At 40.6% G+C, this 72089-nt stretch overlaps 1 protein-coding gene and 1 pseudogene across 2 annotated transcripts; one reads left to right on the plus strand and one right to left on the minus strand.

Annotated features, from left to right (window-relative positions):
- Positions 1–2024: 2024 nt before the first annotated feature.
- LOC310947490 (dehydrogenase/reductase SDR family member 13-like) lies at positions 2025–15058 on the minus strand (annotated as a pseudogene). The gene is made up of 4 exons (XR_014593869.1): positions 14918–15058; positions 12461–12579; positions 5329–5655; positions 2025–2882 (listed from the first exon to the last, which is right to left on the minus strand). The product of XR_014593869.1 is annotated as a dehydrogenase/reductase SDR family member 13-like (transcript).
- A 2945-nt stretch (positions 15059–18003) lies between these two features.
- LOC310947489 (dehydrogenase/reductase SDR family member 13-like) lies at positions 18004–27934 on the plus strand. Its single transcript, XM_083914304.1, has 5 exons — positions 18004–18355; positions 20763–20881; positions 21477–21600; positions 21839–22165; positions 25174–27934. Exons 1-5 carry the CDS (start codon positions 18229–18231, stop codon positions 25431–25433), a joined length of 957 nt encoding a protein of 318 aa, XP_083770430.1. The 5' UTR covers positions 18004–18228; the 3' UTR covers positions 25434–27934.
- The last annotated feature ends 44155 nt before the right edge of the window (positions 27935–72089 follow it).

Here is a 72089-nt window from a genome sequence, read left to right on the forward strand (position 1 = left end):
ATATGGTAAATATGGTAAGATTGTTATTCATGTCGGCGGTAATGACACCCGATTACGTCAATCGGAGGTCACTAAAATGAATGTGGAGTCGGTGTGAGCTTATGCTAAAACTATGTTGAACTCCGTGATTTTCTCTGGTCCCCTGTCCAACTTGATCTGTGTAACAGTAACAGTGCTGCTATACATAGGAAGCAGAGTAATTTTATATGCAGTTTAATACATCTCTCCTGTGGAGCATTTTCAAGCTCAGTATCCTATACAAACGCTGTGTGACCCGATATCATTTAAATTAATCCTGGCTGGGGCCCTTCTGTGTGGAGTTTGCATGTTCTCCCTGTGTCTGCGCGGGTTTTCTCCGGGTTCTCCAGTTTCCTCCCACAGTCCAAAGACATGCACGTGTTAGGTTAATTGATTACTCTGAGATTCCCCGTAGGTGTGTATGTGAGTGTGAGTGGTTGTCTGTCTCTATTTGCCCTGCGATAGACTGGCGTCCTGTTCAGGGTGGACCCCGCCTCACGCCCAATGGGATCGGCTCCAGCCCCCCCGCGACCCCGATAAGGACAAGCAAGGGGGCAGTGTATCTTTCACATTCAACCTGGAAAACAGTGCAGCAATAAGGACAAGCAAGGGGGCAATGTATCTTTCACATTCAACCTGGAAAACAGTGCAGCCAATTATACTTGTTATAGTGTACCGTGCTCCTGGTCCATACTCTGAATTTCGATCTGAATTCTCAGAGGTTCTGTCAAATGTAGTTCTTAAATCTGATAAAGTAATCATTGTAGGAGATTTTAATATTCATGTGGACGTTGTTAATAACCGCCTTAGTATTGCGTTTATCTCTCTATTAGATTCGATTGATTTTAGTCATAGTGAACATAAACCTACTCACTGTTTTAATCACACCCTCGACCTTGTTTTGGCTTATGGTGTGGAAATCTATGACTTAATAGTCTTTCCACAGAATCCTGTTGTATCCGTGTTGTTGTATCAGATCATTACTATAGTGGCAAACTACAAAAAAAGCCACTTGAGGGAATCTGAAGTCGTTTCCAACTCATGATGGTGTGTCAAAACTGAGGTCCTCCATGGGGAATGAGATTAATACTTTATTAACTTTATATCTTAAAAAAATCTACAAAAGTTATATAAATTATAAAATGTGTAGCCACAAAAACATCATCAGTAATATACCTCATTGTATCACAGTTGTTATTATCACTACTAGTGATTGATCATATTTACCACCATAATTATTATCATTGTCATATTCTATCACCTTAGCTGTGCTTGTTTCTACTTTTCTGCTATATTAACTGCCATAACATATAAATCATATTCACATTACTATAGATATTATTATGGTTACTGTTACTTTTGTAGTTGCTTACAGCTCTGGAAGTGTGTCTGTCTGTCTGTCTTTGTCTCTCTCTGTCCATCTGTCCGTCTTTTCTCTCTTTCTCTCTCCTTTTCTTCCTCCCCAACCGGTGGAGACAGATGTCCGTCCTCCACAGAGCTGGGTCTCTCCGACGTTCCTGCCTGTTAAGGGGAAGGTTTTTGTTGCCACCATACTCTATGGGGGAATTGTTGGGTCTATGTAAATCATAAATAAGTCATAGAGTGTGGTCTATACCTACTCTGTAAAGTCACCAGCCCACTGCCCCACAGACCCCCAGAGACGCTGAGCGTCCAATGGGTGGGACAAAGCCCAGCATTTATCCAATGAGATTTAGATAGTTTGGCTGCAGTGGAACAACCCGCTCTAGTCCTCCCCAGTGAAGTCAGTAGAAGCTGAGCGTCCGACTGTGTAAAGCGCTGTGGTGCTGTGGGGATGAATGAGAAGGAAGTTGCTCCGGTTACCTGTGATAAGTAGCTGATTCTGAACAAAAGATGTAGGCTTTCTAGCTCGTATTTAGTCAATGAAATGTACACACAGCAGAACATATTTCACCACTTTTTCCTTTCCTTTTTTTGGGTGACATTTTAGGGGAAGCTGAGCTTCCCTTGCAGTCTTCGCCACTGGACTTATCAATGAAGAAAACACTTAACACTTAAAAGATCTGTGGAACCATATTGAATGTATTCAAGAGAAAGCATTATGACTGAGATTCTATGGTTATTCTTCTCTTTATTTAGTTAATAATAAATTAAATTGCTCTACGTATGTCATGCCTTCTTATAGATTGAACTTCTAGTTCAGTGCAGGGAGAAAATAAGGTTATCTGATGAGTTATTAAAGCTCCTAAAAAAGTTGGATTCTTAAATATATTTCTGTAATGATCAGATTTGATCTGAATAACCAACAATGCTCACTAGTTATCAGTTAATGCTGATTAAAAATCTGATTATTTGTCTTACATTATTACATTCTGATTTCTGTCCTCACCTTTTTCTAACACATCATAGCAGTGTCTAAACCAGTGAAACTAGAAACCTTTCATGCCAAATAGCCAGTATGGTCATAGTGTATAGTACACAACATTACCTTCTAGTGCTTGTCTCAGCTTGCCTGCCACCTAACCTTTTCATGTTATGTGTCAGGTACCTGCAAGGATATCTTCCCAAAAATATCAAACTTAAACAATAACAACCCAATATTAGGAATTCAATGAAAAGCTTTTTATGCGAGACCAGACAGCCTTTCACTGAGCTCCCACAACTTCTTTGCAGCAGGGTCATCCTTGGCTTTAGCATAGACTTCTCTCACAGTGCAGTTGGAGAAGTAACGTCTATTGAGAGGTTCAATCCCCTCCTTGAGAGCACAATGTAGGGTGGTCTGGCATCCTTGAATGGTGTCTTTGAAGAAAAACGCAGTCAGGGGCTTCAGGAGTATTAGCAGTACTAAGTTAGTGTTCCTTGGTCAGAGTCAGAGTTGATAGCCCCTGCAAAAACATAAAATAATGTAGTTTTAGTTGCCTGATCTTAAGCTCCTATTTTAAAAATAACCATTTACACCTCTATATAATATATGTTAATATACTTGTATAAATATATGTACAGTTGTCATGGAAATATATAAATATTAATTATATATCAGTTGAGTGGTACATAAAATCAACAAAGAAAAAGTAGGATGTAGTATTTGTTTTTAACAGTATATTTAATTAGTATAGCCAAGTCACAAATATTCAACCCCTATGTAATATTGCTGTTGCTAAAACTTCTGCCAGTTTTTAATGGCCTAAAGTGTTGTTCACACGCGATTCGACCATTGGGAACTCTATGATTTATTTATTTCATGGTTCGGTTCCATCCTCTGCCCAGCGGCAACGCAGACGTGGAGCACTTATGGTACTTTGCTCGACAATTAACCTTGCAAGCAGGGCAGTTGCTAGGAATTCTGGGCCCCCTGAAAGAATATCGGTGTGGGCCCCTCTACCCTATTCCTTGCCACCTTCAATTGTATTGTTTTTCAGTGTTCTTGACGGTGCCTGGTGTAATACACCCAATTTGTTTCCTTTTTTAAGATTAACAACTTAACAAGTCAGAGTATTATTATGTAAATTATGTATTATTAGTTGTCTTATTCTCATTTTATTGATTTGAAACATGTTATTACACTTCTGATTGCAAATATATTTTCAATTAACCACTCAACAAATAGGTAGTGGGTATTTTATTGTATTCAACAATCAAGCACTGATATGCTTATGAAATAATTTGATATAAAAGGAAAAACAGTGTCCTGGCTCAAGGTAGTCCACAGGTAAATATGTAACAATTAACTTAAATGTGCAAGTAAAACAACGAGATAAGAGCTGACCCAGAGCTCCTCATCTAGCTCCCCAAGGTGTTTACTCACTCACCATCAAAGGCATCATTGGACTGCTGGGGGTGAGCATCTGCTGTGGGGTCAAACTCAGATGAAGCAGGCACTGCTGATTCTGGAGCAGCAGAGGATAAAGGTATATTGTTAAATATATATATATATATATATATATTGTGTAAAACAATGGTGGGCGTCAGTAGCTCAGTCCGTTGGGACTTGGCTTGGGAACCAGAAGGTGACTGGTTCAAGTTCTGATATGGATAAATTATTTTTAAACCATTCAAAAGTCAGTGTAAACTGTCCAAAATTCTAAATAGTCTTTTTTTTACTTTGTTGTTGTCAAAAAAACAGAACAACAACGACAAATCTTTGAACAATTAACTTTTTTTGTATTTAGACTATTCAAATGTCCCACTAATGACACATTTTACAAGACCACATTGAACACATCATGAAAACGTAACTGACCTTCGTCAGATGCTCATAATTACTGAGTAGAAATTGAATGGGTCATAATACAATTGAATGCAGCCTCTGAATGGGCGCTTACTGGAGCACTGTCCGACAGTGTTATGTGCGAAACACACAGTCACGGTGGTAGCCCCTAAATTAGTAACGTTCAGTTATAGCTACTCTAGGAACCGTCGCTCTACAATGACCTGGCGATTTTTTTTTTAATGAACTGGCGACCTGTCCAGAGCGGGGCCCGATGACAGCTAGCGTAGGCTCCAGCCTGCGCCCCGTCAAAGGTAATATTACAGACATTAAATGAATGAACAAGCAGGCTAATTGTTTAAGCCGCCCTCGGTAGTTTACTCTCACCATTCTTAAAAAAAAAGGTTTTGATGTCTTGGGCCCCTGCTCTGCTGTTCCTACACCTGACCTCTTTCTCAACTCTTTTCTGGTGTCCAGACTTGTGTTTTTTGGGGGGCATACTGACTCTGCTGCAGTTAGCTTCTCTACCGGCTAGCACTTAATTCCGATGAGGAAGAACCCCGGGAAGAAAGAGCCGCGGTGTGGACCAAACCATTTTCTAAGAAGGGGCCAGGGGGGTTATTGAATAGAATAAACATATATATAGAGTATTGTACAACTTGTGGCTTTGTTTTAATTCGGATTCATTCGTATGAATATATATTAGTTCAGTGCATAATCATTTTGTCATAGAGGCTACTGGAGCAGTGTGTGGGCCCTGGCTGGCTGTGGGCCCTTAGAATTGTCATCACCTTTCCCCCCTATACGACGGCGCTGCTTGCAAGATCACAAAATCATGCGAAAAATGACAATGCACATGATAATCTGTACAGTTATGTATGTATAAAGTATATGAACGTATATATTTATCTCTCTCCATAACCACACCTCTGCTACAGCCAAAGTCACTCAAGGCGTTTATCTCCAGAGCCTCCCCACATATACTTGGTTTGCATTGAATTAAATATAAAAACTGCCCCAAAACACCACTGTCATGTACATTTAAGAGTCAGTGTACTTTAATTCCTTGTTTTAAGACCCTATTTCCTGTTTCTTTGCATGAAATGGATGTGTGCAATTATGACCGGGATGGAGGCAGTAGCAGGTGACCTTGGTTCCCTGCAGTTTTTTGGCAAGCTCATGGGTGAAGAGGACATTACACAACTTGCTATTGGAGTAGACCTGGAGAACCTCAATGAATGAGGTCCCCAGTCCCAGAGCTTTGTGGGAATTCAGGCAGTCAAAATCAATATTTCCAAAGTTATGTGCCATAGAAGACAGGTTGACCACCCTGCTCGGTTCACACTCCTTCAGCCGGTCCAGCAATAGGTTGGTTAACAGGAAGTGACCAATGTGGTTAACACCAAACATCATCCCCAGTCAATCCTCTGTTCGGCCCTGTAGGTAAACACCTGTAACAACAACAACAAAAAAGTTTCCAGACATGGCAACATCAAAACAAGCAAGTCTTTACACCAGCTAATATCTTTGGAAAACTATAATGATTCCTTGAATCTGCAGACAAAAGTGAATATAATGTTGATTTCATTAAACTTGCATGTCTTATATATATTGCGTTACATACTTGCTGAGCTGACTGTGACCTCTTTCTGTTCAGTAGGGTAGAAAAGCATACATTGCCTATCTTCCTCCTGTCTCTGTAATTTCCTTCACAGGAAACTGATTCAACACTTCACCGTAGGGTTGGACCATCCTTTTATTTTTCATATCGTCCAATTGTGGTTACTTGAAATCTCAGATAGGCAATCCCATTACCAGGTGGTGGTGGGAGTAGGATGCTGTGGAGGAGTTACGTCGCAGAACATCAATGAAATTCCAGGACAGACAAATTAAAGTCTTGATTTCTGGGATTGAATGCAGTGCGGCCCAAACAACTAAACTCTGGTCCGCCTCAAAGGGGTGGTGTCTGACTGCTGTAGGTGAAGGTGGCGGTAGCCCCGGTTAGATAAAGGATTGGCAAGCAACATGGGAGATTTTCCTCACGGCACTTTTATTATATTTACCATAGACCATATCAAGCCAGGTCCTCACCGCACTATCTCTCATAAGTATTCATACAAAAACAAGGGCCAGGTTCCTACACTGCCACATTACAAAAAGTGAAGAAAGTAAAGGGAGTCGTCACTCATGGTAGAGAGTGGAGGTGTGTGTGCTCTGTCTTGAAGTCCCACATTACACACTTAACAACAGAGGCACATTTAATTAAACTGTTAATGTGCAGTGTAAATACATATAAACATAAATTTAGTTGGTGATGATAACTAGGCTATTCATACATTGCAGAAGGCTAAATGTATAGGGCAATAAATAAAATGAATAAATTCTGTGAGGTGGTGAAATAATAAATAGAATAAATAATAATAATAATGATAAAAATAAATAAATTATAAACAAATCCTTCCTCCCCATGGGGCAGGACTTCTTCAATGTTAAATGTTTTTTTCTTTCCTTTTTCTATTTTTTTAAAATACAAATCTGTAATTGGCCAAAACACTGAAAAAAATGCACATTGGAAGCGCTTCCTCCCTAATGAATCAATAACCACAGTAAGATTTCAATTTCAACTCTGAACCACTTTACTGTACTCTAGCTAGCACCTGCTAGTTAACTAGCAAATTGCAATAGCAAGCTAATTAGCCTTTAATTAATTTTGCGGTAATAATATGGATTGTGAGACAATGCAGCAGAACACGAACGAACGGCCAGACAGTTCCGTCTTTCAAGGGCAGCTATCAGGTACGGACCAAGGAGTGAAGAAAGCATCATGCAACCGCCGGACTTGTGGGATCATGACATGGGTGTTGGCCATTCACACAACAGAGAAGGCGCTCAGCTAAGCTGACATTTATAAAGGGTTAACCTAAGGAATGAAAATGTATTTTGATAGTTGGTCCATTGTGATTGTTATTTCAAGGAATTTAAGGAAATGTAAGTATGATTGTACTTGTCTGAATAAAAAAATATTTAATAAAATTGATATTCATTTTTAATGGCTGCAGAACAATTTGACATTTAAAACAAAGTGCACTGAGGGGGATATACAGTAGCTTCAGGTTTAAGGGCATGCCTGTCACCATGGGTAGCTGAAATAGTAACAGACGTCAAGTGGCCTCAAATGATACTATGGGGGGAAAATAATCACACATCAGCTCCACGAGGCTTTGAAATGAAATGTTACTGCATATTTCTGTTAAAAATATCTTATCAAAATCATTTAAATTATAAAATGACATGGTAGTTTAAGAAGACTACATTTTTTCCCCTCTACTTAGATGGAGAATGAAAGTCTGACACAATCTCTGCCTCACAGTTAAATCCAAAAAAAGTAAAGTAAATTAAAAGTAATCTAAACAGTTATCATACTGTTTCCCCTGCCAAGGCACAGGTCTGGTGAGTTTTTCCATACCTTCTTTAAATGATACATTTTTTATTCATTCTGAAATAATATTTTACCAGATACGCTAACAGCCCCAGCTGCCTCTTTGTAAAGGCCCTTGCGACATCAGCCAACTCTGTACTGTTCAATTTGGGAAATAGTATTTTTTTATTGTTCATTCATTTTTTCAGTATTCACTTGTGTAATAATTTTCTTTTCAGGCCCTTACATGGGAGCTCTGTACCTTTGTGAAGCATCCTTGGGTTTCTTGAATTGTGCCATATACAATCAAGCTACTATTATTATTGTCTTCAACATGTACATTGTTAATAATTCCAGATTGGTTTTTTTTTTTTAATCTGGTGTTCAGTGTGTATTAAGTGTCCTGAGATAACTTTTGTTATGATTTGGCACTATAAATAAAAGTGAATTGAATTGAATTGTGTACATTTTCAAAACTCCCACTGTAACCTATTGGCTGCTGCAGAAGGTTTCCTTGACAGGATTGTCATGACACAATAAACACACACATAGTTAATTTCCAGAGCTTTAATGTCTTTTATTAAAGGGACACTGTGTAGTGTTTGAAGTAATTTATTACCTCAAATCAACGTCTTCATTCAAAAATGAGTCCTCATTGGTGCACAATTACCTCTGCCAACAAGCTGACTTACCCTTCTGAGGGAATCATTTCTTATCTGTATTTCCATAAGACAGGTCAGCTCTATGGAGGCTTCCATGTCCTTCAGGTCTATAAAAACTATGAACGGCAGAGAGGGACATAAAGCACTACGTGGTCTTGGTAAGGCTAAACACGTTTTCGCTCAGAGCCAGCGTGACTGTGGAAGACTGGAGAAGGAGCTCAGTGAGACATGCATGTTACGGCCCCGGCAAATTTAAAAGCCTGCACTGCACTTTTGTTCATAATGCAAGATCATACTTAAGCCACGCCACAGGAGAAGGAATTGTCGTTGCCAAAAAAATAAAAAAAGAGCATTAAAAAGGCAACATGTACCTGTTGTAGGTTCTACTACATGCTTGTAAAGAGAAGGGTGAGGGGAGGGGTATTCAGTTGGTTGTAATCTCTAACTTACAGCTGGATGATGCTAAGTCAGAATCAGAATCAGAACCAGAAATACTTTAATATTCCTAGGGGGAAATAATTTTCTTACAAAACTCCAGATATACAAACAACAAATATTATACAGACGTCATACATTATATGAGGAACACAGAATATATATATATAAGTATAAAGTTATATATATATACGAAATATCAAATTTAGATTTACAGAAATGAATATTTACGGTAGTGAAATACGTACATACAAGAACAAAAATACCAGACTAATGTGCAAAAGAACAGACTGTCTGTGGTTGAGTCCATATCACAGAGAGGGGGTGACAGACTATCCAAGGGATGTGTTGTATAGTTTAATGACCACAGGCAGGAAAGATTTCCTGTGGTGCATCTGGGTGCGAGGAGGCTTCTGCTGAAGGTGCTCCTCTGCTGGGCCAGTGTGTCGTAGAGAGGGTGGGAGACATTGTCCAGGATAGACCGGAGCCTGGACAGCCTCCTCCTCTCTGCCACGGTCGTCAGGGTGTCCAGCTCCTCCCCCACGACATCACCGACCCTCCTGATCAGTTTGTTCAGTCTGTTGGTGTCTGTGGCCTTCAGCCCACTGCCCCAGCATGTGACAGCCAAGAAGATCACACTGGCCACAACAGACTCATAAAACATCCTCAGCATCGTCCGGCAGATGTTAAAGTACCTCAGCCTCCTCAGGAAAAAGAGTTGTCTTTTGCCCTTTTTGTAGACAGCCTCAGCATTTCTAGTCCAGTTCAACTTATTATTGAAGTTAACCCCCAGGTTCTTATACTCCTCTACAGTGTCCACAGGGACCCCCTGGATTGAGACAGGTATTATTACCCTCCTCAGATCCACTACGAGCTCCTTTGTTTTAGTCACGTTGAGCTGCAGATGATTCAGCTCACTCTAGTGACAAAGTTGCCCACAACAGTCCTGTGTTCACTTTCACCCCCCTTTCCAATGCAGCCAACTATTGCTGAGTCATCAGAAAACTTCTGAAGGTAGCCGGACTCAGTGCCATAGTTGAAGTCTGAGGTGAAGAGGGTGAAGAGAAAGAGAGAGAGGACAGTCCCCTGTGGGGCCCCATTGTTGATGACCACCCTGTTAGACACACAGTTCTGTAGGCGTACATACTGGGGTCTGCCCATCAGGTAATCCACAATCCCGGACACAATGGGGGCCTCAACCTGCATCGCAGCCAGCTTCCCTCCCAGTAGAGCCGGACAGATGGTGTTGAATGCACTGGAGAAGTCAAAGAACAGGACTTTCACAGTGCTCACTGGCTTGTCCAGATGACTGTAGACTCTGTTCAGCAGTTAGGTGATGCAGTCCTCAACTCCCAGGCGGGGTTGGTAAGCGAACTGTTGTGGATTAGTGAAGGGCTTGACCATAGGCCTTAGCTGCTCCAGGACAAATCTGTCCATGGTCTTCATGATGTGGGACGTCAGGGCCACCGGTCTGTAGTCCTGAGGGCCACTGGGACACAGCCTCTTTGGCACAGGCACGAGGCAGTACATCTTCCACATCAGAGGGACCCTCTGGGTGTGCAGGCACAGGCTGAAGACTTGACTCAGTACTCCTTACAGCTGTGGGGCAAAGGCTTTAAGCACCCTGGGAAATACGCCATCAGGGCCTGCAGAGTCTCGTCAGCTGTCTTCTCACCAGGTCAGGCGTAAAGGACACTGTTGAGGTGTCCTTTGGGGGAGGGCTGAGGTCGTCAGGTTGTGGAGGACATGATGTAGAGCAGGGGGAAGGGTGGAATAGGTAGGTGTGAAGTGAGGTGGTGAGGGGCAGACAAAGGGTCTGTAAGGAGGAGGAGAAGGGGGAGGTAAAGTGGCAGTCGTTGAGAGGCCGCCAACAGCAGAGTCATGTGAGGAATGGGCCGCAGTATCAAACCTATTGAAAAATAGGTTCAGTTCATTGGCCTGGTCCACACGGTCCTCCAACCCTGTGCTACCAGTCTTCTGGAACCCGGTGATGGTTCTCATGCCACTCCATACGTCCGTCATGTTGTTACGTTGGAGTTTATTCTCCAGCTTTCTCCTTTAATTGTCTTTAGCCCCCCTGATTTTCAGTTTCAGTACCTCCTGCACTCTCCTCACCTCTTCACGGTTGCCATCTCTAAATGCTTTCTTCTTTTTATTCAGGATGGCCTTAATGTCCTTTGTGATCCAAGGTGTATTTTTGGTGTAACAGGTTACAGTCCGAGCTGGGACATTGCAGTCCACACAAAAAACGAATGTAGGGCCCAGCCACACGAGAAAGTGTTTTCCTATAAACGCACAATTTTAATACCGGTTAGGCCGACCATCCACACACAGCCAGCGTTATCAGAGTCTGAAAACGGTCTTTTCTGTAACCAGGTCCCAGAGTGGGAATATTAGAGAACGCCCCCCTTGGCGTTGTCGTCTGGATGTCGATACTTTGTTAACGATGCAGTCATCTCCACACCTCAGACTTCTATTGCCCGCTGCGTCACATAACAACAACAGTGCTGCTGCGTGGACAGAGACATGGACACACATCTCAGACCTCCTCCTCTGTTTAGCGATGGTTTCTCTACTTTTTGCATAGATGGCTTCTTTTACCTCTCTTTCAAACCATCTGTCCTCTCTGTCCAGGATGTGGACATTGTTGTCCTCAAAGGAGTAGGCTTTCTCCTTGAGATGTAAGTGGACAGCAGAGTCCGGGCCTGAGGAGTTAGCTCTCCTGTTTTGGGCCATGCGTTTATGCAGTGGTTGTTTTGTTTCTCCAATGTAGAGATCTTTGCATTCCTTGTTGCATTGGACATCATAAGCCAGATTGCTTTTGTGGGTGTGTGGTGTTCTATCCTTGGGATGTACTAGTCTCTGTCTGAGTGTGTTACTGGGTTTGAAATACACAGGGATGCAGTGTGTGTTGAAGATCCTCCTGAGTTTCTCTGATACCCCAGCCACATACGGAATGACTATATTGTTTCTCTTGTTTTTTTTTTTCTTTGTTTTTTTTCAACCACTTTGGTTTTACTTTCTGGAAGCAGCTGCCGTTTTCACAAAGGTCCAGCTGGGGTAACCACAAGTTGTAAGGGCGCCTCTCAGGTGCTTGCGTTCTTCCCCTTGGGCCTGTGGGCTGGTGGGTACGTTGTGGCAATCAGACACAGTAGAAGATTGAAGGCAGAGATGTGTGAGTTCCAAATCAGTTTCAGGATGCATCACCATATTCCCACAATGCATTCCGCGATTCCCAAGATGGCTTATTGATATGTCTGCGTTTTTAAATTGACCTGGCATTGTAACTGACTATTTTGTAAATAGTAAAATGTAATGGAGGATGGTCTTACGAGGCTGTAAGATCCCATTGCTTGATTTTTTTGCTTCCTATGGATTTGGTCTCTTTTTGTGTTTTTTTTTGTCTGTAACTGTGTCTTTGTATTTGTGCTGCTGCCTGTCTTGGACAGGTCTCTTGAAAAATAAATAGTTAATCTCAATGAGACTCTTATGGTTAAATAAAGTTAATTAAAGAATAAATAAAATGTGAGCAAGCTATGTCTATGGCCTAAGCTCTGAGGGTGGACCAGAATACAGAGTGGTATAGATATCAGCTACCATCGTCCTCTGATATGATGCAGCCTGATATGACATTTACACACAACAACATCCTAAGAGCATAATGACAAGCTTTTGCATGGCATGCATCTGTGTCAGAGAACCTTCTCTAGGAAGAATATTAGAGTATGATAGAATGCTCACCCTCTTGACTTCCTCAAGAGCAGCCTCTCCTCTCTGCTTACTGCGACAGGCCAGAATCACTCTGGCTCCTCTTTTTGCCAGATCTATAGCTGTAGTCTTCCCAATGCCTGTGTTGCTGCCTGAAGATGAAAAGTAAGAGACACGGGTGATACATGTTTTACTTTTGCAAATCCAACAGATGTGGAATATAAATGAAAGGTGCAATGTGGAAGATATGGACAGACTTTTATTTAAAAAAATGAACTAACATTGTCAAGTACCAGTCAGTGGTTTTGATGTTATGTCAATGATTGCAGAGATATCTACTGAAATTAGCATGCTAACCACTTAGCTACACCTGAACTGAGGTTTTGATTTTACTACTTACAACTACTATGGTGGGTTTTAAGGGCCAGAACTAAATACATAAATACATAACTAATAATATAAATTAAATTCTTAAATACATGATTAAATAAATATATGATGTAATTCTATAATAAAATGCTTAAATAAATGAATGAATTCATAATTATGCAATTCAACACTTAATTATCACCATAAATAAATAAATTACAACCTAAAGGAGACATTAAATATAAATAATGTTATATTTATATGTGTATTTGTCTATTACAAATATATTTTGCATTTGTATATTCATGTATTAACTCATTCATATATTATAATTCTATGTATTTCTTTCCCCATATATACTTCCATTTATCCATAGTGTGACTTGTTGCAGTGAAATAAATACATCTGTCATCTTCATCTCTAAGGGGGCAGACTCAGACCTCTGATGTGTGAATGAACACAACTGCAGGCCGAGCAGCAGGCTCAACCAGTCAGTCAAGTGCCTTTCCTAAGACCTGTGCTTCAAGAATGGTAAACAAGCTTGGTATGATCTGCAGTACGGATGAATCTCGGTGAACTGTAACCTTTCCTCCTTCCTGTAAACCTAACCCTTTTTGGCACTAGCATTGGATTCGATTGTAGGGCGGTGATGGATACACAAATAAATTTAACATTTATATATTTAATGTCTCATTTAATTTGACGCAGGGGCTTGCATGCAAACTAATCATTCTCTATCTTACCTGACACTACATGGTGCGTTGAGTTGGCCTTAACGCGGAGAGGGAAACTCCTGCAACATGTCTGTTTAGTTTGGAACTCAAGTGTGTTCATGTTTGTGCACATGCAATGTAAGGAAGCTCAACAAAGAAACACACACGCGCACACAAACACCCTTTTGTTCTTTAGTTAGCATTTAGTGCACATATTATGTGTTATTTTATGATCTTTTTTCAGCTTTATTTATTCAGGGGCACACCTTAATAAGAGGGGGGTCTGGGGCTTCTCCCTCACAAAAGTTTGACCATCAAAGTTAATTTCCTGCATTTGGGTGGATTTTTATAACGTTTTAAGGTGGAAATGTCTTTATTTATGTAAAGAAAGAAAAACTCAAATATTAAAATTGTTGTAACATATAAAACTTCTCTATTTCCTGCTTAAATAATCTGTTCAGAGATGAGAGGTGAGGCATGGACAGCCGTGCCTCCCTCCAGATTGCGCAATCACTCACAAACTGGATTGAGCGTGTGCAAACGGCGCGTGCTTGTTCCCATTTCTGTGTATGTTTCCAATATGATGGTTGAGGACACTTTTATGTAATAAAAATACGTCTTCTTTTCCATGGTGTTCAGTGATGTATTTTACGTATGTGTGTAATATTTACATCTTATTGATGTGACATAAATCCACAGGGAGAATGCTGCCCTGAGGCAGGCAGTACCTCTGCCTCAAGGAAGGCGGCGATAGTGAACAGCCTTATTGCCTGCATCCAGCCAGGTCACGGTGAACTCTGACCTGTATGCAAAAAGTAAACACAGAAGTGTGCTGTGCGAAGCTGTAGAGCTTAGCGACAAGCTGTCATTTCTCGCCCTGATAATGGAGGATTTGATTTCTAAACTAAGAAATTTTTCAAAGCTGGACTTTCAGTCAAAGCAAGAAGTCATTTACAAGTAAAGGTAAGATATACTGGTGTTTTAAAATGGTTTTCAGCATCCTATTCAGTCCTATTCTCTCATCCTATCCTATTGGCATCCTACTGTATGTTTGTAAATCTGACTTGTGAGTCAGTGCCTCCCCAACCCCAACCCTCACTGTATGTCACTGATATAAAGGTATATATATATATATATAGTATATACCTGTATAAATGCTATAGTAATTATTTGTGGTCATCCAATTTGGTAGGTGGTGCTATTGCGAGAAACTAGGGGCCCAGGGCTGCAGCTAGATATCACTGCTGAAACTCGAGTCCCCATCTCTGCAATGATATGACTAGTAGTAGTAAGATCTGTTTCTTCATGCAAAACTTATTGAATGTTGTACACAAATCCAAAAGCCAGAATATAACACAGCATTCTCCAATAAATAAATGAACAAAAACAAACAAGAATCTTGACCTACCAGTCACAATCACAGTCTTCCCATCCAGCCTGGCTTTACTTGTGCACTGCTTTCCCTTCACCACAACATGACGATAAATGTAAGCAATTCCGATAACAACACCCACGACCATCAGAAGGGTTGACATTGTTCAAGCTCCAGTTACCCACACCAGACTGGCTGCACCGAGGAAGTCAGAGGGAGTTTTTGAATATAGAGAGACAAACTCAAACAAACTCACTCATTTCCTGCCTGGGTGTGGCAGTGTGCCCTTTGTTATCAGGCGTCAGATATGTTTGAGCAAGTTAGGTTAATGCATTTCAACTTTGTTCTACATTTTGAGAACAGCTCAAAGTGAAATTAAATAATACAGTCCATATTCTGGTTAACCATCATGGACATAAGAGACACAAGAAAATATGTGTTGTACAGTGTTGTGTTAAATCAAAATAGATCTTGAAAAATGCTTATCCTCCTCTCCCTACCATCAAGTATCATCCAATAGGAAAGCAGCACCCTCTGCAGTTGTAGACACAATTGAGCTGCTTTTTCAGGGCAGTGTTTCTCAAACGCATACTTTGGAGTACTGCAGGGGGTATGTGAGAACTTTTTAAAATGTTCATTTAAAAATCATAAGTCAGGCAGTCAATGACGGAATAAAACAGTCAATCAAATAGGTTCTTCATGCATTGTGAATCACTGCAACCATAATAGGTCCTTCAGGCATACAGTCATGAATGTGAAAAAAAATGAGCTGATGGCATAAACACACACACACACACGCACGCACGCACGCACGCACGCACGCACGCACGCACGCACGCACACACACACACACACACACACACACACACACACACACACACACATTTGATTGTTTTATTTGGAATGACCAATACTGATTAAAACAACACAGCATCCGAATATTGACAATTGTTATGTCTCACTAGACAATACACACATTGTGCTACTAGTTCCAACGACATGAATAAATAAATAAATAAATAAATAGGCTATGTATGTTAAGGATAGAGGTGGAATCGCCTTCTCCACACATGCAGACTGCCTATGATTGCTGACACAGAACAGTATTTGGCTGAGTCTATGCATATGTCCTAAACTACCATAGACTAGGATAATCAGTTTGGTACATTAACCACACATTGCTAAAGCATTTGCTAATGGCTGGTATTTTAGGATGGAGATATTAACAACAACAACAACATCACCATCAGCATGCGTCACATTCTCCTTCCCCGGTACCTTACAAAAATTATTTTATTCATACACCTTTAAACTGTCTGGTATTTTTACTTTGTTTGATTTGTTCCTCCAGTCCACCAAACAAACGGATATGCTACTTTTAAGGTTGGGGCGAAGCGAACATTGCTTAAAAAAAATTAAATGTACCTCTTAATTATGGAAGTTGGTGGAAAAGTAGTAAAACTTAATGTGAATTCCAAATCATCTAAGAATTCCAAATTCAAGCCCGTATGGATGGATTTTGATTCAGACTCCTAGAGTCTCTAAAAGTAGAATGGGAGGCAGAGCCTCTAGCTACCAAGCTCCTCTCCCGTGGAACCAACTTCCAAGTGTTGTTCAGGAGGCAGACACTGTCCCCATATTTAAGGGTAAACTTAAAACTTTCCTTTTTGATTAAATTAGGGCTTAGCAATGTTGTTATTGGCATTCAATTTCTCTTAGAACCTGCATGTACGGGGCCTAAGCTGATTTTTTTTCTCGGAAAATGTGGGGTAAAAAACATGCAGCTTTTCTCATGCAGTACAAACGTGTTATAATATTCATGTGATTAGTTAACATGTTTACTCACTAACTCATTTATTGAACTAAATAAAATATATATTTTTACCGGTGAATTTCCTTGAACTTTAAATATATTTAAACTGAAAAACAAATAAAAATGGATCTATAAATAAAATGAATAATAATAATAATGATAATAATAATAATAATCTAATTCAGTTTAAAACTCAAAGCAAGATAACGCAAAGTCTTTTCTCAATGTACTTTCCAAAACACACACTGTGAATATATAAAGGTAATAATAAATGATTCCACCATGCTTTCATGCTACACAATGGATTCAAATACTCAGAGCCTTTACTTCAGTGAAAGTAGTAATTCCACACTGTAGTAAAAGTCCTGCATTCAAAATGTTACTTCAGTAAAAGTAGCCTACAAAACTAAAAAAGGACTCATTATACAGGCCCATTTTAGACTACTATATCATTGGATTATAATTGATAGATTCATGTAAATATCATAATGCAGTTCACAAAAGGTGGGGCAAATTTTAATTACTTATATATATTATTATTATTATTATAATTAAATATATATATATATATATATATATATATATATATATTTACACTGTGTAGCTCATCTAAATCAATATATGATATTATACTTTTTTAAACATAATTAAATATTTTGTATTGAGAATCAGAATCTGTAAAGTTACTGGCAACTAAAGTTACAAAATAAATGTAGAAGAGAAGAAGTATAAAGTAGCATACAATTGGATTACAGTTATTACAGTTCTTGAGTAAACGTACTTAGTTACTTTCCACCATTGAATATCCATATTGCAGGAATGGCTACAGTATATTCTGGATTTCAACAGGACTGTCACACTTTAGAAAACACCGTACTCGATCCTTTGGACCAACAGTCTGGCGGTGGCATAGGTAGCAGCCGTTGCTATAGTAACAGGCTGTTTGCCGTTAGCTTGTGGCTACTGAGCTCTATTTCCCATGCTATTTTCTGGCTCAGTAGTATGTAAGAGTTGGAGAGTTCTGTCATCATCCGACTCTGTTCTCTGTGTTTCTTTAAGGAGCCAGGTTGTATTTTTAATCACCTGCTTTGCCTGTTTATCCAACATTGCTGTGGCTGTGACGGGAAAGTATTTAAATATTTGAGACAAACAGGATTGATGGGGAGAATTGAATAGATTCATTGGTCGATAACTCTGGCCCACACTGCAGCACAGTGGGTGGCGGTAAAGCACCTTAACGCTGGTTGCCAACCGCCATAAAACCTCATGAAGAAGAAGAAGAAGAAGAAGAAGAAGAAGAAGATTATTATCATTATTATTATTATTATTATTGTCCTTCAAAGCAAATTTTTGATGAAACCATACAATTATATTATCTTGCCACGTTTCAAAAGCGCCCTGTTTTGGGATTTGTTTTAGAAAAAGAATATCGGCTCTTTCATGCTGAACAAAACAGTAACGTTCAAATGTTTCGTGCGGCCCCAAAGACTTTATTGTGAAAATCATGGACTTGTGTTGCTAGTTCAGTGCAGTCATGTCGGCGTTGCTTAGCCTCGTTGCAGGAGCGCTTGCCTTTTATGTGATAGTGTATTACGGTGTGTTCAGGGGAGCAAGGTGCTCCAGTTCAGTGAAGCTGAAGGGGAAGACGGCCATTGTTACAGGTAACGAGCCTCTTCTACCAGCTCCTAACATGCAACGTTAGCGCCTAACGTGTAACGTTAGCTCCTAAAATGTAACGTTAGCTCATAACATGTAACGTTAGCTCCTCCTAACATGTAACGTTAGGTCCTAACATGTAACGTTAGCTATTCCTAACATGTAACGTTAGCTCTTCCTAACATGTAACGTTAGCTCTTCCTAACATGTAACGTTAGCTCCTTACATGTAACTTTAGCTCCTAACATGCAACCGTAGCTCCTTACATGTAATGTTAGCTCCTTACATCCAACGTTACCTCCTAACATGTAACGTTAGCTCCTCCTAACGTGCAACGTTAGCTCCTAATGTGTAGCGTGAGCTCCTCCTAACATGTAACGTTAGCTCCTCCCAACATGTAACGTTAGCTCCTAGCATGCAACGTTAGCTCCTAACATGTAACGTTAGCTCCTAACATGTAATGTTAGCTCCTAACATGTAACGTTAGCTCCTAACTTGCAACGCTAGCTCCTAACATGTAACGTTAGCTCCTAACATGTAACGTTAGTTCCTCTTAACATGTAACGTTAGTTCCTCTTAACATGTAACGTTAGTTCCTCTTAACATGTAACGTTAGCTCCTCCTAACATGTAAAGTTAGCTCCTCCTAACATGAAACGTTAGCTCCTCCTAACATTTAACGTTAGCTCCTCCTAACATGTAACGTTAGCTCCTAACATGCAACGTTAGCTCCTAAAATGCAGCGTTGGCTCCTAACATGTAATGTTAGCTCCTCCTAACATGTAACGTTAGCTCCTCCTAACATGTAACGTTAGCTCCTTACATGTAATGTTAGCTCTTTACATGTAGCGTTAGCTCCTAACATCCAACGTTAGCCCCTTACATGTAACGTAAGCTCCTCCTAACATGTAACGTTAGCTCCTAACGTGTAACGTTAGCTCCTCCTGACATGTAATGTTAGCTCCTCCTGACATGTAACGTTAGCTCCTAGCATGCAACGTTAGCTCCTAACATGTAACGTCAGCTCCTAACATGTAACGTTAGCTCCTAACTTGCAACGCTAGCTCCTAACATGTAACGTTAGTTCCTCCTAACATGTAACGTTAGTTCCTCCCTAACATGTAACGTTAGTTCCTCCTAACATGTAACATTAGTTCCTCCTAACATGTAACGTTAGCTCCTCCTAACATGTAACGTTAGCTCCTAACTTGCAACGCTAGCTCCTAACATGTAACGTTAGTTCCTCCTAACATGTAACGTTAGTTCCTCCTAACATGTAACGTTAGTTCCTCCTAACATGTAACATTAGTTCCTCCTAACATGTAATGTTAGCTCCTCCTAACATGTAACGTTAGCTCCTATAATGCAACGTTAGCTCCTAACATGCAGCATTGGCTCCTTACATGCAACGTTGGCTCCTAACATGCAACGTTAGCTCCTAACATGTAACGTTAGCTCCTAACATGTAACGTTAGCACCTAACATGTAACGATAGCTCCTCCTAACATGTAACGATAGCTCCTCCTAACATGTAACGTTAGCTCTTCCTAACATGTAACGTTAGCTCCTAACATGTAACGTTAGCTCCATTCATACTCCTGGTCCTGGCTCTTCTTCATGTAAACATTGTTGGGGTCGCTGTTTATTGAGACACTAAACACACATGGCCCCGTGTCATCTCTGTACTGAATCACCTTTCGTTAAGTTACATGTTATGGTCCTCCGACACAAATCTACCCATTTACAGTGAGAGCCATGGTCAGACCAAACAGCAGCATGAACTCGGTGCTCCGTGACACAGCCGAAGCCGAAGAAAAGTTTGCCTGTGGCTAAACAACTAACTTAATTATAAAATAAATATAAACGATCTTTTGAATGACTATTTTCCCTATTTCCCCACAGAGTACTGCAGTTCCCAAGTTATATGTTCATCTTCCATAAGACCCGAGCACCAAGCCTCCTCGTTTTGGATTCAGATATTCAACCTAACCTGCAGTGCATCCATAAACCTACCCACACCTGTCCGGGGACGTTTTAATACACAGCTCTAATGGTCCTAAAGGGAAATGTACCTCTGAAAGTATTAATCATACAAGTTAAAATATGTGAAGTAAGGAACATTATGAAATGAGTAGAGTCCAGTATTGGTAATGTTCCCAACAAGCTCTCACAATTTTTAATTCTAATATCTGTTTTGTACCATCCTCTCCCACCATAATATATTGTTCTGGGGACTGTACAACAATGTGTATTTTAAAGAACTGAATTCGTTTTTTAAAAAGAAATGCTGATTGTATAATCTCAATACTAAATGTATGAATGGAATGACAGTTAGGTGTCATTAAGTTGAGCACAGCTCTTTGTTGTTAGTGTTTAGTTAAGTGTGATGTATTCCAGTGGTTTTCCTTCACAGGAAGCAACAGTGGCATTGGCAAGTCCACAGCTTTGGATCTGGCAAAGAGAGAAGCCAGGGTGATCCTAGCCTGCCGTAACAAGGACAAAGCTGAGGCTGCTGCTTTCGACATCCGTAGAGTAAGTACTCTGATAGATATACACTGCAATTAAGGGCCCACGAGCACACCGCTGGAAAAGGTACCTTCAACCAATGGGGATTTATTAGAATGTTTGTGGAAATGTGTCTGTAGTGCCTGGCAGCACAGTATCATGGCTGTGTCACAGGGAAACCTTGTTTTTAATATACATGTATTTACTAGCCACAACAGTGATGCTTTTTACCTGTGTGTGTGTGTGTGTGTGTGTGTGTGTGTGTGTGTGTGTGTGTGTGTGTGTGTGTGTGTGTGTGTGTGTGTGTGTGTGTGTGTGTGTGTGTGTGTGTGTGTGTGTGTGTGTGTGTGTGTGTGTGTGTGTGTGTGTGTGTGTGTCTGTCTGTGTCTGTGTGTGTGTGTGTGTGTGTGTGTGTGTGTGTGTATGTGTGTGTATTCCTAAAGACACCTAAGGGCTTTTCACACTTCATTTACACTGACACATTCCAAGTGCGCTAATGGCACTATGCTACTTTATGATTGCAAGATGTTTTCTAGTCAAGTGTTTCAAATGTGTACAAATCAGCAAAGGCAAGTTTTTATTCATCAGTATTGTTCACTTAACCAGCCTTAATGTCTTTTAGGAGACTGGCAACAATCAGGTGGTGTTCATGCACTTGGATCTTGCAAGTTTCAAGTCTGTTCGCAGCTTTGCTGAAACCTTCCTGAAGACTGAACCCAGACTGGACATCCTCATCAACAACGCAGGTGAAGATTTTAAACATGGTGAAATAGCCTTCCATGGTACATAATTACTTTAACATAAAACATAATGCTCTGATGAAGGTCTGTCAGAACACTGCATCGATCTACAGTAAGTGTTTGAATATCTTCTGTCAGAGTGGACATAAAAACAATGAAAAACTAAAGTACAGTTAAAGGATACATTAACTATTATATTTTTCCTCACCACCACAGTGCTGTAAATTGAAGTACTCTGTTTTAGGTTTGATGGGGCCAGGACAAACTGAGGATGGTTTCGGCATGGCTTTTGGTGTAAACCACCTGGGTCACTTCCTGCTCACCAACCTTCTCCTGGAGCGATTGCAGCAGTGTGGTCCCAGTCGCGTGGTCAATGTGGCTGCACTTCTGCACCGCTTTGGCAGCGTTGACTTCCCTCTGCTGGCTTCCAAGAAGGACGTAGTGCCGGATCAGTCTACCTGGCACAACTTTCAAGCCTACTGCAACAGCAAGCTGTGCAATGTGCTCTTCACCCGGGAGCTGGCCAACAGGCTAGAGGGCACCAGTGTCACCTGCTACAGCCTCCACCCTGGTCAGTGCCTTCTCTACATTTTATGCCATAATGTTGGGTGAGGTAACATATCCACTAGCAGCTATTTTGACCGTGACTGATGTTGTGAATTTTTGAGCTGAAATGAAAATAGATCTTTTCTATGTGGATTTGCGCCATTGTTTTCTGCTGAGTGTCTCAGAAGGCTGCTTTCCTAAACAAATAACTTTATAAAGAATATTTGTTATTATATAGTGCTCAGTGGTCCCTGATCACTGGTATTTTCAACAGAAAGAAGCTTGTCATGGAGAGTAAACGATGAGGACGTCTTTTATTTACTTTACAGCAATGCATCTCACCAACTACATTGGGTAACCATTTGGCAAGAAATCAGCATTCAGCAAACTCAATCACCACTGCATCATGCTAACTGTGCTGAGCTGCTGAAAGATGCTCTGATGCGTTCAATCTGCTAACGTTACATCACTGACTGAAAATTAGCAAACAGATGTAATAACAGTTGTCAGGGACATTGTTAACGTTATATTATTTTTATTATATTGAAAAGAGAAAATGACATTGTTGTCATTGTTTATTAACTGTCCAGTATTTCACAACTTTGCAACTTCCCAACTTCCCGTGAATACATCGCTTGACTCTGCAGTCCATACCACAGTTACGGCTCACTGTGCTCCACTCTGTTACATGTGCTGAGAGTATTGTAAACAATGGGGTTGGAGTGCGCTCTGGTGGACAAACTGAGTTATAACACCGTTTTATTTTTTATTTGGTACATATTGGAAAACATACAGTGGAGATCACAATTAGAGCACAAATAATATATTATTGATTTATTCTACTGTTATTTTTTATTGTCCATGATTTGATAGAATATCCTCTTTGTCTATACCACTGCTGTACTAGCTGTTTGTTTAGATAACCAAGGCACTTGGCACCTATTATGTCTATGTCTCACAGACACTACTCTTTCACAGTAATCTGCTGAAACATCAATTGTTTACATATATATATATATATATATATATATATAATTATTCTTTCAAGACCTGTAAGAGTATTATGCCACCATCTGCACTTTTATTATTATTTTTATTATTATTATTACTATTGTATTGTTTTGTTGTTACTATAGCCGTTAGATAATTTATGTTGTGTCACTTACCATTGTGTCTTGCCACTTTACTTTACTAATTGTGTCTTGTCCGTGTCTTGTCTAGTCTACGCATGGGATAGTGAGAAACGAAATTTCGATTCCTTGTATGTCTTGTTCATGGGAAGAATTGACAATAAAGCTGACTTTGACTTTGACCCTATTTATCCGGCAGCTCTCCTGGTTACTTTGCAAGTTGGCGAGCTGCTCTAGGCCACTGAAACCCTGAGACAGCAGGATGTTCAGATGAAGGCCAAATGGATGACCCTCTCAGCCATCAGAGAGAGGTTGGGCGTTGACAGTCTGTGATTTCAAGAAGATTGAAACTTTACAAGGACACAGATTAATTTAAGTCCCTCAAAAAGGCCGGTCGTCCACGTAAAACAAGTGCACGAGAGGACAGGATTATGAGAAGACGCTCAATGGGGAATCAGTTCAACACTGAGACTGGAGTTGGTCTCAAGTTCAGTTCTGAACAGGGCAAGGATCTGTCTCTGCACAGTGTCTCATCGTTTAAGACTTTTTGGAGTGAAAGCCCACTCTGCAGTGACCAAACCTCTCATCAGCAGAAAGAATAAAAAGGCTAGACTTCCCTCTGCTGAGGAGCATGTTGCGTGGACAGAGGAAAACTGGTCCAGAGTAACTTCAGTGATGAGAGGACGTTCAGTTTATTTGGGTCTGATGGAAACATTATGTTGGGCGTAGGACTGGGGAAAGACTGAACCCAGAGTGTGTAAAGAAGTCAGTTCAATTATGAGGAGGAAGTGTTATGGTTTGGGGATGTTTTCTGCAGCAGGAGTTGGGCCTCTTGTACGGCTACATGGCAGGGTGAATGCAAATGTTTATGTGAGCCTCCTTCAGCAACATGCAATACCTTCACTTAACATGTTACGCCCTTAAATATTCCTGGTTTGGAGGCATCGCCCACTGAGGTCAAACATGGAGAGACGAAACACTGGTTAGAAAAGAGACTTTTCTGACACAGAGATCGGCATCCTGACATCCGAGATGGAGCAAAATAAAGATGCGTTTTTAGGCAGTCTTAAGAGTGGAATAAAAGGGGCCCATAAAAACGCTGTATGGAAAAGAATAACGGAGGCAGTCAACCCGAAGCAGCGCTCCACTGTGACCCATGTGCGGGTGTGAGCACTGCTGAACCTGCGCTCCTGCTCTGTAGCGGGGTTTGCCAGCGGGGTTAAAAGGTATTCCGTTAGAGGATAACCTTTGTCACCTAGAAGAACCATACCAAAATGTTAATCATCTGATACCGTGTTTGATTTAATGCAATTTATCTAGGGTAGCCACTAACCGAGGAGATGACTTTGGCTCTGCAGTGCGCTTTTCTTTTCATTCATTCATCTTCAACCGCTTGTCCCTGTCAGGGTCGCGGGGGACTGGAGCCGAGCTGTTTTGAAATATAAAAGAATCGTGTCTAGCCACCTGGCCACCACGTTTAAAAGCGATAGCTTGGCATCACAAATCACCTGTACATTTATCGAGTGATAGTTTTTGTGATTGATGAATGCGTAATCATTCACGGATGGTGCCTTCAGACGCACATGAGTACAATCAATTGCTCCAACCACAATTTTTAATTCTTTTATTCGTTTTAAGAATCCGTTTTGATCTGTTCTTAATATGTGGCTGCTTATGCTTAATGACAGCTGAGGTTTGTTAATTATTTTCAGCCAGATTTTGCTGTGCTGCACCGCAAATACACAGGCTTAAATTTGCGTACACGATCTCAGACCTGACGTGAGATTTGATCGTAGCTCCCGCTCACATCCAAATTGATAAATGCCGAAGTTTGCCAGGAAATGTAAGCCAAGCTGTGTTTAATCATGGAGCACTCATATATTTGAATAATTTCTTTTACCAGGAGTCATCTACACAGAACTGTGTCGCAGCATGAGCCTGTGGCAACAGCTCCTTGTGATGCCCTTTGCCAAGCTCTTCTTTCTGGATCCTGAGGGGGGGTCCCAGACCACCCTGTACTGTGCCCTGCAGGAGGGCATCGAGCCTCTCAGCGGACGCTACTTCACTAACTGTGCACTGCAACAGGTGGGAGCCAAGGGACGAGATGATGCCCTGGCAAAGAAGCTGTGGGAAGTGAGTGAGAGGTTAACCAGTTCATCTTAACAGACTGGATCCTAATCCAGTATGGTCCCTGTGTGCCTTATCAGAGACCTGAACAGGCTTCCAGTTCAAATGTCTCATTGTTGGTCTCTTATTTCTTTAAGGGCTGCTCTCTTAGGTTTTATACATGTATATACAAACCCCAGTTCCAATGAAGTTGGGACGTTGTGTAAAATGTAAATAAAAACAGATTAGAATGATTTTCAAATGATTTTATACCTATATTCAATTGAATACACTACAAAGACAAGATATGTAAGGTTCAAACTGAGAAAATGTATTGGTTTTTTTTGTGAATATTCACTCATTTAAAATTTGATTCCTGCAACATGTTCCAAAAAAAGCTGGGATAGGGTCAACAAAAGACTGGGAAAGTTGAGGAATGCTCCAAAAACACCTGTTTGGAACATTCCACAGGTGAACAGGTTCATTGGAAACAGGTGAGTGTCATGATTGGGTATAAGGCGCATCAGTCGTTCACAAACAAGGATGGGGCGAGCAAATAGTCCAACAGATTAAGAACAACGTTTCTCAACGTACAACTGCAAGTAATTTAGTGATTTCATCATCTACAGTCCATAATATCATCAAAAGATTCAGAGAATCTGGAGAAATCTCTTCACCTAAGCAGCAAGGCTGGAAACCAACACTGAATGATGTCACTCCATTAAAAACTGACATTCTGTAATGGATATTACCACGTGGGCTCAGGAACACTTCAGAAAACCACTGTCAGTTAACACAGTTCATCACTACATCTACAAGTGCAAGTTAAAACTCTACTATATAAAGAGAAAGCCACACAACACCCAGAAACACCACCGCCTTCTCTGGGCCAAAGCTCATCTGAGATGGACTGACCCAAAGTGGAAAATTGTGCTGTGGTCTGAAGAGTCCATACTTACAATTGTTTTTTGGAAATCATGGACGTTGTGTCCTCTGGTCCAAATATGCTGAAAGGTACATACAGGTTTCTGCTTATTTCAACAAGACAATGCCGAGCCACATTCAGCACGTGTTCCAACAGCATGGCTTCGTAGTAAAAGAGTGCAGGTACTAGACGGGCCTGCTGCAGTCCAGACCTGTTTTCACTGAAAATGTGTGGAGCATTATGAAGCGCAGAATACAACAACAGAGACCTCGCAGTGTTGAACAACTGAAGTTGTACATCAAGCAACAATGGGAAAGAATTCCACCTACAAAGCTTCAACAATTAGTGTCCTCAGTTCCCAAAATATGTATTCAGTGTTGTTAAAAGGAAAGGTGACCTAACACAGTGGTAAACATTTTGGAACGTGTTACAGGCATCATATTCAAAATGAGAATATTTGAAAAAAGAAAACCAATAAAATTTCTCAGTTTGAACATTAAATATCTTGTCTTTGTAGTGTATTCAATTTAATAATAACTTTATCCTTTTAGTAAACGAACTAAACAGCCTTATGTTATTGATCTTATTTACACGACAGCATGTAAATTCTGTCTCTACATGGTCACATGTTTACAATTCTCAGGACACTCCGACAGCGTTGGAGATTCACTTGTTCAAAGATCATTTTGTTTAAATTGTTTGGGAAGAGGCTCCACTCCTAACAGGAAAAAACAAAAGTGAGACTTATCAGAGATCCTTTATTATTTAGTTTGAGAAGATGATTCACTCCTACAAAAAAACAACTAATAATTCTTTCTTTATTTTGTTGTGCTTGAAACCATAAAGGGATTTTTGCTTTAACTTTGGACTGTTTCTGTTGGGGAACATTATTTGGACCTTTTGGACAATTATTTAAAAGACATTTTATGATGCTGAGTGTAGCTTATTATGTTATACACTGATTTAAACTGAGTTTGCATTGTAGCTCTGATTATTGCTCATATAATTGTGATCCTTCTGTCTGGTGATTTTTAACGCCTTTTAACACTGATTCATTTATCCATGTGAGGATTGACCTTTCAAAACACTGATTAAACACCGAAAAAAAACATTCAGGCAATCCGTTACAGTGGAAACACATGAAAATCACAATTCCTTTAATTTTTTTTGTCATTCACACACTGATGGCAGAGGCTACCTGCCCATCTTCTAATCAATCATTCAAACCACATTCATGCAACCACGCACAGGGAGCCTTTTGGGTTTCATCAAACCAGAGAGCAGCACACAAAATGTCATTCCTGTGCTTGATTTAAATGGTGCTGGCACCTTGGCCACAGTGACTACTTGCTGTATTTGTTTCTCCCTGGGCAATAATTCAATATGATAATTTATTGTCTCTTCAGTGGAATCATATTATGATTAAATCACACATTGCGGTATCATGATACACAATTACATCATATAAATTGATAACAAGAACATACAAGTTACACAAGAATCAAGTTACATGAGAATGATGTGTAAAGCTCCAGTTGAAAATCCTGCATGTCCTTTAAATGTTTTAATCTGATTACTCTGTATTTGCGTGCATGCAAAGAAACAAAATGTGTAGCTGGAATTTGTTTTTTCTTATCTGTAATTTCACTTGAAACTATGATGTTCATTTTGCACTAAAGCTCTTAATAAAATGAGAAAATACTCTGCAACACTTCATTTTCATGCTTCTAGACCAGTTATTGTGTCAAAAGATTGGCTGGCTGATGCCACCAAAATGAATTTGACGTGTTGTTTTTTCATCAGGAGCCGTACTGGTCAAAATTTTTACATGTCTTCACCAGCAGTCAACCCTGGAAATGTTTTTTCTATACTAATCTCTCTAATACAGTTGTCACTGACTACTTACTGTTCTATGCAAGAATGTTAGTTTTGTCGAGCTCTTTAGATTCTGATTTCAGCAGTAGGTAAAAGTTTGCTGGGAAAGGTCAATACTCTAGTACATAGAAACATGATCTGTACATTTGTATTCTAAAGTGAATTTGTGTGAGGTGTGTTCGATGTCCAACTGTAAGTCCCACTCTTCCACTGAGCCAATATTTGAGTTAAGAAGCACCATTTTTCAATTTTAAATGGATTTTGGTATATGACTTCATACACACAACAATGAGTTTAAACAACAAATTGTGTTTATTTTTATCAGTGAGCACTAACTTTTTGTAAACTTTTACATCTTAAACACATCTGTTTTGCTTTATGAAAAATAACAGTGCTTAGTACGGTATATTCAAGATAAGTGGAAACCTAACATTGCGAAAATATTTAAAATAATATCCTAAGCATAAAATAAACAGTTAAACATGGACTGCTTTTTCTCCCATGTTTTCAAAAACACAGAAACAAAAATGATCCATCAACTAATGACAGTCCCTCAGGAGCTTTGTCTGTGCTAAGATTAGCTGCAGCATGTTCTGCGTTGTCTGTGCTAACGTTAGCTGCAGCATGTTCAGCGATGTCTGTGCTAAGGTTAGCTGCAGCATGTTCTGCGTTGTCTGTGCTAATGTTAGCTGCAGCATGTTCAGTGTTGTCTGTGCTAATGTTAGCTGCAGCATATTCAGCGTTGTCTCTGCTAACGTTAGCTGCAGCATGTTCAGTGTTTTCTGTGCTAACGTTAGCTGCAGCATGTTCAGCATTGTCTGTGCTTACGTTAGCTGCAGCACGTTCAGCGTTGTCTGTGCAAACGTTAGCTGCAGCACGTTCACCGTTGTCTGTCCTAACGTCAGCTGCAGCATGTTTAGCGTTGTCTGTGCTAACGTTAGCTGCAGCATGTTCAGCATTGTCTGTGCTAACGTTAGCTGAAGCATGTTCTGCGTTGTCTGTGCTAACGTCAGCTGCAACATGTTCAGCGTTGTCTGTGCTAACGTTAGCTGCAGCATGTTCAGCATTGAAGTGGAGCAGAGGCTGAAGAGCTCCAGTGGGAGGTGAATTTTTACACAGCCGTGCTCTTGTCCATGTTTCCACTTGGTCGTTTCTTAGAACTCAAATGTCGCCCCACCGAAAGCAACAACAACTCATCATCTCGCTTTTCATCAGTTTAATTTCTCTCGTGTTGTGTCTTGTGTGTCAGTATTATGAGCCGGATGGGAACTCGTGCAATGAGCAACGTTCCGCACTGAGTGCAAAAATAAATTGCGAGACTTCCGGTTTGGCTGAGATGGAGTAGACATGGGTCGAGACCTGCTCCCGCAACTTTTGATAATTTTTACGTTTCAGGACCCCGAAAGTCACAACAATAGTAATATTTGTCTCGTTTAATGGATTCATCACCTAAAAATGCCGACAGATTTGACTAGACAGACTGTAACAGACCAGGGGGCGAAGGCTAGCCTCACAGAGGAGGCAGGTGGCGAGATTAGCATGGTTGCCATTACTAACCTCTTGGAGCATCACCGTGCAGCTCCGCCGAAAACAAAACCCCTTTTGGCTGAGATCAAAGTATCTATTTCAACGCTTGAAGCAAAGCTGGACCACGTCCATGCCACAGTGTCCGACCACGCTCAGAAGATAGGCTTCCTCGAGGTAAATGCAAATTTACAAGACGAGCATTTGCTAACGCTGGAGGCCTCCTGTGCCGCGCTAACGGAGAGCAACGCTAAGCTGCTGGCTAAAGTCAGCGACCTGGAGTCCCGGAGCCGGCGCAATAACTGATTCAATTACCAGAATCTGTTGAAGGTCCGCGGCCCACAGCCTTCTTCGCAGAGCTGCTCATGGAGGTTTTCGGGGAAGGCTTTCTGGAATACTGTCGGAGTGAGAGAGGGCTCACCGCACACTAGCTGAGAAATCAAGGTTGGCTGTCGGACAGTCATCATCAGGCTCCACAGGTACCAGGTGAAGGAGAAAATCATACGCGAAGCCCGTGCCAGGAGAGGCCAGCTACAATATAGAGGTTCTCCCATCGCACTTTTACGAGGACTGCGCTCTGGAGGTGGTGGAGCAGCGACATGCTGACTAATTTTATTTAATGTCTGTTCTGGAATAATTATTAATACTATTTTTATGTTTTATTCTTTGCTATTATTCTCATGTGACTTTAAGGGGTCAAACATTGTTTAGGGAGGAGACCCCGGAAGTTCAGTTTAGTGGTTAGTTTGAGCTAGAGAGCTCAGAATGTGTGTTTTTTTTATGGGAGTAGCCCTCAGATTAATCACATTGTTACTGTCTTGTTTTATGTTGTTTTTGTTCTGTTTTATGTGCGTTTGGGCCTTTTTTTGTTTCGTCCTCTTTTTTTTTTGTTTGTTTTGTGTTTAAAAAAAAAGAAAAAAAAAAGACCCTTCCTCCCCACTCTCTTCCTCCACTACTACAGATTACTTTAAGGTCATGCAGTGTCATTCTAACTTATTATTGTTCCTATGGCTAATGCTGTAAAGACAGGTACTGGAGTGCGTCTGATTTCCTGGAATACTAAGGGAATGAACAAAGCGATCAAAATAGGAAAGGTCCTGACACAGTTGCAGCAACTTCAGGGGGGTATGATGTTTCTGCAGGAAGCACATCTCAAATCAGCTGACACCCCACATATTAAGAGGGCATGGATGAGTCACTTATTCCACTCTAAATATACAGAGTTAGAGGGGCTGCTATCATCATTCATAAAAGGGTCCTGTTTGAGCCAACAAATGTAATCCTAGATACTGACGGCTGCTATGTCATAGTTTCGGGCACACTCCAGAACACACCAGTGGTCTTAGTTTTGGTTCATGTGCCCACCTGGGAAGATGAACAGTTTTTTAAAAGGCTTTTTCGCCAAAATCCCAAATGCTGACAGTCATCGCATTATCATAGACTTCAACCTGGTGCAGGATGTGACTCTTGACAGATCTTCTCCTACACCGGTTACACTATCCAAATCAGCACATACAGTAAAAACATATGCATCACAGTTAGGAATTTCAGAACCGTGGATGTTTAGAAACCTTCTTACCCAATAACAATCTCCTCAACTGTTATAATGCATGTGAATATCACCCAATAGTCACTTCTGACCACCAGTTGACATTAGTTTTCCGCGTGATACAATTCCACTTTCACCATGGAGGTTCAGCTCACACTTAAAGATTTTGTAGCGACTCAAATCCGCTCTTACATAGAGTTTAATGATGTCAGCAGCGGCACTCTGAGGGAAGCGCCGCAAAAAGCCACTGTTCGAGGACAAGTGATATCCTATATTTCTCAAATTAGAAGGGCTGGACGGGCTAGACTGGTGGAAATTGTGGGGGAACTGGTAAAACTTGATGGAACTTACTCCACCTCTTCTTCCACCCCCACCCCCCTATATAAGAAACGGCTACTGCTACATTCGGAGCACTGCCTCTTAATGACGCGTAGTGAAGAGACAGCTGCGACAATCCAAACAAAACTTTTTTAGGCAGGGAGACTCCTGGTGCCGCAGCCCGCACAGCTAGTGCTTCCAGACTGACTCTAAAATTCAACTACGAGACGGTAGCCATACTTCTGATCCAGTGATGATTAACAGGTCATTTCCTGATTTTTACACCACATTATATACTTCTGAATGCGACCCAATTACTGCAGCGACCCTCAGATTGATATAAACATCGCAAGGGAGCTCAGTAGACCCATCTCTCTGTTGGAGGTGCATGAAGCAATAAAGTCTATGCAGAACAGGAAATCTCCTGGTCCCGATGGTTTCACAGTCGAGTTCTTTAAGGTGTACTCGATGCTAATATCTCCCATCCTTGTGAGAATGTTCAATGACTCCTTTACAGACAGCGCCAGCGACTTTGTATGAGGTATCTATTTCATTGCTCCTGAAGGAAGACAGGGATCCTACCTCATGTGGCAGCTACAGACCGGTCTCACTTTTAAACATAGATTGTAAGATCCTTGCTAAGGTCCTCACCCTTCGCCTCCAAAGTGTGATGTCATCGATAATTTCACAAGACCAGACAGGCTTCATATTAGGGAGACATTCTTTTTTCAACACCAGAAGGCTGCTCGTAGTAGGTCGTAGTGGCGCTAGATGCGGAGAAAGCCTTTGGGCGGGTAGAGTGGGCCTTCCTATTTTATATTTTTGAGAAATTTGGCTTTGATTCTAATTTTATTTCTTGGGTTTAGCTTCTATATGTAACCCCCTCTGCATCTGTAAACACTAACGGCATCTGTTCAGCATGTTTCCCTCTCAGGCGCGGTTCCTGGAAGGACTGTCCGCTCACCCTTGTTGTTCAACATAGCCATCGAGCCGTTAGCCATCTGGCTTGGAACCCAGAATGAATTTGAAGGCATCACTCATTTTGGCCTGGTCCAGAAACTCTCCATATATGACGATGACCTTCTCTTATTTATTTCAAACCCCACAACCTCTCTCCCCAGTTTTATCAATCCTGGATCAGTTTGGACACCTATCGGGGTATTAATTGAATATTCAGAAAAAGTGAGTTGTTCTTTGTCAACAACTTGGCGAGATCACTCCCTCAATCCATATTTCCCTTTAAAACAGCTGACGAGGGGTTCAAGTATTTGTGTTTTTTTTGTCTCTAGCTCCTTCAGGGACCTTTTACTTCCAGCTGCTATTGGATAAATGCAAGTCAGACTTGTAGAGATGGGCAGGCCTCCCCCTGTCCCTTGCAGGCTGGGTAAATATTATTAAGATGGTCATTTTACCGAAGTTTCTTTACCTTTTTCAACACCTCCCAATTTGTCTTAACAAATTGTTGTTCACTAACCTAGACCAACAACTTAACGCCTTTATCTGGCAAAATAAACCAGACCGTTTCAAAAAACATATTCTTCAACTCCCTAAACCTGAAGGGGGGCTAGCACTCCCTAATTTTCACCACTACTTCTAGGCCTGCAACATTAATTAACTTTTATATTGGCTCTGCGGTGAAGTTGCAGACGCCTGTCTGCCATGGGCTCATACTGAGATAACATCTTCTTCCAGGGGCCTGTTTCACAAAGCAGGTTAAAAAAACTCTGAGTTTAACCCTGAACTCTGAGTTGATCTACTCTGAGATAGGAAACTCTGAGTTTTCGGTTCCAGAACAGCAGATTTGCGTTAGGTTGATCAACTCAGAGTAGTTTGACCTGGAGTTAAGCGCGTGCACCAAAAGTAAAAAAAGACAGCATCAATGGAGCCCTGATTCGACGAGTCACCATGGCAACGGGGAAGCGGAGGGCTACGCTACAACTGCAACTGTAAATATTAATGCGCTCATACGGAGAGTTTGAGCAGGTTTACACCGCTGCAGCAGCAAAAGAGAGGGAGACGGTGCAGGAGAACATTGCGGCTCGGGCCAGTGCGTAAGTTTAAATGTAGTCCTGTTACAATCACAGTAATATCACAGGGGGAACTGCTTGAGTGGGAGCCTATTCGTTTATTTCATTTAAGTGCAACCCCGCGGGGGAGAAGCGCACTTGGCAGCAGCTTAAGATGAAACATAAAAACATATAGGTATTCAAACAGGTAAAACATCGGCACAATCTCATGGTGACGCCTCATTTTGAGCATGTTTTACATTGTAAAGTAAATATTACCGTAAGTGGCTGTTTTTTATACAACATATAAATGTTGTATAAAAAACTCTCATTTGCAAAAAAATGCAGCGCAACAGACAATATCTGCTGTGATATGAGAGCATTACTGGTTGTTAATGTTGGAAATGTAAGGAGGGGTGAGATGGACTGTGACATGAAACGGTGTTGTGCGTATTCAGCCCCCTCGCATTATAGTTGATATTCTGGATCAGAAGGCTATATAGGAGTAGTTTATATACCGGTAACCCAACTAAAAGCACGCACTTTTGAACCTATGAAGTGCAAGAAAAGCTGGGATTATATTTAGGAAACGCTAAGTCAAATACATTCAACTTGCTCAAAAGATCCATTTCATTCATTTTGTAATTATGGCTGCAGTATATTAAGGACGTCTATGCGCGGTCTGATAATCATCTCCCGTCGAATATTTAATTCTCTTTGCGGTAATGCGTCACCTTCATCCACGGGATCGTTATCAAAAGGACATTCCATGGTAGTGAAATAGTCACCACCTAATATAACTTCTAATGTCTGATTTTTGCAATGATTTTCTGAAAAAACTGACGGAACTATACTACGCCAAAACTCGCGTGCTGACTGAATGAATGAGGAAATCAAACACCGTGTGTGGCTGAAAGAGGGCGGAGACAGAGAGAAACTCAAGGTTTTCTGAGAAAAAGCTGGTCCTGACCAGGTTAGTTTCAGAGAGCATGTTACCATGGTAACTGACCGAGAGGTTAAGTTACCTCTCTTTGTGAAACAGGCTAGAGTTACCCCTCTGTCTCTGGTTTGAGTTACCTCCCTTTGTGAAACGGAAAACTCAGAGTTTCCCTCATTTCAGGGTTAACAGACTCAGAGTTTTCACTAAACCTGCTTTGTGAAACAGGCCCCTGCTCTTTGCACTCTATGATTTTCTCACAGCTCCCCATAACTGCCCACAAGGTCTCATCCAATCCGGTTGTCGTTAATGCCATTAAAATTTGGATCCAGTTCAGGAAGCAGTACGGCTTGCAAAGGGCTTCGGTCCTTGCCCCAGTTTTGAATAACCATGCGTTTCTCCCTTCCTGCACCGACCCTGCATTCCGCATATGGTCAGATAAGGGCCTCAAAACTCTTAACGACCTGTATGACGAAGGTGTTTTTGCGTCCTTTGCATCTATGTTGGACAAATACAGCCTGCCTAATAGCCTTTTTTTGGTACCTTCAAATGAGACGTTTTATCCAAAAGCAATTCCCACATTTTCCGAACCGCCCCCTGAAGCTAAGATGGACCAGTTCCTGTCTCTCAACGTACAAAACAAACGACTGATATCTGTAATTTATAATAAGATTGCTCTTCTGAACCCAGTCCCCACTTCCTCACCTTAATATGCATGGGAAAAGGATTTGGGGGTAGACATTGATGTCCAGTAGTGGGACATTCTGAAGCTGGTCCATTCATTCTTGATTTGTTCCAGGCACGGCCTATTACAGTGGTCATAGAGCCCATTTCACCAATGCCAAACAATTGGCTAAGATATACCCTATTCACAGTGACACTTGTAACCGCTGTAAACAGTCCCCAGCCAACCTGGTACACATGTTCTGGACGTGCCCGAAGCTTGCTGAATTTTGGTCCAATATGTTTCAAACCCTCAAACACAAATTTGGAACCCAACCCCCTGACTGTTTTTTTTGGGCTCCCTCCATCTAAAAATCTGCCCATTACTACACGATGTGTCGTGGCCTTTACCACCCTGCTCGCTAGACGTAACATTCTCCTTAAATGGAAACATGTTTCTCCATCGACTCATAATAGTTGGATCCGTGAAATTTTGTAATGTCTTCTGTTGGAGAGGTTAAGGTTTTCACAGAGGTGTTCTTTGATAGCATTCCACAAAACCTGGGTCCCACTGCTGCTTTTATTAGTAATAGAATCACTGTTATTCCTGACGATGCTGAGGACACTTTCTAGTGCTGGAAGGAGAGCCACCCCCCCCCCCCCCCCTTTATTTATTTATTTTTTTGTTGTCTTTCTCTTTCTTGAATTATGTTAATTATATCTGCTATTAGTTTAAGTGTGTTTTTCCTACTTAAGGATGTTTTTTTTTTCCTGGTGTTTTTGAGTGATTTTAGCTGATTTCGGTTAGATTAACCATTTTATAGTACAAACGTGATTATATAGTGCAAAAGGGATTCTGTAATGTAACATTGCACTTGGTTATTTCTGTGAGGTCATGTTAATAAAGACATATACTTTGCAAGTAATTCTGGGACACCATTTTTCCTTTATATGCTTGATAATTCTTTGTCAGTATGGATGTGGAAAGGGTCTTAAATTGCGTTTATGATGATATTGAAAAAAAGTCTTAAATTTAACTTGCTGAAATAGAAGATTTTTGCCATATCGTCTTTTCTAACAACAGTCCGCAAACCATGACACATATCTTGTGTAGTAGTTAAAACTATGACAGGAGGAATGAATATAAAATTAGATCATGCAACACAGTGTCCTGTGATAGACTGGCGTCCTGTCCAGGGTGTACCCCGCCTTACGCCCAATGTCAGTTGGGATCGGCTTCAGCCCCCCACGACCCCGATAAGGAGAAGCAGTTGAAGATGCATGGATGGATGGATCATGCAACACAGCTAATGTGATATCAAAGCTTAGGTCGGCCTGCCAAGACGATTAGGTCAAAAGGTACAAATTCAGAAATCAGTATTCACTGAAGTGGAGATCTACATAAAAGCTAAACACAGATTTTCTCAAAAAATCCATGGATGTCTGGAAGTGTTATCAGAGCCTGTGTGGATCAGCTGGCAGTAGTGTTCACCTTCTCACTACTTCCAACCCTTAAGTTGCTGCAGTTTGCATACTGCTCCAACAGACTCATCAAATGGGAAAAATTCATCTCATCCACAGTGCCCTAGCCCACCTGAACGTGTCCAATTTTTAAAGATTACATTTTGCAGTCGAGTATGCAAGAAAAAGCATTACAGCTGTACAGTGTGTCTGCTTTAAAGTGAAAAAGTACAGAGACAAAAAACCCCAACACGAATCCCCCCATCCCTCCCAACAACCCATGTCAGACATGGTCACAATAACCAACCAAGCAACCGAATAACATATAACATACAGTAAGTAGATAGGTAAAGTAAAAAAAAAAAAATATATAAAAACTAATAGCAAAAATATTAAGTAATTCAAGGAGGAAAACAAAAAAAAAATGGGAGGGGGGGGGTCTCTCCTTCCAGCAATAGAAAGTGTCCTCAGCATCATCAGGAGAAACAGTAAGACTGTTACTAATAAGAGCCACCAGTGGGTGCCAGGCCTGGTGGAATTCTGTCAAAGATCCCCTCTTTGAAAACCTTAACTTCTCTAACCTTTGACGTGGTAAAATTTCATGTATCCAACTATTGTTAGTCAGTGGAGAAACGTTGTGTAGTGATGGGCAGATTTTTAGATGGAGGAAGCCCAAAAAGAGCAGTCAGGGGATTGGGTTCCACATTTGTGTTAAGAGCCTGTTTGAGGGTTTGAAATATATCGGACCAAAATTCAGCAAACTTCGGGCAGGTCCAGAATATGTGTGCGTGGTCGGCTGGTGATGTTAGGAACTGACAGTGGGACACTGGACCTAAATGCAAGACATGACAAGAAGTCCAAAAAACAAGTGATTTAATTGGTGCAATATTATATACAAAGTGCATGAAGCACGAGGGGGAAAGGAGTGGGGGTTGTGAGTGACGTGAGCTCTCCCAAGCGTGGCCAGTGCTGGTGAGGTCTGTAGGATCTTCACATGGAGTTCCAACTACGAGTAATGGTGTCCTTCAGGTAAACAATTCACGAAGAGGGGAATAGTGTCCACAGGGAAAGCACATGTAGGAGAGCGGAGGGGAAGGTGAGCAGGCAGGCAGGATGGCAGGCAGGAACAGATGACTGCAGCGGAAAAAACACAGGAGCGAGTTACAAATAATCCAAAGAGCAAGGAAGAAACATGAGACAGCAAGGAATCCGGTGCGCAGCTCATTACCGCTCTGACTGATGAAACGATCTGGCAAAGAATTAGTCTCAGGCTGGTCTACTTATACTGGAGCGGAGATGATTAGTTGAGATGAGGAACACCTGGTGCTACAAGCAGGAGATCGTCAAGCCCCCAGCTCCAGGATGCGCACACACACACACACAGACAGACATACACAGAGGGGAGAAACATGTAGGAAAACAAACAGGAAAACAAACACAGAAACAAGAGGGAAGAGGAGGGCTGCCACGAAGCCATCATGACAGGGGACTGCTTACAATGGTTACAAGCATCACTTTGACTAGAGTATATCTTAGCCAATTTAGCGTTGGTGAAATGGGCTCTATGGAGCACCTTCCACTGTAATAATAATTCCACTGACTTGCATTTATCCAATAGCGGCTGGAAATTCTTTTGGAAAAGGTCCCTGAAGGAGTTGTTGATAAACACCCACAGATATTTGAAGCCCTTGTCATCTGTTTTAAAGGGAAGGGAAAAACGGATTGTGGGAGTGATCTTTGTCATTGACAAAAGATAACTCTCTTTTCTGAATATTCAACGTATACACCGATAGTTGCCCAAACTGATCCAGAATTGATAAAACTGGGGGGAGGGGGCATGTGGGGTTTGAAATAAATAAGAGAAGGTCATCAGCATATAAGGATAGTAAGTGGACTAGACTGAAAGAAGTGATGCCTTCAAACTCATTCTGGTTTCTAAGCCAGATGGCTAATGGCTCGATTGCTATGTTGAACAACAAGGGTAAGAGCGGACATTCCTGCTGGGTCCCATGTTTAAGAGGGAAGTATGCTGAATGGACATCTTTAGTGTTTACAGAGGCAGAGGGGGTTACATACAGAAGCTTAACCCAATAAATAAAATTAGAATCAAAGCCAATTTCTCTCCGGTCGAGGGGTGGAAAGGTGGAGTAGGTTCCATCGAGTTTTACCAGTTCCTCTACAAAAAACGCAACAAAATCTTTAAACTTACTGTCCGACAGTAAGTGTGAATTGAACCTCCATGGTGAACGTGGAATTGTATCCCATGGAAAACTAATAACTGTGGTAGGAGCATGGTCAGAAGTGACTATTGGGTAGTATTCACATGCATTCAAGCAGTCGAGGAGATTGTTATCGAGTAAAAATAAATCGATTCTGGGTACATGGGAAACAAAGGAGAAAGCTTTCCCAAGGGGGTTTCTAAACCTCCAGGAATCAGAAATTCCCAACTGTGATGCATATGTTTTTACTGTATGTGCTGATTTGGATAGCGTAAACTGTGTAGGAGAAGATCTGTCAAGAGTCACATCCTGCACCAGGTTGAAGTCTCCCCCTATGATAATGCGATGACTGTCAGCGTTTGGGATTTTGGCGAATAGCCTTGTAAAAAACTGTTAATCGTCCCAGGTGGGCGCATAAACCAAAACTAAGACCACTGGTGTGTTCTGGAGTGTGCCCGAAACTGTGACATAGCGGCCGTCAGTATCTAGGATTACATTTGTTGGCTCAAACAGGACCCTTTTATGAATGATGATAGCAGCCCCTCTAACTCTATCTGTTAATTTGGAATGGAATAAGTGACTCATCCATGCCCTCTTAATATGTGGAGTGTCAGCTGATTTGAGATGTGATTTGAGAAACATCACATCCCCCTGAAGTTGCTGCAACTGTGTCAGGACCTTTCCTATTTTAATTGCTTTGTTCATTCCCTTTAGTATTCCAGGAAATCAGACTCACTCCAGTATCTGTCTTTTCAGCATTAGCCATAGGATCAATAATAATAAGTTAGAATGAAACTGCATGAACTTAAAGTAATCTGTAGTAGTGGAGGAAGAGAGTGGGGAGGAAGGGTAAAACAGGAAAGAAAAAAAAGAAAAAAGGAACACTAACACACATAGAACACCACAAAAACAACGTAAACCAATCTGAGGGCTATTCCCATAGAAAAAAAACCCTTCTGATCTCTCCAGCTCGCAACTAACAGCTAAACTGAGCTTCCGGGGTTTCCTCCCTTAACTAACAGTGTTTGACCCCTTAAGTCAACACAAGAAAAGAGAAAAACTAATAAAATGAAAAGTAAAATATTCCAGAGCAGAGAATTGTGGACAGGTGAATAAAAATGAATAGTCCCTGTCCAGGACATTTGCATATTTGTTGAACATGTTAAAAAATTCACTTGGAGCGTTTGTTGGAAATCTCCTTCTGGAGGATCTTTCAAGGTATGTATCTAAGACGGTGTTAAAATCTCCACCAATTACCAAGTTTGTCTGGGAAATATCCGGTATCAAAGCAAATACTTTTTGAAAAAGTATTGGATTATGCGTGTTGAGGGCATATATATATATATTCAGTAGGTTGAGGGAGATGCTGTGGATATTTACGATTACTATGATGTAACAACCTTCTTTATAGGCAATTGGGTTTTTTTTGTATAAAGGGGACGCTTTTCCTTATCAAAATGGCTCTCTCCCTTGCTTTTTTTGAATGATATAGTTCTCCTATCCACCTTGTTCTTAGCCAACCATGTGAGCAATTTTTCAAGTTGGAGTCCTGCAGAAACATTATATCTCTTGGCTGGGTTGTTTACTTCATGTGCATTCCATCTAGAGAATTTATATATCCAGTCACTGTTAATAAGTGCAGAATTCATTTTTTTTGTGTGTGTTTTGTTTTTACCATTGCTTATAAATCTCTTATAATCTAACAATGAATGTGTTTTCAATGCTTTTATTAACACTTGCCTTGATATCATAGACATAATGGGGCGGTGGTCTGGTTTCAATTCCGCTTTGCTGACTCTGTTCTCGGTCACGTGCAGTTGTTTACAACGAAGCATAAACATTACCACGTGTATATTTGTGTTTTGTCATCTGTCATAAACAAGAGATTAGGCGTTATGGTGCACGTTTATGTCGCGTTGCTGCAGAAACAAGAGCTGGGACACCGGGTCTGAGGCTCCATTCTCCACGTAATAGTCATTTATTTAACCAGCACTATTACACTAAAGCGGTTTAATCAATGTAAAAAAAAGGACCATAAAGAAAATATCTTGCATAGTTCCTCCGTAGCCTCTTTGATCAGAGCTGCGTTCCCAGCATCGCCCTAATAAACAGAAATAACAGACCAACATGGATAACACTCAATAAAGCCCTATAAGAGTTATTATTATTATTGGCCTGCAGTCATTGGCTTTAGATCAGGCGCACAAGTGTGGTTTGCATGGGTCCAGACTGCAGTGATAGTATTAATAATATTAATATAATAATAGTAATAATAATAATTAATAATCATATAATAATTGATATTTGTTGTATTAACTTGCATGCTAATGATTTGCATATACAGCTCTGGAAAAAAATAAGAGACCACTCCCAAAATGATCAGTTTCTCTGGTTTTACTATTTATAGGTATGTGTTTGAGTAGAATTAAATACGGTACAATATTTTTTTGTATTATTCTGTCAACTACCGACAACATTTCTCCCAAAATTGAAAAAAAAAAATTGGCATTTAGAGCTTTTATTGGCTAATGACTGAACTAGGCTAAATAACAAAAACATTAAGTCTTTTCAGACCTTGAATAATAATAATTTCAGTCAAAAGCAACTGGACTTGGTTATTTGTCTAGGAAGACGTTTCACCTCTCTTCCAAGAGGCTTCATCAGTCCATGCCTCTCAGGTGCTTGCGTTCTTCCCCTTGGGCCTGTGAGCTGGTGGGTATGTTATCAACTCTGCGTTGCAGTGTTCTGGTAACATTTATTTAAAACAGTATAATTTCATGAAATAACTAACTAAAAATAAATAAATGTTGGATATTAACACTTGCCTTGATATCATAGACATAATGGGGCGGTGTGGCACAGTGGCAGTTTCAGCTGACTGTCCTCATTGATGTGGTTGTGGGTTCGATTCCACCCATGGCATATTTCCTGCATGCCCCCTTCCCCCTCTCCTCCATTGTCTCTCTGTCATATAAATAATAAAAAGGCTTAAACGGCACTCTAGCTGAAAAATAATCTTATAAAAATAACACAAAAATAAGATTATTACATGACCTTTGATATTCTGAAGTGAATTTTGACAGCAGAGCAGGCTCTCCAGTCTGCTATGAGTGCAACCAGCCATGCTGGGCAGGAAGTGCAGACTAAAGCCAACACCTTCCCCCTATCCACTCTGACTTTGTCTGCATGTTCCCATGGAGGCTAGTGTCATTCCAAACCAATTAGGGGAAGCGGGTGGGTTATAAAGCCCTCCAACAGCGAGTCTGCATCGATGCAGGCTTACAGACCACACCTGTCAGGGGCAGCTCCTCTTTTGTGTCTGGAGGAAAAGTCACATACATTCATGTTACACTTGTTAAGTCTCGAAAACCTTGTTTGCGGGGAGATACCTCAGGGGAATATGGTAAAAAATGTAACTAATAAACATAATGAAACTTCCCCGGTTGATTACTCACATTAACCCATTATTTTTTTCAGAATAATAGTTTTCAGAAATGTTGTTTAACTATGCAAATGAGGCATTCTTATGTCTTAATTTGCTGTGTGTAAGTGCTGCTGAAGTGGAGATTTCTGGCTCAGAGTGAGAAAAACTAATTTAGAGAATGCGGCCTTTAAAAATACACACTGTAAAATTCTTCAAACCACTACAGATGAATAGGGTCAAAAATTTTAACTAATAGATATCACCAGGAAACGTCCCCAGTTGATTACTGACATACAGACAATTATTTTTAAAGTAAGAGTTTTCTGAAATGTTTTTTTAAAATATGCAAATAAAGGCATTATCTAATGCTGCCTTTGTTGAATTTAAAGTGAGATTCCGGCATAAAATCATCCTCATCTCAGTTTAACGTCTTTTTTAACCACTAATACTGCTCAAAATAACAGCAAACCTCTGCAGTAGCATGAGAAGAGTCCCTACTAGGAAAACAAAGCACCAGCAATGTAGTTAGTGAACCCAGAGTTTATTAAATTAAAGAGTGTTTTAAAGACTCACCTACAGGCCCCTGTACCAGCTTCTCTCATAGTACATTCCATTCAAGTGGATTACAAAAGGCAATCCAAAAGGAAGGAGCCCATTGATGATTTATTCCAGCAAAACATGTAAACGTTGTGGTTTGTGGCAGTTTGGTGAAATATAAGTTAATAATAGATGTAATCGGTTTGGAAAAGTCCCAGAAACCAATTGTCCCCGCAGCACTGAAATGTCACGTGAGGGGGTGGGGGCGTGTGTTGAAGGGGCTACAGGTGGAGGTAGCATCAGACATAGCATCAGTCTCGGTGTTTAGCATTTTTCGGTGTGCCTTTGGGTACTGTGAATTGAGAAGAAGAATGTTTATGCTGCCAACAGAGTGACGTTTTCACCGTGGCCTGGAATAATGTGTGACTGCTATGGAGGATTCCCCATCCTACATCAACAGCACCGTACTGGACACTTTTTTAGCATTTCCCCAGAATAAATTGGAACCGACCGATTCCTAAATAAACCATCAATGGGATCCTTCCTTTTAGATTGACTTTGGTAAATGGACTTTACTTCGAGAGGAGCTGGTACAGGAGCCAGTAGGTAAGTCTTTCAAAACACTTTTAATAAACTCTGGGTTCTCTAACTACATTGTTGGTGCTTCGTGTTATGTGGAGGGACTTTGGAGCAGTATTAGTGGTTAAAAAAAGCTGTTTTAATGCCTTCAGTGCACTGCCCCGAGCTAATCAGTGTTAGCCACATTCGGCTGTTAGTGACTTTCCGGGATTTCTCCGTTAATAGTTATGACACGAAAAAAATTGTCTCATGGCTTATTTGATGAATGTATTTGCCAAAAAAGACCCAGGGATGATTTTACGCCGGAATTACACTTTAAGAGAAATCTTCAGATGCAAACAGACGAAGTGAAGTCAAACACCTAAATGTATATTTTATGGAGTAAGACAGCTGTCAAAAAGGTGTGTCCTTGATTAAAAGATTCGTCCGTGATTCTAACCATTCGTATTCGTAAATAAAAAAGTTGTACACAAAATTCTGCTGTCATACACAAGTCTGAGAAACTGTTCGGGTTAGGGTTGTTTTTATGAGAGTATGAATCTAAAAGCTGTGAGTACAACTCTAATTTCTCTGACTACGAAGTCTCCCCTGTGAACACGAATTCAGTTTGTGGGTACGAGTAGAAAAAGTGTTGAAATTACATCACATAGGTCACAGGCAGGTCACAGGGGACAGTAAACGAACCCACAATGATGCGCCGAAGCCGAGGATGGCTGACAACAGTCCATCCACTGACACTGCCGGTAACTCAGGGGAAGCATCATCACAACTCAAGTCAATAACACATCCAACATTTATTTGTTTTTAGTTGGTTATTTCATGAAATTGTACTGTTTTAAATAATATACAGTTTATGGACTTAAAGACATAATGCTTTAGCTTACAAGCTAACAACATGGCGTCCGGTGATGCTCAGTTGGTGCTTGCATTAGCTACTAGCAATAGAAGTTGGCTTAAGTTAGCTAATTACTGATGAAAACAAATACAAAAACTAATTTGAGATATAATGTTGACCAAAATACGGTTCTTAACGATTTATAAATTGTGTCAATTGGCGTATAAACCTGTCCATTGTATAAGTCTGGTTTCAATTCCGCTTTGCTGACTCTGTTCTCGGTCACGTGCAGTTGTTTACAACGAAGCATAAACATTACCACGTGTATATTTGTGTTTTGTCATCTGTCATAAACAAGAGATTAGGCGTTATGGTGCGCGTTTATGTCGCGTTGCTGCAGAAACAAGAGCTGGGACACCGGGTCTGAGGCTCCATTCTCCACGTAATAGTCATTTATTTAACCAGCACTATTACACTAAAGCGGTTTAATCAATGTAAAAAAAAGGACCATAAAGAAAATATCTTGCATAGTTCCTCCGTAGCCTCTTTGATCAGAGCTGCGTTCCCAGCATCGCCCTAATAAACAGAAATAACAGACCAACATGGATAACACTCAATAAAGCCCTATAAGAGTTATTATTATTATTGGCCTGCAGTCATTGGCTTTAGATCAGGCGCACAAGTGTGGTTTGCATGGGTCCAGACTGCAGTGATAGTATTAATAATATTAATATAATAATAGTAATAATAATAATTAATAATCATATAATAATTGATATTTGTTGTATTAACTTGCATGCTAATGATTTGCATATACAGCTCTGGAAAAAAATAAGAGACCACTCCCAAAATGATCAGTTTCTCTGGTTTTACTATTTATAGGTATGTGTTTGAGTAGAATTAAATACGGTACAATATTTTTTTGTATTATTCTGTCAACTACCGACAACATTTCTCCCAAAATTGAAAAAAAAAAATTGGCATTTAGAGCTTTTATTGGCTAATGACTGAACTAGGCTAAATAACAAAAACATTAAGTCTTTTCAGACCTTGAATAATAATAATTTCAGTCAAAAGCAACTGGACTTGGTTATTTGTCTAGGAAGACGTTTCACCTCTCTTCCAAGAGGCTTCATCAGTCCATGCCTCTCAGGTGCTTGCGTTCTTCCCCTTGGGCCTGTGAGCTGGTGGGTATGTTATCAACTCTGCGTTGCAGTGTTCTGGTAACATTTATTTAAAACAGTATAATTTCATGAAATAACTAACTAAAAATAAATAAATGTTGGATGTGTTATTGACTTGAGCTGTGATGATGCTTCCCCTGAGTTACCGGCGGTGTCCATGGGTGCACTGTTGTCAGCCATCCTCGGCTTCGGCGCATCATTGTGGGTTCGATTACTGTCCCCTGTGACCTGCCTGTGACCTATGTGACGTTCGTACCCACAAACTGAATTCGTGTTCACAGGGGAGACTTCGTAGTCAGAGAAATTAGAGTTGTACTCACAGCTTTTAGATTCATACTCCCATAAAAACAATCCTAACCCCAACAGTTTCTCAAACTCGTGTATGACAGCAAAATTTTGTGTACAACTTTTTTATTTACGAATACGAATGGTTAGAATCTAGAATCTTTTAATCATGGACACATCTTTTTGACAGCTGTCTTACTCCATATTAGAGCAGATCGCCATCTTACAAAGTAACCAGGAGAGCTGCAGATAAATAGTGTGTGTCCAACAATGAAGTCAATAGTCACCAGTCGCCCGATTAACACCAATAACTGGGAGGGATCTGAAAGTGTCTGATTCTGTAAGATGAGATCAAGACCAGTATCTCTACTACTCTCTACTATTGCTAACTGTTTTTTTTTTTCACAAAAAAAAGGTGTTTGTTGAAGTGCCTTGGTTATTTAAAAAACATAAAAAACATACAGCCACAGTGGATATTCTATCAAAAATATTCCATTGAACAATAAAAATAGTATATAATAGTATATTTTTTAATATATTATGTATATATCGGATTCAGATTTTTCTCCAGAGGCTGAGGCTGAGGCCCCCCTTACTGCCCACACTGTTACTTATGGAGCCTATTATTATTAATATTAGTGAACACTGGTTCCGGAGAGAGGAAAGTTTGTCTCGAAGCTTGCTGCTGTATCTATACTCCACATCTGAATGAAGGGTGCTTCTTTAGTGTGACTCCATACAGAGTAACACTCATCACAGAGTGAGAGTGTGTAAGGGCCGGATCAGAATAGGGCCTGTAAGACAGAGACCAAGATCAAGTCAAGTCAAAACACAAACAAGTCTATGAGGCATTTACACAACACATCATCAGAACTGCTGCTAAGTAATTGCACTCACACACATTCTTACACTTCATTCCATAATACATACAAGGTTCTGAATCCATTGGAAGATGTGGATTCGATTGTATGTGTCCTTTGTGTCCACAGGGTGGCAGTAGCGTAGCACAGCTCCGACAACAGAAACCACAGTGTCTCTTTATGCTGTGCCTTGGTCGTTGATGCTTGGAGCAAGGTTGTTGAGGACCTTAACCCAGCAGACCTATGGATTCTGTTCATTATGAGCACTGATTATTAACACGGGTAGGCATGAAAGCCGGGTCACTTGTGTGTGTTAAGAGAGGTGCTCTTGTAATTACTCAGTAGGACATTCTTCTGCGCAAGCTTCTCCTTTAACCTTATCGTTGGTGGGGAGGAACACATTTCCATGATCAATTCCTATCTCCCCTGCCTTCAACTACTCCCCCCCACTCCCTTATGCCCCCCAACACCCTCTGCTGCATCCTCAAAGGACCTGTGGTAAACATAAATCCTCATTGAGAAAAGCAGCTTTAATGATAATCTTTTCTTCATCCAGTCATAGTTCATCACTTCTCCTCACCACAGTTACAGGCTAGAGGTCATGGAGTTCAACATAAACCCAAGCAAGAAAGTTAAAATTTCGAGACATACAGTTGCAATAAAGACAGCATATCTGTGGATTAACCATTAAAACCGTCAGTGACGGACTAACTTACTTTCTGGAAATAGATGAAGTCATGAAGTTGTTTAATTATAATTTTTCAGTTAGCACTACAAACTATTTAATTAACCTGTACTGTATGGGGATCCAAGCAGAAAAAAAAAAACATGAGAGAAGGCCTTATCGGAGAAAAAAAGCTCTGTGGTGAACAAAGGTTTACGATACTTGCACGTTTTGGTTCAACAAGACCATCTTTGCAAATAAACAGCACTTTAATGAGTTTTGAAATATAAATGCAAGCACTCGAAGTAAAAACGAATGTTGGGCTAGAAGGGAACTACACCAGCAACCAGCTTCCAAATGGTGTCATTTAGCCACTTGTTAGAAACCACCTCTTAAAGACGTCCACACTGACATTTTATGTCATCAAACAAACCTTTAAAATCTCTTCAGCCTGTGTTAACCACAGACCTTGTTGAAGCGTCTTACCAAAGACCCATTCAAAAAACCCACCGACTTTAAGATGAGGGAACCAGAATGCTAACACACTTCTGGGTTTTAGGACTCATTCCTGCTGCGCTCTTTTCCTTCAGATTGCTCAGAGGAGTAAAGGACAGAGGAGGCTTCCAGGGTAGATGCAAGCAAGAATATATGAGTTAAACCTATAAAAAGTGCCATTGTAGATTTAAAAGCTCCACCCCAGTTTGCCACAACCGCAAAAACAGCTGTCCAGACTGTAAAAGGACGATCAAATTATGAAATTATTATCGTTTAACTGTGTGAAATGACACATTTAGTAATGTGGTTTGATTGATCACTATTCAGTCTAGTATAGTGGTTTGTGCCGCATGTGTGGATTTATAGGACACTGAATGAACACTTGATTGTGAAAGCATATACAGGTCATATGTCTGATAAATCTTCTTTGTTAGATCTGTCATTTTTCTGTAGAACAAACTGAATTAAAATGAAAAGACAAGAGTGTAAGTGCATCTCATCAAAACCCTCTCTAATAACATAACAGATCCATTAAGCCACTGAGTATTATTATATATTTCAATTTGAATTCAAATGTACATGGAAACATAAATACATGACAGAATAATACATTGAATGCCATGAATAAAAAGAGATACAATTCAATTCAGTAAACATAAAAAGAACGTCTCTGTGAATTTCTTTAGCGTTAAGCCCAGTGACAGCGTCTACAGCTGTGCACACGCCATAAGAAAAGGACGCTGTTTAAACGTGATGCTCAAGTGAACTAGGAAGCCTCATTTCCCAACTGAGGACTCTTCTGTCCTCGCATCTCATCCTCACATCTCACGAGGGTGGAGCTCAGACGCAAGTGAAGGAAATGGAGATGCAAAATATGGTAATAGGATGGGACCTATGGACACATACACAAGCTGCTTTTCCATATATGAACTTATACTTCCTTGCATACTTTCTCCTGCTGTGACCTGGAATTGTTCCCCATCATTGACAAAACCACCACAGTTGATGTCAGGTGGATTAACCATTAACTTGGTGTGTAAGTTGGAAGGTGATTGGTTAAACCTGAGAATGTTTATAATGGTTATTCTAAAGGGACTCATCACTTTTACAACCCTGCTATTCTAGTTTTTCATTTTTATAATTTTTTTAACCAATTTTCAGTAATAAAAAAAAAATCACTTGAATGAAGGCAAAATATGTAAATAATGCTGGACTTTTTTAATTTATTTTTTTTATTTTTATTTTTTTAATGTATTATCATTTCAGGCTGTAAAACAAAAATAAGTGACTATTTCAAAAGGGTATCATGACTTTCTATAGGCAAGTTTTCTGTAAGATCCAGCCCTACATGTTACCAATATCAGCTTCAGCCTCACTGGTATAATTGTGTATATTTCAGACATCGATGTGCGTATATACATGTGCTGGTCACATTTCTTTATTTTTTTATTTTCCCTCGTAATGTTTTCTATGTAATGTCTTTTTTTCTGGACCTTGAGTCTGCAATAAAGTTAAATAAGTAATAATATCTCATGCAAATTTACAAGACTATGAGAGCACGTTTCACGATGTAAATCATAGAAAGAATAATCAACATCACTTTTTAAGATATGTTTCACTGGATAAATGACAGATGCAGCTGTGCAGCACGTCATCATCATCACACGTCACTTCAGACTGATGCTGTGGAACCAAGGATTTCTCATTTGGCAGCTTCTGCTCCTCCATTGTCACGTCTCTTCCTCTGATCGCTCGCTCACATCCTCGCTGGGAGGAGTTAAGTCGCGAGGAAGAGACATGAGTGAGGGAAGCAGGGAGTAAGTGTGAAGTAAGCATATTGAAATGCAGCTACAGTAACAGACAAACATGAAACACAAAAGACTAGAGGAGTGGTGAACACCGGGAAACACAAACACTGTGGTTAGATCATTTGTCACAGTTCTGCTCAGGATTATTTGGGGTCTTTACCTGGAGGAGTCCATTTCAGCTCAGTTTTTTGGATGTGATCTACCACATGAAGCCACAAAAAGTGTGCTTGGCTTGTTGTAACTATCATGGGCATGTGCTATTTATTAGGGCCTGTGCACTGACAACGTCGCGCCAGCGAAGGCCCAACTGAAATTGTCCAATTTTTTTTTCTTCTCACAAAAATGAATTGCCTTTTCATTTTGAGGCTTTATCATATTCCAAAACTCATCAAACGCCACAAATAATTCAGGAGTGGGGAAAATATCTAATTTATGTGCCATCGATAGCAGGCTATAATACAAGTCATGGTGCAAGTTCGGCTATTTAATAAGCATAACAGAGCTAACACGTTGTGTTCCTAAAGCTGATCGAAGAGCAAACCATCTTGTCACTTTGGCCTATGGTAACTTCACCACATGAATGAGCGCAGTCGAGGTTGGGATGAAGGAGTTAGCATGCTAATCCTGACAACTAGCCTCCGAGGAGAAGTGTTTCAAGTTCTATTAAGTATATATATGTATAAGTATATACATTAATAAACTGCTCCTAGAGATTTAACACATTGACTTGAAAAATACATCAATACCATCTAAACACATTTCTGATCAAATGATACTGAAAACTTTGAGTTTTCACTGGACCTAAGGCATGTCATGGCGTCAAAGTCAGCCCTACCGCCAAACAAGAGGAAGCTAAAAATTCACATACATGACAAGAGTAGGCATATAGAACTCTTCCAGACGTACAAAAAAGCCACTTGGAGTGATATTCTAAAATCAACAGGAAGCTGGCCATTTTGAATTTCATGGCCATTTTTAAACTCTTGCATGTGTCGTCCTTTAACAAACTCCTTGACTTTGACTTTAAAATCAGACAGTGTCATCTAAACACGTGTGACCAAACGATATTCAGCACTTGTTTTTGTTCCACGTTGCTGTGGCTTGGAATCAAATTTAGGCCTTTTGTCATAAAACAGGACATTGTTGGAACTTGCCCATTCAATGTCCAATCTGCATCAAATTTCTTATGCATGACAACACTCACGGCCTGAACACAACTCCCTCACAGTGATCTCCCTATTGGCAGGATGAAAATAGACAAACATCCAATTTACATTAAATTCCCATTGTGGGTTCTTGCATGTTTCTTGCATGTTGTGTAATGGCATGGTTGGCCTTTTTGTGCTTCTCACTATAAAACAGGAAGTCGCTCTAACTTCAACATACGTTGTCCAAACTGCACCAAATTTCCCATCCGTGGTAAGAGCACAGGTTTGAGGATAACTACATGTCAATATTGATCAACAGCCACAGCGCCACCTACTGGCAACAGAAAGTCAGCATAATATGGCTAACTTAATCCGATTTACATAAAATTTTCAATGTGTGTTCTACAGTTGATACAGAGCAACACAAGGTGGTATGCGCTCTCTAGCGTCACACAGTAAATGCGGGAAGTGCAGCAAAAGTTGCGATAGATGGGCTGCGGCCAAAAGTTCTATGCACGGAGTCCAGTAGTTGCTGTAATACACAGCCTTTCATGTACCAATGTAATCTGGCAATGACAATAAACTTCTTGAATCTTGTATCTTACTCACGGCTCTCACCACTGTACGTGAAATTACAACGTTTTTTCATTAGCACATGCACTAACATGCATACGTGGCTGGACCATTTATATCTGCTCAGGACGCCATTAGTCCACTAAATCTTTACATAGAAAATAGTTGTTTGCTGATATATTAATTTTCTGAATGTTGAGTACATCGCCTTTAATCATTTAGAATTTTGTTATATTCAGCTATTCTTCATCATCATTATCAACTACGCTGTATGTTGTGGTAGTTGGTGGAGAGGATTGCCACGTCAATGTCCAGGTCCAAGTCTTCAGGCTGCAAGTTCCACTGAATGCCTTTGGGTTTATATGCTGTGGTGCGGGACATTATCTCGCTCTAGAGACACTGCGTTCAGTGTTCATAGAATTCTGTTGTACTTCTAGTGCTTTTGTACATCCCCCTCCATGACCCCAACACTGACTCTGAACTCAGTTTCTGGTCCCTATAGTTAGTACAACATGAACTTCTTCTGCATGTTCCCAGGAATAACATTCTGGTGGACAAAAACGTTTTTTTTTTTACGTTTGTCAAATTGATCCCTAAAAATACTGAAATCAACCCTAAAAAAATCACCATGTGTACAGTTTATTACAGTGTAAAAAGAGTATGTACACTACTGTTCACTGTTTTAGGCTACTGAGGTGAGGTTGTGGAAGACAGTTTGATGTCACAGGTCATACACCATGGCCAGACTGAGCACAGCAACAAGACACAAGGTAGTTATACTGCATCAGTAAGGTCTCTCCAAACACAGATTTCAAAGCAGACTGGGGATTCAAGATGTGCTGCTCAAACTTTTTTGAAGAACAAAGAAACTGGCATCATTGAGGATCGTAGTCGCAGCGATCGGCCGAGGAAACTTAGTACAGCAGATGAAAGACACATCAAGATTTCCCTTCAAAACTGGAAGACGTCCAGCAGTGCCATCAGCTCAGAAGTGGCAGGAACCAGTGGGACCCAGGTACATCCATCTACTGTCCCGAGGAGTCTGGTCAGAAGTGCTCTTCATGAACGAGTTCCAGCCAAAAAGCCAAACCTCCGATGTGGAAACGGACTCAACTATGCACAAAAACATAGGAACTGAGGTACAAATGGCAGCAGGGTCTCTGGACTGATGAGTCCAAATTTGAAATATTTGGCTAAAGCAGAAGGCAGTTTGTTCACTGAAGGGCTGGAGAGCGGAACAATAATGAGAGTCTGCAAGCAACAGTGAAGCATGGTGGAGGTTCATGAAAGTTTGGGGATGCATTTCTGCAAATGGAGCTGGAGATTCGGTCAGGATGAATGGTCGCCTCAATGCTGAGAGATACAGCAGATACTTATTCGTCATGCAACACCATCAGGGAGGCATGTGATTGGCTCCAAATGTATTCTGCAGCAGGACAACGAGCCCAAACAAACAGCCACTGTCATTATGAACTATCTTCAGCGTAAAGGAGAAGAAAAAGAAGTCCTGATGAAGTGATGGTGCTGCCCCACAGAGCCCTGATCTCAACATCCTCCAGTCTGTCTGGGATTCCATGAAGAGACACAAGGATTTGAAGAAGTCTACAGACACAGAAGATCTGGGGTTAGTTCTCCAAGACGTTCAAGAGTTCCTTCAAAAACTGTGTGAGTGAACCTTGAAGAATTGATGCTGTTCTGAAGGCAAAGGGTGGTCACACAAAATATTGATTTGATTTACATTTCTCTTCGGTTCTGTCACTGCATTTTGATATTTGATGAAAATAAACTATTAACACTTCCATTCTTGAAAGCATTCTTAGTTTACAGGACCTTTTCACACTTGTCTAGAAATTTTGAACAGTAGTGTAAACTCCACCAAGGTTACTAAAAGGCCCAGATTCCCAGAACTGACCTCAGTTTCACCTGATCTCCTGAAGGCCAATTAGATAAGAAAGCAGTGTTGTTTCAAGCCAAAGGTCTGCAGCTCAGGAGTGTGCACTTCGCCTCCTTGATCTATAGTTCATAGATGTTCTGTCAGTCCTGCTCCACTCTCATGTTTGAGACGCAGCTCATTGATGACTTGTCTGTTGTTTGCTTTGGGCAGACTCCAAAGCACTGGAGTACTTAGTGACTGGATTAGTGCATCAATTAGGCAGCTATTGGACGCACAGAGCCATGGTGATTGATTTAGATGCTGTGTGAGCTGTGTGCAGCTTGTTTGTATGGGGACAATGTCGACACATCTGAGTGAAACAAAAACTAATATTTAATGCTCCGTCGCTGTTTATATACAGTGTATATATATATATATATATATATGGACATGATCTGCACGTCTAATGGACGTCCAATGGTTAATGCGATAAAGTTTGTTCTGACCATAAACTCTTTGCAATGAAATATACACAGATACTTCTGGGTTTTTGGTTAATTAATTCCAAACTATGAATATATATATATATATATATATATATATATATATATATATATATATATATATATATATATATATATATATATATATATATATATATGTTAGTACAGCAGTGGTATAGCCAATGCAGATATTCTATCAAATTCTGAACAGTAAAAAATAACAATATTTCACAATAGTATTAATAATTTGTTGATCTCTGGTGTATATTTTACTATTTATTTTTATTTGTGCTAATGATAATTCTGGGTGAAATTATAAATCATTAATGGGGAAAATATTAATTACATTCATTAAAATGTTGACAGAAATGTGAACTACTAGTTTTCAACTTCATTGATTATTTCAGAAACTAAAAGTTTAGTTCTGTTTCCTCTGTCAAGTTTAAAACTACAGTTTTTAGTTTTGCTTTTTAAATATCCCATGATATTTGTTGCAGTGACTTTAACGCATGCATGGACACATTTATAATCACTGAAAGCAGCCTCTGATCATTAAAGTAAATCACTAAAGTTAACACTCATACACCAATACAATACATTATTTCAAAAGCAAAAGCAAAAGCCTACAGGGACTGGTAGATTGGCAGTGAAAATAATGAATTCAGGCGGGTGATGGGGGGATGATTTAACCAAACTAGTGGATTCAGATGCCATCGGAGCCAATCAGTGCGTAATGCTTGTTCCACACACAGAGACGCACAGCAGAACTCTTCCTCCTCAGTTAAACAGGTTATTGGTCCATTTACTCATATGCAGTCAAATGGAGTTTTTGATGATACAAAAGGAGATCTGTTTCTTCAGCAGAAAACTGCTTACTTCTCCACTTTCCTGAACCCGCTGTTAAAATAGCAATGCACCCGCTGTACACACACCTGGCATTTGAAGGGAATGGGAAATGACAGATGACCGGTTTCATTCATGTTACGCCCAATACCCACACATGATTAATGAAGAGACTACCTTTGCACCCTGCGCCTTACTTTGTGCCTCGATTATGAAAGTAGCTAAGTAGCAAAAGTGGAGTTTGACTGACTGTTTTTCTAGAAACTTGTAGAAACTTGTGCATCTCTTGTGTGTGTTTGTGTGTGTGTGTGTGTGTGTGTGTGTGTGTGTGTGTTGAGAGAAAGATGTGGGTGGGAGACATATAAACAACAAAGCAAAGTGTTGGTAAGCTCATATTCAACACTAAATCCCTCTCGTCACCTCTTTTCTCCCGACACTCCTTTCTCTTCAGTCTCAAAGCGCATATATACACACACACACACACACACACATCACCCGTCTGGCCCTTATCAGTAACAGTGGGGGTGTCGATAAATAGAAGCATCCTCTGGGTCTTGTTATTTCCTCCACTGCAATTAACGTTCTCATCTGCTAACCTTTGATTAACGGTGTGTTTACTGATATGCTGCGCCGTGTTCGACTGCTTGAGTCACATTACACACCTTCCTCTTCATTTCTCAACCCATCCCCTATGCAGCCTGTCAACTATAAGTGTAAAGTAAATGGTTAGAAATTGGTATGTTGGGATTATACCATATTGTACGGTACGTAGATACATAGACAGATACTGATCCTTGAATAAGGGTATGATATAAAATATAATTTTTAAACTTACTGCATTATGTTGCTATAACAATTTTTTAAAGATTGCAAGTCCACTTTTCCAATGAATCTCTACATTGTCTCCCTGTCTGTGACGTCACCCATGGGTTTCTGGAGGGATGATTTCGGTTTATCACTTGCCACCATCATTACAACACCCATCAGGTCAACATTACCAATTGTATTCACACACACACACACACACACACACACACACACACACACACACACACACACACACACACACACACACACACACACACACACACACACACACACACACACACACACACAAAAGGGTCATGACTGGACATTTGCTAGAAAAATACAACCTGTATTCTTCTAGCAAATAGTCCAGTCAAATCGTCCAGTCACTGGATAGTAAGCTGAATGAGCTCAGTAGCAGGAAGCCTTTTCAACAGTACGTTAAGAACTGCATTGTCATGGTTTTCACAGAGACTTGACTCCACCGGATACCAGATTCTGCCATTGCCAAGAGGTGCTCTTAAATCTCTACCAGAACCGGTCAATAACATCAAGGAAGAGCATCAACGACCAGTGGTGCTGTGATGTGGGGATCATAACAAAGCAAACCTAAAGCACCTTCGTTAGGCTGCTTTTATTGTGACCAGTGATTATAACATCGCCGACCTGAGGAAAGTCCTTTCGTGATATCACTGTGATATTATCAGCTGTCCTGGTTCAAGACATTTAGGCATGTGTGCAAAAGGGGTTATTAATTAGCTTTAGAGTTAAGTGTATCACTGGTGGGAAACATCTTTTTATTATTGACTTGTTTTTTATATGCCTGTTTTTAACTTTTGTCATTGGCTGATGAACAAACACTGACTAAGTGGATATTCACCGGATCATATTGAAAAGACAAGATTCTCCCGTGAACAAAGACCAATTTCAGATGTTACAAACCTGCATAAAACTATCAGGCCCAGTGTGCAGGTGTTAATAGAAGTTTTAATCATGTTACAGCTTGTCATTTGTTTTGTATGTGTTTTAATTATCTTGCCTGTTACCCACTGTGTCTGGAAACAACATGAAACCGACATAGAGAGAAAGCACACCTTTTAAAAACCTCTTAAACATACATTCAGTCATAGCACTTAGGGAAATGAGCCCACTCTCATGCTTTTTGCAATTTGCAATAATCTTACGAGAAAATGCTGCTCGCTGAGCAGAGACTATAAAACAGCAACATACCAGTTTACTGCTGTAAAAACTATTAATTAGACAGGAATTATACTATGTTGTTGGTTGCTATGGTAACAATTTGGCAATTAACTTCACAGAAAAATGTTATTGTGACATACATACATCCAGTCACAATAGCGTTATTTCCTTTGCTTTGATGACTAAATGCAATGCAGACGTAAAGCATTTTGTCAGTTAGGCTTGATAAGACCAACAATCGAGCCTAAAACATTAAGACCAGTGTTCAAATCCGGCCCAGGGTCATTTGCTGCATGTAATCCCCTCTCTCCTGACCCTCCTGTCTGTCTCTCCCACTATCAAAAAGAAAGCAGAAATGCCAAAGAAATTGCAGAATTTTAAAATCTTCAGTCATGTAAATCAATGTGAAGGTTGCCCTACGCCCACTGACCCTATTCACTGCATTTACTTAATTGAATATACTCACATGATATATTCACTTACAGTGATGCATAAAATACAGCAATGCAGCCTAAAATACATCAGTTCAATACAGCAGGTATATTGTTTTAAATGTAAATGCAGTAATGGGTATGGGGCAACCTTAATAAATGTCTATATTATTTCATCCTTTTTACAGTTTTATTTAAATCCCAGAATGTGCAGTCTCACAAATAAAAATGTTTTTTAAGGAAACCAGTAACTTGTTCATTTTAGGAAACCTGTCTTATTTTATCTCTGTTGTATGTAGTAACCATATATTATCAGATAACTCAATTAATCAATGGAATGATCGATAGAATACTCGATTACTAATATAATCGATAGCTGCAGCCTTACTGGACACTGTTGAGGGAGTTTGTTTAAATGTCGAACGTTTTCATTGCTGAAACACTGCAACCCGTTCCCTACTCGTAGCATACCGACACTTTCTGATGCTCCAGTTTTAATTTTTAGTTTTTTTTTGACGTTGTAGTTCTAAACATATGATTAACGTTGTGAATTCAAATAATGCGATGAAAACTATTAACATTGCTTAGGTTTAGGAATTGGACACAAACTGTGGCCTCCCGGATGAAGGTTCGGTGTATGTGATCTGACCTCCTCCCTGAGCAGAGTCATCTGACTTCCAGAGCACTTCCTCTGAATGTGTAATATTGGTGGAAAATTTTACATCGCAGTCAGTGAAAAAGCCCAGTACATCACATGTACACATAAAAATGTGACAAAAATGTTAAATATCAACGTTTCTGGGGTTTGCAGAAACATACATATTTTTTTCTTGTGACCAGTCTGCTAATGTCTTGATTTGAATTCATTTGAATAGATACAGTGGGTACGGAAAGTATTCAGACCCCCTTAAATTTTTTACTCTTTGTTAAATTGCAGCCATGTGCTAAAATCATTTAAGTTCATTTTTTTCCTCATTAATGTACACAGCACCCCATATTGACAGAAAAACACAGAATTGTAGACATTTTTACAGATTTATTAAAAAAGAAAAACTGAAATATCACATGGACATAAGTATTCAGACCCTTTGCTCAGTATTGAGTGGAAGCACCCTTTTGAGCTAATACAGCCGTGAGTCTTCTTGGGAATGATGCAACTAGTTTTTCACACCTGGATTTGGGGATCCTCTGCCATTCCTCCTTGCAGATCCTCTCCAGTTCTGTCAGGTTGGATGGTGAACGTTGGTGGACAGCCATTTTGAGGTCTCTCCAGAGATGCTCAATTGGGTTCAAGTCAGGGCTCTGGCTGGGCCATTCAAGAACAGTCACAGAGTTGTTCCGAAGCCACTCCTTTCGTCATTTTAGCTGTGTGCTTAGGGTCATTGTCTTGTTGGAAGGTGAACCGTCGGCCCAGTCTGAGGTCCATAGCACTCTGGAAAAGGTTTTCGTCCAGGATATCTCTGTACTTGGCCGCATTCATCTTTCCTTCAATTGCAACCAGTCGTCCTGTCCCTGCAGCTGCAAAACACCCCAACAGCATGATGCTCCCACCACCACACTTGACTGTAGGGATGGTGTTGGGCAGGTGATGAGCGGTGCCTGGTTTTCTCCACACATACCGCTTAGAATTAAGGCCAAAAAGTTCTATCTTTGTCTCATCAGACCAGAGAATCTTATTTATCATAGTCTGGGAGTCCTTCATGTGTTTTTTGGCAAATTCTATGCGGGCTTTCATGTGTCTTACTCTGAGGAGAGGCTTCCGTCGGGCCACTCTGCCATAAAGCCCTGACTGGTGGAGGGCTGCAGTGATGGTTGACTTTCTTGAACTTTCTCCCATCTCCTCACTGCATCTCTGGAGTTCAGCCACTGTGATCTTTGGGTTCTTCTTTACCTCTCTCACCAAGGCTCTTCTCCCCCGATTGCTCAGTTTAGTTGGACGGCCAGCTCTTGGAAGAGTTCTTGTCATCCCATACGTCTTCCATTTAAGGATTATGGAGGCCACTGTGCTCTTGGGAACTTTAAGTGCAGCAGAAATTTTTTTGTATCCATGGCCAGATCTGTGCCTTGCCACAATTCTGTCTCTGAGCTCTTCAGGCAGTTCCTTCGACCTCATGATTCTCATCTGCTCTGACATGCACTGTGAGCTGTAAGTTCTTATATAGACAGGTGTGTGGCTTCCTTAATCAAGTCCAATCATTAGAATTAAACACAGCTGGACTCCAATGAAGGTGTAGAACCATCTCATGGATGATCAGAAGAAATGGACAGTACCTGAGGTAAATATACAAGTGTCACAGCAAAGGGTCTGAATACTTATGTCCATGTGATATTTCAGTTTTTCTTTTTTAATAAATCTGTAAAAATGTCTACAATTCTGTGTTTTTCTGTCAATATGGGGTGCTGTGTGTACATTAAAAGGAAAAAAAATGAACTTAAATGATTTTAGCACATGGCTGCAATTTAACAAAGAGTAAAAAATTTAAGGGGGTCTGAATACTTTCCGTACCCACTGTACATGTGTGTCAGACTAAGAACTTCTGTCACATTTTTAGCTTCTGGGGTCCTGAAGCATGTGTGACTCCTCAAGGCTGCTGGTTTTCTTTGCTTTTCATTGAAAATTGATTGAGAAATTCAGCAAGAGCACCACTATCGATTAGACACTGACTGTGGCGGATGAGAATAACCAAACATCCCAAGCTGCCAGTCATAGATCGAAGTCAGCTATCTGTGTATTTAACACCACACTGTATGTACAATAGCCTGCATGAAAAAGTTTCCTTTTGTAAATGTTGGGCAATTTTCCTGCTAGTGTAGTTGAGGAATCTGGCTCGCTTTGTGAGGTAGGCTTGTTTACACAGCTCTTCCTTTCACTTGTGACATCTGAAACAAGGTCAGCATTATACATTAGACAAACATAATATAGTTGCTTTGAAAGAACACTTTTAGTTGTAAAAAACGACCCCCCCCCCCCCCAACCACCACCACCACCACCATTAGTGAGGTCCTGTGGGCGCTGATGGGCTGAAGTCATTCAAAGCTGTGGCCTCTATACTTCCTGTTCATTTTTTAATCCTAGAGAAGAAAACATTGTTGAAATCTTCTCTTCTGACACAATGAACACTGTTCTCTAATTTTGATCACTGTTTTTTTTTCACTGAATAAAGGTTTTTGTTTAATTAAATTAAATTCAACTCAATTCAATTCAATTTTATTTATAGTGTCAAATCAGGACACTTTACAGAGTAGGTAAAGACCACACTCTATGACTTATTTATGATTTACATAGACCCAACAATTCCCCCGTAGAGTACGGTGGCAACGAAAACCTTCCCTTTAACAGGCAGGAACATCAGACAGACCCAGCTCTGTGGAGGATGGATATCTGTCTGTACCGGTTGGGGAGGAAGAAAGGGAGAGAGAAAGATAGAAAAGATGGACGATGGACAGAGAGAGACTAAATATGGGGACAGTGTCTGCCTCCCGAATTACACTCGGGAGTTTGTTCCACAGGAGAGGAGCTTGATAGCTGAAGGCTAGTGCCTTGGTTTTTAAAAAAAAAACATGCTAGTACAGGAGTGGTATTGTCACAACAGCTATTTTATCAAATTCTGAACAATAAAAAAATAACAATATTTCAGAATAAATCAAGTATTAATAATTTGTTTCAAATTGCTTTAGCTTAGCTCCTTCAGAGAGTAAAATATCTTTGTTTCTCCCTGGGCACTATAGTTGTATTTATACTCTTTGGATTATTGTGGTGAATAAACAAGGTGGACAAAAATTCAAGATCCAATTACACGCTTTTTGTAAATGCTCAGCGTCATGGAGATGGCTCAGTTGTCATGTGACCTATGTATAGAACTTATATGTGCCATATGATAACAGACCACCTGAAAAAGATAGTTGGTGGATTTTGATTTAGGATCTAAAGTTCCTTTACTCATGCTTTGGGTGTGTTTCCATTTGAATGTCCACCATGAAGTGGTCTGAAATCTAAGAAATAAATCAAACAGCTCTCTCATACAATTCCCATCAATCTTGTATAACCTCTTCATTTTTCCTGGTAACTGGGGAGAACCATTCCAGCTGTTTTGACATTTATGGTTTAACTGTACAATGTCAGTTCAGTAGTCTTAATTTAGGGAGACCGCTCTTGGATCTATGCAGCATGGGACGTGGAGGAGCTTGAGAAGAGAAATGTGGAACAAGAGAGCACCTGAGCTACAGGTTGAGAGCCCCCTCAGCTGAAATCCCAATTGGATTTTTACTCTGAGGCCTCCTTGTAGATATTTGGAGGAGCTATGAATGTGGCAGCTGCTGTAGATGAGCTCTGACACAGCCACCTGGTGCACCTGATCTCTGAACTGTTTTCAACCACAGTCCACGATCCATTTAGAGAAGTATATGGTTTAGTTCAGGGCACACAGATTGGTTTGTGATTATTATTTTTTTTTTCACCACCTCCCAAATTTGGAGGCCAAGACTCTGCAGGCTACTGTACATTTGTGTAAGACTTCCTCCACCTTTAAAAAACAAAACACCTCTATTTAAATCTTACTTGACAAATAAGATAGCATTAACGTACGGAAAAATAAACAATTACTTTTGCCTAGAGGAGTGGATATGAAACATGGAGATGCTCTCCCTCACACTCATTTGCAGTTTTGATCAGAATCAGCTTTATTCGCCAAGTAGGTTTACACATACAATTCAATTCAAAGGGTTTTTTTTTTTACATGATACAATAAAGTGTGGCAAAAGCATATATTCTGACAGTACACAATAAGTAATATAAACAATAATGCAACATAAAGACTGATCTCATAAATGATTGGTTGATACCAGGCGTGTCGTTAGCTAGTGAAAACATCCGGGACTGTAGCCCAGAAGTCAGAGTCCTTTTCAGAAGGGGGTTAGGGGGTTTCTCCCCTGAGAAATTTCTGAAATTGGGCTGATGAAAATGCAATTGTGACGTAGTTTGAGAAGGAAGGACCTATGGTCATGTGTGACTCCCGTCGGGGCAGGTCTACTGAGTAGGTTAATGTTTCTGTTAAGGTTAGGAAAGGTCAGCACAGACACCAGAAGCCAGAATGAGACATGAGAACAGCCTACAGCCTCAGAAACACTGATTCACCGACCCGGTTGTACTATCGCGTACAAGGATTTTTGTTGCACTCCATGTTACTCACATTTCTAATAGCAATTTTCAGCTATATAAATAGAAGTATAGATAAAAACAAGGAAAATTAATCTGAACAAAGATAGAAAAACATTTAACTATAATGTACACAAAACTAGGTGAAGCATAAATATATACGAAAAGCGAGAACACTTAACTTGGATTCAGCCACACATGGAGGACAAGTTGAAAGCCATGCCTCCCCTGCAGTTAGAGACGATACAGCGAGCATTCCCTTCTTGATGAGGGGTGCTGTAAAGTCACCTTTACCACAGGCCTTTCCAAGTCAAACTAGAGCTGGTTATGGGGCAGCACCAAGCAACTGTCCCGGACCTGCCGAGTTGAATTCCCTGTGGCAGGCTGCGCGGACTGCAACATGTGAATTTTCCTTTTTTCTATGACACTACATTGAGCCACATTGTAATGCATTTGGCTATGATGTGCTATGTGGTCGAAATCATCACTGAAACTCATGCCAAAGGATTTTCTGATTGCCAGAGAGTCTGAATGAAAAAAAAAGGAATAAATCGTTGAATATTCTTTAAAGAAAAAAAAAATCTGAGTCAGGTCAAGTACTAGTTTATTTGAACGGTGTGATTACATGATTTTAGATGTTATTGCAGACATCCGACAAGAACGGCCTTCAATATCACTCACTAACTATCTGCTATAGTTGTTAACTGACTCGCTACGCATCACTTAAGTGCCAACAAACACGGTAAAGCACACCGTCAAGTATAATATTGCTATTTTACACACAAGTTACAGAGAAAATAAATGTACGGCAATTCGCTAAAAAAAAAACAACTTTTTGCTAGCATTATCTCCGTTTCCCAATGTGAAAATCTAGTCCCCGCTGAACGTTAGCTTTGTAGATATGGTGACTGAATAAATACACATATAAACACAAAAATCACAGTAACTAAGATATCTGGTGAAAAAATAATTCTATGTACAGATTTAAGCAACAGAGACGATTTCTTACTACCCGTTAAGTCAGCCAGTCTACTTGAGCCAACGTTAGCTTGAGGAGATCGTGGTATTTCTCAAATATAAATGTTGAATAAATACAACACATATAAACACAAAACTGCTTGGCTAGCTCAATCAGCTCCCAGTGTTTACAGCGAGGAGATCGGGGTGTCCAAGTAGGGCCAAGAGTAACACTAATTCACCTCTTTAGCATCCTTTGGCCATAAAGTAAATTGTTAAAACAATATCTGGTTTGAAAGGCAAAACATTTACAGTTAAGTCATAGTTCTTTTGTTAGAATGTTAGCCAAAAACTGGCAGAAGTGACAAAATTCTGTTAACTAAAATATCTGCTGATTGTTTTTGTCCATAGACAGATTGAGCTACTACATCCATGAACATGTAGGGTTAGCTTAAGCTAAAGATAACATTCTGTCACCACCGTGTCACCGACACAGCATTGTAAAAAATAAGACTAACAAATCACTTTATAAGTATGTTGAAATGTTCTGCAAATACAACGCTTAAGTTCAATTTCCACTATGGTTCCTGATTTATTTTCATGGATAAAAATCATTTGCTGGTTCATAAGATATCCAAGATATCAGGTTTTCAGGTTCAGGTTTTCAGGTTCAGGTTTTCAGGTTCAGGTTTTCATGTAGCTAAGTTGGCTACCTTTGAAATAAAGAGAAAAAAGAAAGAAATCAGATTTATTACTTTATTCAATTTCAACTTCCAGTGTATGTGATAGTGTGATTTCATGTATGATTAAACTAAAGAATAAATAGTATAAATACGAATGAATATGTTAGTGAAATTAGATTAAAAAGAGTAAAACAATTCATTGCAAGTATTTTAGGTGGTAAAAGATGTGTTCAAGAGTTAAAACCATTCTAATTCATCTGAGTTGATAAAAACATCTGTATAGTGACACCAAGTCATTACAGTGCACTTTGGATCTGTGTTCTGTGATCGATTAGTTTTGCCTGCAGGCCTGAAGGGGGAGCCCTTACCGCACGATGCTTCACTTATAATGAAGCTGGCAAAAGGTTCAACTACGTGTCTGTTTTATTCATTCACATTTCCCTCTTCAGGTACGGAAAACACGGTCAATGCATAATGTGGCTGTGCTGTATTTTTGTTTACATAAATGAATGCCCTGACGTGAAGTAGAGTCGCGCAGAAAAAGTTATTTTGTTGTTTAGTTCTCGTGTAGTTCTGAGTGTAGTATGAGCTAGTTAGCTAGCGACATGTGGCTCACGGAGTATTGTTTAGGTCTGAGAAGACACGGTGTGTGCGCGCGTGTAGAGAACAAGAGAGAGAGAAGCTAAGTAATGATATGTTTATACATAATGGTTATGTTGAGTCATGTACAGTATACTCACGGGTATTGTTTATTAATATGGAGTATATAGTATGTGTAAGTAAGTAAATTAAGTGCAATATGTATACAGTTATTTTTGATATTTTGTATTGATGACGCCATGTTGATACATGTGAATGTAATATGGATAAATAATGTTTATGTTTTGACTTATAATGAAGCTGGCAAAAGCTTCAACACCGTGTCTGTTTTATTCATTCACATTTCCCTCTTCAGGGACATTACATGTACAAAGCTCTATAAATATTATATTATTATTATTATTATATTATATATAATTTGCTACATATTATATATTTAAGGATTGTGACAACAATGTTTCTATACCTTTAAACCTTTAAATGAAGCCTTTAACACGGTAGCCTAGTGTATTGCTCCTACTGAACAGGAACGTCACAGTGTAATATTCTGAGTGACGAACACGGTGTGCTGTCATGCTGATTTTAACATGTTTTAAATGTCCAGTTGGCCAATCGGATTGTGTTGATGGATCTACTTGTTGTAAAATAAATGCATGGAACAAGGTGTGGTGGAAAACTGACTAAACATGAATGACATGAAACAAGGAAAAACACAACAGGAAACCAAAACACAGAAAACAAAGTCCTCTAGATATCCAACGATCCGATGAGGATGCAACACAGTCCAGTCTCATCAAAAAAAGGTCATTGGGCATTTAGACGCAGAGCCACACTGTGAGTTGCTTGTCCCCTTTAGTGTGTTCTGAAAGTAACTGTTAACGTTACAGCTAGCTAACAAAATGTCAAGACTTTTAAAAAACCTGTCCACTTCAAGATGAGGGGACCAGGTTTAAGGACTCCTTCCTGCAGCACCCTATTACTTGTGTGTGTTTTGTCAGGTAATTTGAATTGAATGGCTAATTATAAGCCAAAAGATGCAATAACATCTAGTCAGATTGAATGGAGTTGTGACTAGACTTGTTTTTTTTACATGTAGTAAAAAGGTGAACAAAATAAAATTTGTGCAAGGCTGCTTTTGTTTTTCTTAGTCTGTGTGTGTTTTTTGAGTGCATGCATGTGTGAAATAACACAGTTAAGGGTTTGCCTGTCTGTCAATCCTCATTACTGTCAGCAGGGACCCACAACAAGTGTGTGTGTGTGTGTGTGTGTGTGTGTGTGTGTGTGTGTGTGTGTGTGTGTGTGTGTGTGTGTGTGTGTGTGTGTGTGTGTGTGTGTGTGTGTGTGTGTGTGTGTGTGTGTGTGTGTGTGTGTGTGTGTGTGTGTGTGTGTGTGTGTGTGTGTGTGTGTGTGTGAGAGTGTGTGTGTGAGAGAGTGTGAGAGACTGACAAACCAACTACATCTCACCCCATAACCACCACAAGCTGGGAATAGACAGCAGATGAGTCATCAATATCAGTCAATAGCTATTGATCACCTCATTGATGAGGAAGCACATTGTGTTTGGGTGGTGGTGGGAGGAGAAGGGGAGGTGGAGAATTGGGGCTATGTTCAGGGTCACACAGGCCTTTCATGGGAACAAGAGGCTGATTTTGCCATTTGGTGGCTGTCAGTCAGAATTAAGCCTCCAGTCTGGGCCTGGTGCCAGGAGGCTGCACTGTTAGTAGGCCACGTCACTATGAGAGGGGGCAGTGTGGCATATACACGGATGTCTGTTACTCTGAACCAGTCAAAGCACCATAAGTTATTATTTCAGCTCTCTGTGTTTGGCAAGCATGTTTTGAGAAGTAAAACATCTATGGTCCGCCAAAAATAACTTGAGTCTTGCTTCGTCTCAAAGATAAAACCACTCAGTGTGTTTGCATGTAGTTTAAAAACCTGATTATATTAAGGTTAAGGGCATACACCAGTTTCTCAAACACCATGGAAACACCGTACCCCGGGTAAAATCCGAGTTCTCATACCGGATAACAGACCTAGAGAACAGTAACCAGGGTATTCGTGCATGTAAACAGCCTTCTCAGGTTATCAGGTTTTGCGTCCGCACATGCTCCGTGGGTTATAACTGCCCCTCCCCACTCTGCGGCGCTGGCTTTTGACCCGAAAATAGAATAAACCAGGAAGCAACGGCGCCGAAAACAACGTGAAAAAATAACAACAATAGAGTGTTACCTTTAAACCGAAGGAGGATTTTGCCATGGCAACTAACATTACTACCAAGAAGACCCGTTTTCTGTCGTAATTCTGTCCAAAAGTTGGCCGTTTGTGATTTTGACAAAGGTGAAGGTGAAAATAAAGCTGTATTCAGAGCCGCTGTATGTTGGTGGAGAGCCACCTACTGTACTGGAGGAAGAGTTACTCCGTCATTTACCCATTCAACCCCCTCTCATGTATACGAGGGGAACTCCAATAATCTGATCATTCCCTTAACCGGGGAAAGACCATTTTCAGGATACTGACGTGCATGGAAACACACTTACTGTGATTGCATGGACAGGTCTATGGTGTGGCCTGACATGAGTTCACTACTGTCAATAGTGAACTCACTGGACAATGCACAACATTTTTTCTTCATGTTCATGTGTTGTAATCTGACTTTCCCTGTTCGTTTTGATAACTGGCCCGGCTGTGCATGTATGTGAGTGCCTTGTACGTTGATATCCAACTTCAGTATTTGGAGTACAGAATCTTTAAGCATAGCCACACACAGAGAGGAAACTCAAAGCTCATGACACATTTCTTCAGTTCTGAACTCAGGCGTGTTCATGCTCATGAAAAAGACATTCACATTCTTTTTGGCAAACACCCGACAAGTACTCACACTCCCTTCTGTTTGTGTGTTTTACTTGATGGTCTTGTAAAATAAAGCTATTGAAATTATTATTGGTCGTAGTTTTTAATTGAATTATTAATCAGAGTTCTTAATTGATCGTTCAGTATATTCATGCCTGTTCCAGTATAAATACTCATAGCCATTAACTGCATTTCAAGCTTTTGCACATACAATATCTCTCAACAACTTTATCCTAGATGTTCCAGAAAATGCAATATACTGTGTAACCCTGTACTGCCTTTCACTTGCTCTTTCCACCAAAATGCTGATTCATTAGCTTCAGGCTTTGCTGAGGTCAAGTGTCTCACTTGTAAACTTGTTGGCTCTTGATTTGTTGATCCAAACACACGTTGTAATATTACAGCTGTAAGATCCTAGAGCTTTGTGGCATGTTTCTCAAGACAAGCACACACACACACACACACACACACACACACTTTCTCTCTCTCTCTCTTGAATGGACCTGGTTACCGTGTAGCTGTTTCTCCACACACACGTATTACAAACACACCTGTGTACAGAAGTCCTGCTCTGTGTGTTAGTGACCTTGCATCTTTAAATCCTTGAACTGTCCCATTTTAACAGGCTGAGCTACTTGTTTTCCATTTACTGAAGCTTCACTGGGACTGCAGCACCCAGTGGACATTCAGTGGGTGGAATGTAGAGCATTCAAACTTCAGCAGGCCTGTTGGAGGGGTTTTGAGGTCATGTTCATTATCAATTTTCCAATAAATGTGGAGCTCCACTGAGGTTCATGTGACATCACAGAATATAAACGCACATGCAGCCACAACCTTATATGACATCTCAGGACACCACTTACAAATTAGTCACTTTATAAAAGTAAAGTTTTTACATTGTAACTAACAGATAATTGTACATTATAAGCTATTTAAGAGTCACTCAATTTAACACATAGAGATCAGTTTTCCTCTCATAGGGAGTACTACAGGACAGACAGATACAGAGACAGACAGACACAATGACACGCACACAGACAGACAGACACAGACACGCAAACAGACAGACACAAAGACACGCAGACAGACAGACAGACACAGAGACATGCAGACAGACAGACACAATGACACGCAGACAGACAGACACAGAGACATGCACAGAGACTGAGACACACAGACAGACAGACACAAAAACACGCAGACAGACACACAAAAACATGCAAACAGACACAAAAACACGCAGACAGACAGACACACAGACAGACAGACACAAAGACTGACAAACAGACACAAAGACATGCAAACAGATAGACACAGAAACACGCAGAGAGAAAGACACGCAGATAGACAGACACAAAGACACGCAGACAGACAGACACAAAGACAGACAGACAGACGCAAAGACACGCCGACAGACACAAAGACACGCAGACAGACAGACACGCAGACAGACAGACACAAAGACATGCAGACAGACAGATAGATGCAAAGACACTCCGACAGACACAAAGACACGCAGACAGACAGACACAGAGACATGCAGACAGACGGACACAATGACACGCAGACAGACAGACACAGAGACATGCACAGAGACCGAGACACACAGACAGACAGAGACACGCAGACAGACACACAAAAACATGCAGACAGACACAAAGACACGCAGACAGACACGGAGACACGCAGACAGACAGACACAAAGACTGACAAACAGACACAAAGACATGCAAACAGATAGACACAGAAACACGCAGAGAGAAAGACACGCAGACAGACAGACACAAAGACACGCAGACAGACAGACACAAAGACACGCAGACAGACAGAGACACTCAGACAGACAGACACAAAGACACGCAGACAGACAGACACAAAGACATGCAGACAGACAGACAGACGCAAAGACACGCCGACAGACACAAAGACACACAGACAGACACAGACACGCAGACAGACAGACACAAAGACATGCAGACAGACAGCCAGATGCAAAGACACTTCGACAGACACAAAGACACGCAGACAGACAGACACAAAAACACGCAGACAGAGAGACAGAAAGACACACAGACAGACAGACACAAAGACACACAGACAGACACAAAGACACACAGACGGACACAAAGACACGCAGACACACAGACACAGATGCAAGTAACCAAAAAAAATTAACATGAACTATAATAATATAGTAATGAGAAGATGACTTAAATGTTGGCCAGGTCACTTTTGGAAAAGAGGTTTTTAAATCTTAATGAGGTTTTTTTTCTTCTCGTAAAATAAAGGATATATAAGGCAGTTTATATACCAGAGTGATATAAATAGTAGAAACAATTGCGGTTGAGGTGATAGAAGTATAAATAATAACGCTTATGGTGGTGAATATAATGATAGAATGTTGGTTCAACATATTTACCCATCTTTAATTAATCAGGAAAACCACTCAAATGGTTATATGAGAACTATTATTAAAGGAAACTGCTGTGATTTTCTGTATTATTCATATTTTTTCAGAAAGAAAATCCAATGCCCACATTACTTTAGGGGTGTGGTGTGCAAGACAACATCATACATAGACAGAATTAACTTAAAAAGAAGTAAAAGCTGCTGTTGTGTACTGGATCAGACACACCACAAGGAAGACGCCAGAGGCAAGACCCTTTGGAAGACACAGAGACTGAGCCAGGGGTCTTCTCACACTACACGAACATTCTGTACCTACTTAACTTAACAACCACATTGGAGAGTGGGCTGGCTGCCCGGATCATATAGGCTGCACCCAACACTGTGTTCAGAGGAGTAGCCTGGTTTGTGAGAGCTGATTGTAGAACGCAAGAGCTGTGAGCTGGCAGTGATTCAATCACACCCCGCCCCAGTAAGGAAAGGTTGCATCCACTCAGGGGGAGTCCAGGGGCCAAATGCATAAAGACTAAAACTTTGTGTAAACACATAGACAGAAATATACATACAAATTATTTCAGTTTTATAAAGCTGCATGTACACCTGCTTCTGTTTTATCAATCTCAATCATTGTGGAGCTGCCTGCACATACACAGGCCTCATTTCCACCTCCACAGTTCTCCATAAATAGTAGTAATGCCTTATAATTCAATTTGCATATGGAAAGGGGTGTCCTGCCAAACTCATCAGAACTGTCAATGAGAAATACTAAATTAAAGTTCAGGCCTTTGAATGTTCTCATTTGTTCAGGTCATCGTTATCACTGGTCAGATGCGTACATGAACTGATGAAGCCTCTTGGATGAGAGGTGAAACGTCTTCCTAGACAAATAACCAAGTCCAGTTGCTTTTGACTGAAATTGCTTTGGGGATAAATTAAAGTACAGTTTAACTGTACTGCAGCGGCGAAGTTCACCAGTGGTGCTGCTGTCATTACACATGGCTGTGGCTGTTCCATGGACTGTATAAATTATGGAAGTAGTCCCCATTACGTCACCCACAGGTTTCTGAAGAGCCAAAATTAAGCTCAAAGTGTCTGCTCCTTCGCCCTCGTAGTGCCTGACTCTGCCTGCTCCCAGTTAATCCACAAATTGACAAAGAGTTTGCAAACACGTCGTTTACGCATCTGGCCTTAGGTCACATCTTTTACGTCTATTGCAACATGCATGGGGAGGCATTAGGTCTATCTATCTCCAGCCCAGTTTGCATATCTCATCTCATCTCATCTCATCTTCATCCGCTTATCCGGGGTCGGGTCGCGGGGGCAGCAGCTTTAGCAGGGGACCCCAAACTTCCCTTTCCCGGGCCACATTAACCAGCTCTAACTGGGGGATTCCGAGGCGTTCCCAGGCCAGTGTGGAGATATAATCTCTCCATCTAGTCCTGGGTCTTCCCCGAGGCCTCCTCCCAGCTGGACCTGCCTGGAACACCTCCCTAGGGAGGCCCCCAGGGGGCATCCTTATCCTATCCTAACCACCTCAACTGGCTCCTTTCAACGCTAAGGAGCAGCGGCTCTACTCCGAGTTCCTCACGGATGTTCTTTCGGTCATGACCCAACTTTCGTGACCATGGGTGAGGGTAGGAACGAAGATTGACCGGTAGATCGAGAGCTTTGCCTTCCGGCTCAGCTCTCTTTTCGTCACAACGGTGCGGTAGAGCGACTGCAACACCGCCCCCGCTGCTCCGATTCTCAGGCCTAACTCACGCTCCATTGTCCCCTCACTCGTGAACATGATCCCGAGGTACTTGAACTCCTTCACTTGGGGTAAGGACTCATTCCCTACCTGGAGTACGCATTGCAGTGTAAAATTCATTAACTCAATAAAAAGGATCTAGTGTTAAGTTACTTATTGATGACTTAACAAACAACTGAGACAGAGCGCCAGGCCCTATAGCTGTTCTATAAACAGGGTTTTTTTCTGGCCAGAATTTGGGCTGAGGCGGGCAGAGAAGTGAAAAATTTGCTCATCAAAAACACATGCAGTCACTGAATACTGAACTAACGTTATGTGCACAAAACCATGTCCACCTGACCTTTCTCATTCATACAACTGTGTCACCCACAGCCCAAGAACCAAACAGTTATTTATAAAATATCACTCACTGTTTACATTGTTATTGGAGTGTCCCTCAGTGATCAGACGGTGAGACTTTATCCAGTTTGTTGCAGCTTTATTTCTGACTGAACACTTGCTACTGTGGGCCGTAGCCGACGCCATAACAGAAGAACCTTAAAACCCTCTTTACACACTACCTCCTGCTTATTACCGCCCCACAACTCCTGCTATTTCCACGGCCACCCCCCTTCTTCTCTCCACCAACTACGGGTTTACAGCATCTCAAAAACAACATGTAACTTCACTGACCTGTGGGACATCTCAGTGATTCACAGTGACACTCACATTTTAACATAACATCAACAGTCCGTTACATTATTATTATTTCCAACCTTATTATAAGTGTGCCAGGGCTGACGGCAA

Source organism: Echiichthys vipera (assembly GCF_963691815.1).
Source record: "Echiichthys vipera genome assembly, chromosome: 5".
Taxonomy (NCBI): Eukaryota; Metazoa; Chordata; class Actinopteri; order Perciformes; family Trachinidae; genus Echiichthys; species Echiichthys vipera.

Bases quoted from the DNA above. Each gene is read 5' to 3' on its own strand.
- LOC310947489 (XM_083914304.1), top strand. From the start codon at position 18,229: ATGTCGGCGTTGCTTAGCCTCGTTGCAGGAGCGCTTGCCTTTTATGTG. The intron at 18,356-20,762 runs GTAACGAGCCTC...TTTCCTTCACAG, and splicing joins GAAGACGGCCATTGTTACAG to GAAGCAACAGTGGCATTGGC. The intron at 22,166-25,173 runs GTCAGTGCCTTC...TTCTTTTACCAG, and splicing joins CTGCTACAGCCTCCACCCTG to GAGTCATCTACACAGAACTG.